The sequence below is a fragment of the Nicotiana tabacum genome, chromosome 1, assembly GCF_000715075.1.
Source record: "Nicotiana tabacum cultivar K326 chromosome 1, ASM71507v2, whole genome shotgun sequence".
Taxonomy (NCBI): Eukaryota; Viridiplantae; Streptophyta; class Magnoliopsida; order Solanales; family Solanaceae; genus Nicotiana; species Nicotiana tabacum.
The window spans coordinates 1,350,485-1,422,407 of NC_134080.1; the positions used below are offsets into that span (position 1 = coordinate 1,350,485).

A 71,923-nucleotide genomic window follows, 5' to 3' on the forward strand; every position below is an offset into this window, starting at 1 on the left:
TTGTAATTGTTGTGACTCCATTGGGATTTATTCATGCTTAATATGATGATTATTATTGTTAGTTCCCTTACCAGGATGTTAGAGTTTATGATATTGCCTCCTTGCCGGATGTTATGGTTTACGATATTGTCTCCCTTGCCGGAATGTTATTGTTATACTCTTGTTTCCTTCCCGGGATTCTTTTATAATTGATGTTGATTTGTAAATAGGATCGGGTGGCACGCCACCACAGTGATATATGAAATGGGAGATGGTTGCACGCCTGCAATAAATTTTATGAAATGGAAGTGAGTTGCACGCCTGTAACAAGATTTATGAAATAGGAGTGGGTTGCACGCCCGCAACAAGATATATGAAATGGGATCGATTGCATGCATGCAACAAGATATATGAAATGGGAGCGGGTTGCACGCCTGCAACGAGAAGGAAATGAAAGTGAATACTGTGTTGGTTTTCCTTATTCTTGTCGATAATTAAATTTTAGTTTCTTTATATTCCTCTTTGGTATTCTGTTGTTATCTGATACTCCCCGCAACATGCTTTCCCCATCCCATCTTTAACTGTGAATATCTGCCTTTACTGTCTGCTGTATATGATTTAACTACACCGGTTTATTTGGTAGTCTGGACCTAGTCTCGTCACTACTTCGCCGAGGTTAGGCTAGGTACTTACCAGCACATGAGGTCGGTTGTGCTGATACTACACCCTGCACTGTGTGCAGATCCCGGTGCTGCAGCTTTTGGACCGTAGTGAGGTTGCTGCCTTCAGTCCATTCAGGCGACCCGAGGTAGTCCTGCAGATGTCTACAGGCCTTGACGTCTCCTTCCATCCTTCCATTCTGTTTCTTTTGTATATTTCTGAGGCAATATTGTATTTATCTTTCGGACCCTTATTTGTAATACTCTTAGACAGTTTGTGACATTGTGACACCAAATTCTGGGTAGAGTTGTACTTAGACTTCTGCAGTTTGTATTAATCTAAATTATCAAATTTCATCTTCAACACTATTTTTCTTATTATTATCTCCGCTGTTTTTTTTGTTATGTTGTTTTGGAATTGCTAAAGGATAAAAAATGAAAATGGTTAAATAATTGGACTAAGTGGCTTGCCTAGCTTTCACTGGTAGGCGCCGTCACGACTCCCGATGGTGAAAAATTTGGATCGTGACATTACGGTATCGATGAAAATCTTCTATCCTTTTGCTCTTCAAATAGAAATATTTTTGAAAAAAGAGTAATCTTGGTAAAAATAGCACGGACTAGTCAGTTTTCGAACTGGTAACCAAAAAATAGCATGCGTTTGCAAAGTCATTGAATAATAGCCACTATTTTGCTGCAATACGAAAAGTTCCAGCATAATATGCTGGAGATTGATGCACATGTGTATGAATTTCCAGCATATTATGCTAGAACTCCAACGCGCAGAAAGTTCCAGTATAATATATTGGAGATTGGAGCACCCGTGTATCAACTTCCAGCATATTATGCTGTACCGATATATTATATTGGAGTTAGTTCTAGCATAATATACTAGAGTATATTATGGTAGAATATTTTTCGAATTTTGAATAGTATTTTCGTTCAAATTTATCTTTATATGAAAAATGGCTAAATTTCGATTACTTTTAAAACCGTGACTATTTTTCAATGACCACTTGTAAATCTGGCTATTTTTTAATTTCTCCCCTAATCTTTTGGCTTATCATTTCACTAAAACCCGTTGAATGCCAAAAATTACTGATTAACCTGCACTAGCACTAATCATAGCACGTGGCAAGGATCCACGTGTCATCAAAGAGATGCAGGTCTCCACGTCAGCGTCTCTACACCACCCAACTTTTGATCCGGACCCATACCCGAATTACCCATATCCAGTCACCTCCTTCCTTTCATATATTTCTCTCTTTTTTCTATCTCATTTCTCATGGTAGTCAACAGGCACGTCCGGTAAATTATCGCCTAGAATTTAGAGGGAAAAAAAAAGGGACAAAAAATATATTATTCGAAAAACAAAATAGTAAAACAAACTCAAAATCTGAAAATACCGATAATAGCCTAAAAAATAATTCGGAATTTTGTCATAGAATAGCTCTTCTGTAAGCTGCTACATTCAACTGCCAATACATCTCCGATTCTCTCCGTCAACTTTAACGGCCATTTTCCATAATCGGCGACTTTATACAATTCAGTTTTCTAACACTTAAACGATTTCTGCTTCTTCGGGCGGAGCGGCGATGGCCGGCGGCGGTCCGAGAAATTATTCGGCGAATCCAAACGATTACAAGCTTCTAGAAGAAGTCGGTTACGGAGCTAGTGCAACTGTTTATAGAGCGATCTATCTTCCTTTCAATGAAGTCATCGCAGTCAAGTGTTTGGATCTCGATCGCTGTAATAGCAATCTGGTTTGTTCTCCTTTCCCACTCTATTTCTTCTGCTTTGAGTTTTACTGATTGAAAATTTGATTTTGACTTGATTTGACTTGCGGATTAGATGCACTTTTAGTATATCTGAGTGGTTAGAATTGCAAATTTGGCTATGGAGATCATAGAGTTGAACGGACGAGGCTTCAATTGTGATTTCCTTGTTTGCTTTGACTTGAATAGGTCAAATGTTTGTATTCCTTGTAATTTGTCAACGGCTAATGTAACAAGACTCATTATTTGGTAGCTCCAAGTGATGTTGATTTAACGAACTTACTGATTTTATACGTGTATTGGTCCCTGCAATAATTTTATAATGCTGGAAACAAAATCAGTACTAACGCACTAACGGAAATATGGAGCGAGATTTTATTTGTGTGTAATCAGATTACAAAATATAATCAATTAACTAGGCTTATTTCCAATGTGACAGCTGTTTTTACTTAACTTGTAGTAAGAATAACAGCGACTTGCATTGAGTGATAGATTGATCAACAATGAAATGGACAAAGAAACTTTGCAGCAGTTCTCTTCTTAAATGTTCATTTGAATTACATCATCTACGATCAACCTTTATCTGAGAAGCCCATGGGATCCGTGCGACAAATACTATCAATTCCCAGCTCCCAACAAGATACCACATCATCCCTATCTCCGCTAATTCTATTTTATCAAGGGATGCTAGCTATCAAAATTCAAAAAAGTTTTCTTTTTTGGTTAGCTGATTTCTCTCATAAAGCTCTTGTTCTATTTTCTCACTATTAGAACACCACAATTTTCATCTTTTTGAAATTATTATTCTCAAATGAATTGATTCTTCAATATCTTTTCCTTCTTAATAAGGTAAATACAGAACTGGTACAAGCGATTAATAGTCCCCTTACTGTAACCAGCCTGAGGAAAATATTTGAGAGGAAGTATCCCCGAAAGTAACCATGACCCTCTCTGCTAGGTCAATTTTCGTGCCACCCAGCATTTCTCTTTCACTTGTGACATTAGTTCATTTTGGCAGATAGGGTTTTCTTGAACTTATATACTAGTACCTGGTAATAACATATGCACTACCTACACCTGCTCATATGGAAAGCTGCTACATGCATTCTGCATCTCCAGTTTCACAAGATTATAGCATGAAGGACTGCTCTTGTTTATGGCATATTGCTAGTGTTTTGAAGTATAGGTTCTTTCCCTTCGTACATTTTGACTCTTCTCAGTAGTCGATCATTTTCAGTTGGAACTCCTCCCCATGACCACCTCAAATTGTTGCTTCTAACATCACTGCAAAAAAGAGTATAACCTTGTTTTTTTAAAAAAAAATAACCGAGAGCGATGGTACATGCCTTTGTTATACTCGGGACAACAGTTTAGTTCTAAATTTTAGCTGGTTGTGGGTTGTATTGATGTGTGTGTGTGTTCACCCACCAAAATTTATTTGGTCAATGTTATCAAAGGCGAAAAACAAAGAAAGGTACCAAGTATTTTGTGGGGTTTCGACTTTATCCGCGCAAAGCGCAAGTAAAGCATGATTTTTAGTGTAGTAAGGCCAGGTGAGAAAAATTATATTACAAGATAAAGTTACAATAAATGTAAAACTAGTTTTATGGGCTATAGAATTGGAAACTACAATAACTTAGCATATTCGGAGTAAAAGCCATATAAACAAGTTCAATCTAGTTGTAAATGTATGATTTAGAAGCAAGTTTCTAATTCAGAGTATTGACATATTCTTTTTGTACTAAAATTCTGATTTCATATCATAGTTTCTCACATATTTTCGTCCATAAGTTGCTAACATATCCTAGTGGTCGATGAACTAAGTGCACACTTTGGAGATTACACTTCAATCCCAACAAAGACAAAGAGCAGTAGGTGATTCTTTCTATGGCAGTGGCAGACTTTGTACCTATACTGGTTGGAGATAGCAGCACTCGGTGGAATTATCGAATTGTGCGCAAGCTTGCCCGAACACCAGATTTATAAAAAGAAAAACATATCATATTGCTTTGAAAAGGATTTTTTTTTTTGGAAAGTAAAACATATCATATTGCTAATAATTTTCTTTACTTATAAAAAAAAATATAAGTTTATAAAATATATCAATTTGTTATCTATTTCTTGTTCCATTAAGTCTTAGAATTTATACGCGCCTCATACGAGCATTTAACAATATAATAGTTAGGCTAAACATTTCTGTTCTTTTTTGTAATTTTCGGTAGGAATGTGGGAGCATGTTTGGGATTACTGGTAAATTGGTGAAGTTGTTGGCTGCACTCGCCATTGAGGAGGGAAGGGTGACTACACTCGCCTTCTCCCGAGCCCGCTATAACGGGATCCTCCTGGCATTGGTGTCCACCTTTTTCATGGCTAACAACCCGTATTGGAGAATTAATTAGGAAACTCTTATTTTGATTGAACAGTACAAAGACGAACTCATTTGGCTAAAAAACATTATTCACTACTCAACTGATTTGAATGTTAAGGACTAGCCCGTCAAATTGCTACTTCCACCAATTTTAAATTAAAATTTTTGACTAGGAGTCACTGGTTGGCATCTGATGTCGCTAGATAATTTCTTTTTCATGTTATGCCCACAATATATCATTCCGTATTCCCCCCCCCCCCCCCCACACACACACACAACAAAAAAAAAAACCAAAAGAAGGATAACACCTCATATTTTCTTTAAGTGGGGAAACTATGTTTTTACTTATTTGGTTCATTATATGTTTCAGGTGGCCCAATTCTCTTCCATTAACAGCATTATGAATTAAAGAGTAACATATTCGAATATCAACCAATAAATCCCGGAACTAGTTGGAATCAATTAACTATATGAATCCTCTTTATTCGTTCTACTCTATTCAGGCTTATTTTATTCCACCATTCAACAATTTCTTTTGTAGGACAAATCAGAGGTTCTCCCTTCTCTAAAACTAGATGTTTTCTAAGTCTCTCACTCGTACAAATCTATCCAAACTAAAAATATAAGTGTGACAGTAACAACTAAACCTTAATCGCACTGTTTGGATCTTTTGCTTAAAGGTTCTGTTTTTAGCTAAGGTTGCATGCATTTCGAGAGATTGTAAGTCTTTTGAGAAAAGTTCTCTCGACGTGATTTCTGTTCCTTTTTGAGGAGTAGAAGTCTCAAGGAAGGCTTCTTATAGGTACAAGTTGAGGTGTCACATTATAAAGACTGTTCTTGTAATTGCACTTCTATTTGGATCTATCATGCTGCTATTTTAGCAATAGTCAGTTGAAAGAATTTACTTCTTCACAGGATGACATTCGCAGGGAAGCTCAAACGATGAGTTTGATAGACCATCCTAATGTAATAAAGTCATTCTGTTCGTTTGTTGTTGATAGCTACCTTTGGGTGGTGATGCCCTTCATGGCCGAGGGTTCTTGTCTGCATCTCATGAAGATAGCATATCCAGATGGATTCGAAGAATCCGCTATTTGTTCTATGTTGAAGGAAACTCTCAAGGCTTTGGAATATCTCCATCGACATGGGCACATCCATCGAGATGTTAAGGTTTGTTAAAACTGATGTTCCCTTGTCGCGGATCCTCAAATTTGCAATATTTGTGGTTTCTGTACCACTTTTTTCTCATTGCAGGCTGGGAATATCTTGCTGGATACTAATGGGATAGTAAAGCTGGGGGACTTTGGTGTTTCAGCATGCATGTTTGACAGTGGTGATAGACAGCGGTCTAGGAATACCTTTGTAGGAACTCCGTGCTGGTGAGCATATAAGCATCCTTTTGGTCAATTTCCACTCATCAGTATTTGTTTCTATGGAATCGTTCCGTGTTTTACATGTCTATCAACTACTTTTATTTTGTAGGATGGCACCAGAAGTTCTGCAGCCTGGAACTGGATATGATTTCAAGTGAGTTTTCTTTATCGTGAGTAAGGTCTTGATGGTTTCATATGATATGATGTAAATATTCATTTAGTGGTTGATTGAGAGCTATTTGACAAAGCTGAAGTCTGAATTTTGACTGAAATTGTATCATTGGATGATTTTAGTTATTGAAATTTTCATGCTGACTTTAGCCGAGGGTCTATCGGAAATAGTCTCTCTGCCCTTCTAGGGTAGGGGTAAGGCTGCGTACATCCTACCCTCCCCAGACCCCACTTGTGCGATTATATTGGGTTGTTGTTGTTGTAAATTTTCATGCTGAAGGGTATTAAGTTTATGTATTTTAATCCTCTCTCTGAATTCAAATCTCAAATATCCTCTTGAATATTTGTTGAAACTATAACTGGAAGTATATTAATTTTGTCACTAGATAATGCTAGCTAGAGTTTATGTAGACTTATTTATGTTGTAATGATGAAGCATCCATCATGCCTGAAGAAATGATGTAAGCATTTTTATTCATGAAACTTGCTTTTGGATATGTGGTCTTTCAGACTTCAGTGATAACTAGACTTTGTTTCACTTGAAATTCGTAAAATATTTTAGGTGGCATTTAAAGTTTTAAGTGATTTTTTGTTTATGGTATAAAGAAGTCTAAATTGTTATCACTTAAAATTGGTCAGGTTAAGTGCTTAGAAGAAAAAAAAGTTATCAAACAGGCCCTAAGATGAGAATTCTGAATTGTCTACATTTTGTTCTTGTCTGGGTGATGTGTTGGTTTACTTATACAGTGTTACTGGGAATATTATTATAATTGTTGCAAGAGACATTAATTTTCTTCCTTCTACAGGGCTGACATTTGGTCACTTGGAATAACTGCCCTGGAGTTGGCTCATGGTCATGCACCATTTTCAAAGTACCCTCCAATGAAGGTATATACTCATTTCCGAGAGGGTTCAACAATAATATTTTAGCTTTGTGCTTGAGTATGCATTATTTTAAGTTACCCTCTGCTCTCTTGCCACAGGTTCTACTGATGACAATACAGAATGCCCCTCCTGGACTTGATTATGACCGAGACAAAAAATTCTCTAAGGTACTGATATTGCTTATTGCCAGTTTCATTTACATATGTACATTGAAGATATTTGAATATGTTGCTTTGCTATGAGCTTCAGTCTTTATCTTGTGGTCATGTATGGAAATGAAAAAGAGTTTTTACTTGTCGTAACAGTCATTCAAGGAAATGGTTGCAATGTGCTTGGTGAAAGATCAAAATAAAAGGCCAACCGCTGAGAAGTTGTTGAAGCATTCTTTTTTCAAAAATGCCAAGCCTCCAGAGCTTTCTGTAAAGAAACTTTTTGCTGACTTGCCACCACTTTGGCATCGAGTTAAAGCCCTCCAGGTATTTCATAAGAGGATTGTTCTAAGGGTTCATTATTTTTCCTATTAGCATTGTTTAATGTTGCTTGATGAAATCATTGCAGCTTAAAGATGCTGCACAGCTAGCTTTGAAGAAAATGCCTTCTTCCGAGCAGGAAGCATTGTCACAGGTTTGATGCAATTGTCCTGTCAATGACATTGTTCATTAGTGCGCAATGGTTATACCATCTATATTTTCGTGCATTTATTTGTTGCAGTAGCTACAATGCTATTCTTCAGTGAGCGAAAATGTCCAAAGAGTGATGTATCTATATGGTCCAGAATTGGTTTTCCATCTTTGATAAGAAAATTTAGTCAGCCACTCAATTATGAATTCCAGAACTTTGGATCTCCATTTTGCTCCTTTGAACTTTATGCATTCCAGAAAATCTCAGATACAAATATACACTTGCTTAGAGAATACAGTTGGCTAATTGTATCTGTCAACTTCATTCTGTTGGTTCTTTTATTCTTTTAGAAAATTCTATACTTTCTCTTCTTCTACAGTTTCGATCTTTGGACTTTGGAGAGGGATATTATGTTGATGATGTACTTCACGTTTCTAAAGAAAAAACAAAAAGGATGGTGATGATGTACTCAAATTATGTATTTACGTGCCTAGCTGAAATTGTTGCTACTTGCATGCATTGTGTCTATGGCTATTTTTTTTTTTATAAAAGCAAGTAAAGTATTTTCCTTCATCTTTTTTCTCTTTTGCATGTCTACTTTGTGCCTGTAGGCCAATCTTATTCTTTTCAATTTTCTTTATCTGTAGCATCTGAGAGTGAACATAATCAGGAGTTGCCTTCTTTAAATTTTTTCCTTCTGTTTTAACTTTTTGTTCTTCACAGAGTGAATACCAACGGGGAGTTAGCGCCTGGAACTTTGATCTGGAGGATTTGAAGCTTCAAGCTTCACTGGTATGTATGTGAGAGAGGTCTCTTTGTGTCTGATAAAGATACTCGTTCACTTCTGCTCCATGATTTTTGCCATCCCAAATTTGAATTGGTTTGACATTCGCTGTGGCAGGTACATGACGATGACGATATACAAGAAATTAAGGAAGAAGATGAAGCCATGAAAGCTTATATGAACTACAAGGTCTTTGGAAGTCTTTTGCTATAGCTTTCTAGTCTATTTTCAAGCTATTAATATGGGCCTAGATCTATATTTATCCTTTTTTTTTTCTTTAGCCATATCATCCCGTACATGAATTCTTCTTCTATTTGCAGGAAAAACCTATTGCATCCCCATATGCTGGAAAACAGATCCCAAGAAAAGATTCGATTGCCAGGTATATGTGTCACTCTTTTTGTCCAGGCACAAAAAAATTGTCGTAGAAAGATATCAAATTAGTAGCTGTTAGTTTGCAAGGGGGAATCTGACTCCTTATTCTGAATTCCGAAGTGTTAAAGAGTTGAATTCCTTGGTACTTTTAGGAGTTAGAACGAGTTAAACCATCTTGAGACCAAATGTTGTACTCCTCCTCATTTTAAATAGCCGTATTTTCTGGATGGGTGTTTAAGTTGTTAATATAACTTAAAGCATATTGTATTGATGTAATAAAATATTAAAGTAATGCCTGAAAATTAGCATGATTCAGGAAGCATCATGTTAAAGTTCAAAATTTGCATAATTAACCAAATCTGTATTATAAATGCTGTAAAATATTTATCTTTCTGAATGTTGTCAAATATTTTGGAATGCCCCAAATAACTAAGCATGTCATAGAAATAGAGGTGCAGGATGTATGTGTTTTTTCTTGTTAAATTTGTTCTGAGATTCCATATTGATGTTTTTGAAGTTAGTTTATCCATGATGTCCTCTCTTCTGGAGAGAATATTTTTTCCTGTGGAACCAAGTACCAACCAGATGTTCTCAATGTAATAATTTGTCTTCTTCGGAGGAACAAAAACATCAGCGTATGTAATGAAAATTAACTGCTCTCCCCTGGAGAGAATGTTAATAAGGGTTTGTCATCATCACCAAAATATGGTAATGCAGGTAATGATTATGCATGGGCTATGATCAGAAGATCAAAAACATCAGCATATGTTTTTAAACTGATCTCCCCTGGAGAGAATATTAATAATGGTTTTGTCATCATCACTAAAATATGATAACGTAGGTAATAATAATGCATGGGCTATGATTATGTGAGCCACTAATTAAAATTTTGTTTTTGGTCAAAGTAGGCCTTGGAGTATTATAATCTCAATTGAATTTTCGTTGATACATTTTTTCCAGTGAGCAAGAAAGTGTTGGTGAAGTGTCATTAGCTGAATATGAGATCAAGAATGGAAAAGATCTGGAAAGTAGTCAACTGGATTCTGATCATTGGGAGAAAAATGGACTAAAGAAGAACGCATCAAAAACAGAGTTGCCTCCCCTAACCTCAGAGAAGGATGCTTTGCCGGTCAAGAATAGAACTCAAACACCAAAAGCTCGTCAAAGTCAGAGTGGACCACTTATGGCTGGTGTTGTACTAAGTCACTCGGCATCAGAAAGAGCTCGGAACTCTGAAAGGTTTGCTACGACTCATTGCTTTCTTATTCCGCTGTATCTTACATTGCACCAAGACAACTTATCAGAAGAAAAACGTTGCTTCAAAACATCATTGTGTACCATCTTAGTACAATATCAATAAATAACTTTACCATATTAAAAAAAACATTGCACCAAAACAACTTGAAATATGAAGCTTCATTAATATTCAGGAATCAAATAGCCTTTCCCTTCAGTCCATATTCAGCTGCGGGGTGAAAAGGAATTGGTAAGAATCGAAAGCTCAGACTTGGTCTCTCTACCATCTATCTGGCAGGTGCCAGATTTCTTTTCTTAGATTGTTACTTCGTTGGAATGAGAAGATTTCCATGAGAGAAGGAATTCTCACTGGCATTTTCTCTAAAATTAGTGAGTTGAATACATTTTATATAGGCTAATTTCGGTGTATGAAATAATCCAAATACACCGAAATCATTCTACATTGTAATTCATTGTGCTTTCTTGGAGCATTTGCACATCGAAGTATGAGATTATTCGTTTGTCTGGACAATTGCTGTCAAAATGGGAACTTTCAGTGAGGTAACTAATGTTTCTCTTGCAGAACTGAAATTGAAAACCAACAACCAGGAGATAAAGCTCATCAAGTGCGAAGAGCACCCAGCTTTAGTGGCCCCTTAATGCTTCCTAACCGAGCTTCAGGAAATAGTTTATCAGCTCCAATTAAATCATCTGGGGGTATTAATGCTCTCAAGACAAGTTCATTTTGCTATTGTGTGTATGACTATTGGTTTATAGGGAAAATCTAGGTGACATCCTAACTAAGGGCTTTGCAGTAATTATAATTTTTATCTGTTCAGGATTCAAAGATTCTTTGGATGACAAGTCAAAGCCGAACTTGGTTCAAATAAAAGGCCGTTTTTCTGTAACATCGGAAAATGTAGATCTTGTAAAGGTAAATCATATTTTTACATGCTCTTTCTTCTAGGTGACTACTGGCTAACTTAAATATGTATGTTAGGATATTCCATTATGTACAGTTCCTCGACGATCTTCCCAAGTAAGTGGTGTAGTGTTGCCTTTTGATTCAAAAGAACACAATGGTTCATTCTTATAGTATCTTTGACACAAGATTTCTGTGATTCCCAGGGATCGCCACTTAGGAAGTCTGCTAGTGTTGGAGAATGGCTGGTCGAATCTAAACAGACGGTGTGTGTATTCTCCCTTTCTTTACTACTGTAGTTAAATGATGGAATATGTTACAACATTTGAGCCCCACCTTAATGGGCTATTTTGTCTTAACCAAGTGAAAAGAGCAGTGAAATACGAAGAACTAATTGACCTAATAATACTATATTTTTGATCAATTTTCAGCCATCCTGTCAACCACCGAAGGATCTTGGCCTTAATAATGTTCCTGCTTCAATTCTCATGCCTCACCTACAAAATCTTTTTCAACAGACGTCAATCCAGCAGGTAAGACATCGGTGTATGGTAGGGATGCAAGATTACTCCCCCTCCCTCCATACAAAACAAAAACAAGAAAGGAAATGGGGACAAGTGTCACTAATTCAATTCTATTTCTCTGGTTCTTCTAACTTTTTATTTCTACTGCTTTTGTTATCAGGATCTCATTGTAAATCTATTGAGTAGCTTGCAACTATCTGAGGCAGGAGATTGTAAGTAAACAAGAAAGAAATGTCTAGTGTCCTTATGTAAAGAAACATGTATACCAATAGTAACATGGATTCAGGTTTACTTAATTGAAATTTCTTATTCTATCTCAGCTTCTCAAAATGGAAAGTTACCTCCCGTACAGCGCCCAGAGAACAACGGAACTGTAAGTACATGTCTTTGCTTTGAATATATGTTAGCTTTAAGAATTTAGAAGCTGCAGATGTTTATGTGGAGCTCCATTAAGTGTATTGTACGCATTTCAAGTTTTTCCAATGCATCTTACAGGACAGCAAACCTATGAGGTTGTGTTCATGCTATGAAAATTATTGTGTAGAATATATGAAACTACTCCTATTTTAAGACTGTCCTTTATTTGATATACACCATACTGATAATACTAAGCTCCTAAATTGTTTGGTAGAATTTCCTTGTACCTGCGGTGCTTCCTGCCAATTACCATGCAATAGGTCCTTGAAACCTAAGTGGACTTGGAGAAATCATTTGCAACTTGCTCAATCTTTGTCCCCATTCTGCTTCAGTTACCCATTTGTTTCTTACCTTCTCCCTTTCAAAATCTTTCTTTAATGATCGTTGTGCTGAATCATTCTTCCATCTGAGACACTGTACCTATATAGTCGGTTCATAAGGATGCTGAAATGTTTGATTTATAATCTATTTATCATATCTTGATTGACAATAGGATGCCTCGGCCATCTGGTTTTCTTCATGTTTCTTGTTAGTTTGTTTCAAGTAAACTACACACAGAAATCAAACTTCAGGAGTTCACCAACTATTATTGCTTAACTCTTGAGAAATTGGAATATGTGCTTGGCGAAATTTTCTGGATAAAGAATTTTGTACATTCAACTGTTTATATTAGAAGTGAGATAGACAAGAAGTAAATAAACTGAGTATTGATAATAAAGAGGAGATTACCTAATGGTAAGAGCGCAACACATGATGTGTAGGTTAGGCGCACATCAGTTTGAAGCCTGCCGCAAATAGAAGCCTGGTATTTAAGTGGAGAAGGGTTGAGCGACAGACCCATTATCCGTCGAGTTTTGAACAGCGCCCCACTAGCTCCCGAGGATATCTTGTTTTAGAAAAAAAAGAGTTAATAAGAGGAGATTTTACTGTATGTCTGCGCACATGTATACAGTCTGATGTATTATTTGGATGGTTGACTTGTCCTACTTAAGAAGATGTTTTTCATTAACCTAGAATTGTTATGTGTGTCTGGGCTAATAAAAAATATATATTTATGTTTTTTTTTAAGAAGGCACGGGAGAAAATATGATATATTGATATTGTGTGTTCAATACAATACAAAAGGTCCTTATTTATAGCTATACTATACAAGGACATACTACTCCTATTCCAATGTGGGACAAGGCTACATTATGTACATATCTAACACTCCCCCTCAAGCCAGTGCATACACATCATATGTACCGAGCTTGTTACACATGTAACTAATATGAGAACCAGTAAGAGACTTAGTGAAAATATCTGTTAGTTGATCATTCGACTTTACAAACTCTGTAACAATATCTCCTGAAAGTATTTTTTCTCTGACAAAGTGACAGTCGATCTCAATGTGTTTAGTCCTCTCATGGAACACTGGATTTGACGCAATATGAAGAGCAGCTTAGTTATCACACACTAGTTCCATCCTGCTGATTTCTCTGAACTTTAACTCCTTGAGCAACTGCTTGACCCAAACTAACTCACACGTTGCCATAGCCATGGCCCGATATTCGGCTTCGGCGCTAGATCGAGCAACTACATTCTGTTTCTTGCTCTTCCACGAGACCAAATTACCTCCTACTAGAACACAATATCCAGATGTAGATCGTCTTTCAAAAGGTGATCTTGCCCAATTAGCATTTGTGTACCCAACAATCTGCTCGTGGCCTCGATCTTCGAATAGTAATCCTTTGCCTGGAGCTGACTTTATATACCGAAGAATACGAACAACTGCATCCCAGTGACTATCACAGGGAAAATCCATAAACTGACTTACAACACTCACCGGAAAAGAAATGTCAGGTCTAGTCACTGTGAGGTAATTCAATTTTCCAACCAACCTCCTATATCTCGTAGGGTCTCTAAAAGGCTCCCCCTGTCCAGGCAGAAGCTTAGCATTCGGATCCATAGGAGAGTCAATAGGTCTGCAACCCATCATTCCAGTCTCCTCAAGAATGTCTAAGGCATACTTCCACTGTGAAATAACAATACCTGAGCTAGACTGAACAACCTCAATACCTAGAAAATACTTCAGACTGCCCAAATCCTTAGTTTGGAAGTGCTCAAAGAGATGTTTCTTCAGATTAGTAATACCATCCTGATCGTTGCCAGTAATAACAATATCATCAACATAAACCACCAGATAATACACAGATTCGGAGCAGAATGCTGATAAAACACAGAGTGATCAGCCTCACTATCGAGTCATGCCGAACTCCTGAATAATTGTGCTGAACTTATCAAACCAGGCTCGAGGGGACTGTTTCAAACCATATAGTGACATGCGCAATCTGCATACACAACCACTAAACTCCCCCTAGCAACAAAACCAGGTGGTTGCTCCATATAAACTTCCTCGTCAAGATCACCGTGGAGAAAAACATTCTTAATGTCTAACTTATAAAGAGGCCAATGACGTACAACATCCATGGACAAAAAAAGACGAACAGATGCTACTTTAGCCACGGGAGAGAAAGTATCACTATAATCAAGCCCAAAAATCTGAGTATATCCTTTTGCAACAAGACGAGCCTTACGCCGATCAACCTGGCCATCTGGACCGACTTTGACTGCATAAACCCAACGACAACCAACAGTAGACTTACCTGCAGGAAGAGGAACAAGCTCCCAAGTATTACTCGCATGTAAAGCAGACATCTCGTCAATCATAGCCTGTCGCCATCCAGGATGAGATAGTGCCTCACCTGGAGACTTAGGAATAGAAACAGTGGACAAAGAAGATATAAAAGCATAATGAGGTGATGACAGACGATGATAACTTAGACCAACATAGTGGGGATTAGGATTAAGTGTGGACCGTACACCTTTGCGGAGTCCAATTGGTTGACTAAGAGGAGACAAGTCCGCAGTAGGTGCAGAACCTGATGCAGGACGTGAATCACCTGGGCCTGATGTTGGATGTGGACGACGATGATAAGTCAAGAGTGGGAGGAGCTGCAAAAGGTTGAACTGGATTATGTGGAGGAACTGGACCTATAGGTGATGGAACTGGAGCTATAGATGGTGGAGCTGGAGATGTAGAGGAAGATGGATGGGAGATAGTGACTAAATCTCCAAAAGAAAGACTGGTAGTACCTCAGAAATATCTAAGTAATTACCTAGACCTGTGAAGTATGATTGGGTTTCAAAAAAGGTAACATCGGCGGACATAAGATATCGCTGGAGGTCAGGAGAATAGCATCGGTACCCCTTTTGCATTCTCAAGAAACCAAGAAATACGCACTTAAGAGCACGGGGAGCTAACTTATCTGTTCCTGGAGTAAGGTTATGGACAAAACAAGTGCTTCCAAAGACACGGGGTGGAAGAAAGAACAAAGGTAATTGGGGAAACATGACAGAGAATGGAACTTGGTTCTGGATAGCTGAAGATGACATACGATTAATAAGATAGCAAGATGTAAGAACTGCATCCCCCCAAAAACGCAACGGAGCATGGGATTGTATGAGTAGGGTACGAGCAGTTTCAATATTCTTTCTTTCAGCTGCCCCATTTTGTTGAGATGTGTACGGACACGATGTTTGATGAATAATCCCATGAGATTTCATAAATTGCTAAAATGGGAAAGACAAATACTCTCGGGCATTATCACTACGAAATGTGCGAATAGAAATCCCAAATTGATTTTGAATTTCAGCGTGAAAGGTCTGGAAAATTGAAAACAACTCAGATCGATTTTTTATCAAAAATATCCAGGTGCACCTAGAATAGTTGTCAATGAAACTGACAAAGTAGCGGAATCCTAATGTAGAACTGACCTGACTAGGACCCCAAACATCTGAATGGACTAAAGTAAAAGGTGACTCTGCTCGATTATCAATACGTCGAGGGAAATGAGAGCGAGTATGCTTACTAAGCTGACATGACTCACACTCTAGAGCTGACAAGTGAGATAAACCAGGTACCATTTTCTGAAGTTTTGATAAACTGGGATGTCCCAACCGTTTATGTAATAAAGCTGATGAATCAGTAACAGGACAAGTTGGTGATGGAAGACAAGATGTGAGTCCATGTGATTTAGCAAGGATAAGGTAATAAAGTCCATTTGATTCACGCCCGGTACCAATGATCCTCCCTGTACTGCGTTCCTGTATAAAAACATGATCATTAAGAAATAAAACGGCACATTTAAGTGATTTGGCTAGGCGACTAACAACTATGAGATTAAAAGTACTATTAGGGACATTAAAGAACTGAATCTAAAGGTAAGGAAGGAATTGGGCTTGCTTGACCTATTGCAATTGCCATGGTTTGAGACCCATTGGCCATTGTGACTCTTGGAAGAGATTGAGAATACGAAATAGTAGTGAAAAGAGATTTGTTACCAAAAATATGATCCGATGCACCTGAATCAATGACCCAAGACTTAGAGGATGAAGATTGAGAGACACAAGTCACGCTATTACCTGTTTGAACAACGGAAGCTATCTCAGAAGATGTCTGCTTACCTGCTTTAATGAAGAAACTCAAAATAATCCGCTAAAGAAACCATCCGACTATTCGAAGTATCGGTTCCCATGTCGCTACAATTAATAGTAGCAAGGTTAACTTGAAATAGTGGAAATTAATAATTCCTTTGGGAAAACTGAAGAAATCGTTGTTTCTGCGCCGGAAACTTAACAATGTTCTGCGTGGAAAACACTATTCACGCCAGAAATACTGTAGCAGCCGGAAAAAAATTCAAAGTAATCGGAATGAAATAAAAACAGTATGGAAACACTATAGATCCTCCTAATTTGGGAGGGGTTTAAAATAAATAAATAAAATAAAATAAAAACAGTAGGGGCAGGATCGGAATTACCAGATGACCCAACTGTTCTGAAGAAACTTTTTTAAAAAATGGTCGGCAATCCACTTCTGAAATCACTGTTCAGGTTGGAAAAATATAAAAGTGGTCGGAATTTGGTGTAATCTGGATGTGTAGGCTCAGAATTGCAAGGAGAACAATCTGTCCTGAAGAGTCGTCGCCAAAAAATGGCCGCAAGGTGGCCCACGCGACGTCGGAACTTCGCCGGAAAAGTTTGTTCCGACAGATACAGTACCGCCGGAGATTTTCACTGGGGTTTGGTCGCCGGACAGTGACTACTCTTGTGGTAGTGTTGGATTTTGCACAACATTGACCGAGACAAAGCAGACACAACAACTTTGAAAGATCGCCGGGAAAAAGGGTTCCGGTGACTGATTTCACTTCCCGGAATCGCTGGAATTTATGCACAGCGATAAATCTCTCACGATAGCTCTGATACCATGTGAGAAGACACGGGAGAAAATATGATATGTTGATATTGTGTGTTCAATACAATACAAGAGGTCCTTATTTATAGCTATACTATACAAGGACATACTACTCCTATTCCAATGTGGGACAAGATTACATTATGTACATATCTAACATATTTGTTTCTTTTTAACCCCTTTAATTGCCGTATCGGTAACCAATACTCCATTTGGTCCTATCATCTATGATCTCATCACAAGGTGTTTCTATTATCTTTTGCCTCGTTTTCTCTAGCCTTACTCCATAGAGACTAGAAAGTAAATAAAATATATTATTGGTTGCTGCTGATAATTTCATGGGAATTCTAATGTTAACGCTGTTAAAGTATTCATCTTGTGCATCTGGCATCATTGGGATGCCCCCAGTACTACTTGGTACACAACCCAAATGTTATTGGCGTATTTTGTCTTTTATCACATGGTAACCATTTGTTTTGATCAAGACTGTTTTGTTTTGCAGGTTGAAGCAGCTGTTTCTGAGAGGGAGAAGCTATTGCTAGTCAAAATATCTGAGCTTCAGGCTAGGTTAGCCCGCTGCACACACAAATCAACTGTGGTCATGCTTCTCTCAGTTCCATGTACAATATTTAATTGAAGAACTGATCTTCTCTCTACTTTGCAGGATGATTAATTTGACAGATGAATTAACTGCAGAAAAATTAAAATACTGGCAGGTAAGTGCACCCTCAGTTTCTTCAATGCAAAGGTCTCTCTAATTTTAATTGGATTGAAGAAAGGAGGAATGGATAACAAGAGGTCTATTGTGGTTATACATACACCTAACTACTTTCTGGACAATAGGACCAGAAAAAAGTAAAAGAGGGAAGGAGAAAAGAAAATGCACAGCTTTCTAAGGTTGCGAGTACCAATTGGGTGAGTTGAAGGAGAAGAGGAGGGCAAAACAATTCTTTATTATCATTTTCTTTCAGTTTCCTGACCTTTCCCAAAGAAGGATTGTTGCAAAAATATGACTTCACTTCTTTTGAACAGGGTGTTTTACGGAAACAGCCTCTCTACCTTCATTAGGTTGGGGTAAGGTCTGCGTACACTTCACCCTCCCCAGACCCCACTTGTGGGATTTCACTGGGCTTGTTGTCTCCAAAATTCTTAAAACATTTCTTTTCCTCCCAAACATGAGAAAAAACAATTATGGGGAATGTTTTCATAAATAATAATAACAACTAAAAGAACACCAATGGCGTGGAGATATCTCTTTTACTTGATGAAGTTCAGGTTCAAAAGCTAGGCCTAAAGTAACAACAATTGAAAGAAAGTAGGGAGGGACGGACGAACGGAAGAGGTTTATTAACAGTATCTCAGTGTTTGCTCATTTATTAACAATGATTTCTCATCTGCTACCAGTTGCAACAGCGGTTAAATGCCATGTCAAATTGCGGAGAGGATGGGGACAGAAGAGAATTGGAATCGTGATGCCAAATGATACTTTTCAAGTGTAAACACTGTGTATATTCAGGTGTCTATTTGATGTTGCTATAGCCGACAGTTTTGAAATCTTCTCTCGCAGGTAAATGCCTTGATGGATTTTATCAATGTCGTTCGCTTTTGCAGGTAAAGGTATAGGAAGAGGCAGACTGTACTATTCTTATGTCGCTGAATCATGCGCTTGTCCTAGTTGAATAGCTCATATGGAAGAAGCCATCTCCAAGTGACAATAAGCAAAATAACCAGTGGATAGATAGTTTCTTCATTTGTTTGATGAGTACGAGCTGAAACAAGCTTCTTGTGCAGATTCACTTCTTCCAATGAAAGGGATTATTTATTTAGATATAGAAGATCGCGGAGAAGGCTCGGCGGGGAGAGGAAGGCAGAGGGTGAGGGTGGGGGTTGGGGATTCACTTCCATCCGTTTTAATTGTAGATGCTTAGTTTATGTTGTAATCTGAATTGCAAAATTAAGTTGTAATTTTGTAACATATATCAATCAATGTGACCATGAATGTATTCAATAATGCTTATAGCTTCTCGAGCATCCCTCAAGCTGGTCGATGCCTGACATAATTTCATTTCTCTCCTTTCTTATTAGTTCACTTGTGACATAATTTTGTATCTATTATCGTTTTAAAAGTTTACCTTTTCGTGGCATCAAACCAGTTAAACTTCTGAAGGTGTTCCTTAGTTTTTTCTATCTTATGGTCTTATATTTAGGGAAGTGTAGTATATACCCGCTAGCTGTATTTTTTAAAAATCAAACTAGTTGGTATTTATTTCCTTGAATGGTGATGTTACGTTAAGCTGCACAAACCTGAATGCTATTAAACAAAGTTTAGAAATAATTTGGAAAACTGATAGTTTGTTGATTAGATTCAAAATCTACTTTTTCTTTGGTTGGTAAAACAAACATCTACAGTGAATAATTATGCTTTTGGACATCATTTTAGGTTTACGTCCTTTCCTTGTTGCTACTTTAACCATCGTATGTTTGTTCAAAAGTTACACTATTTGGAATTTTCCCGCAAAACATGCATTTTTGGCTCTATCAGTTTCAATGGTGTGTTAATATGCAAAATGCATTTGTAGGGTACAAGATAAGGATAAAGACGAAGCCCTCAAAAATACAGGTGATAAGTTGCCAGCCATTTATAAGTCGCAGTCGTTGGTTGCGGCTTATTACTCGCGTTTGTTGAATGAGATTATGAAATGTCGAGTGCGATTTATGTCGCTAATACAAACATTCCTCAAAATTTTCCCTTTTAATTCCTATTTGGACTTCCTAATTAGTTTCATCTAGATTTTTCTTTTCAAAATTTACTCTTCATTTATAATTTTTTGATAGAGAATGATTTATCCCACAGAAAAATATTCCTACACAGTGCAACGAATTATTTTTCAATATAGCATGACACATATTTATTGAAGGTCTAAAATGATTCAAAATCACTATTTAGCACACATGCATCAACCAAAAAAAAGAAGGAGATTTTGAAGTTGAAGTTAAAAAAGAGAATTTGGAAGTATCAAAGAAATTGACAATTATTAATTATACATGGGTTACTATCAGAGGAATTTAAGTCACAACTAGTCTTACGATACGCGCTTTGCGCGTGTACACTATCTCAATAAGAAAGAACTATAAAATACTATATAAATAATACATTAAAATATTATGTTTGAGTGATAAAATAAAAGTTAATTTTTCCTAAAATGATGAATCTTCGTACAAGTTCTCAATCATTAGTCAATATATTTAACTAAAAATTTATTTTAATTTTTTAATTCAATCATTTTAAATTCATAAGTTATCATGCTTCTTTTTCAATTTCAGCAATCACATATAATCCTTGAAAACTTAAGAATTATTTTGAAAAGTTATTCCTTAGTTCATTTTAGAAGACTCAAACAGGATTAACAAATTGATAGAAAATAATAATTTTTTTTACAAAAATAAAATGCAACTGATTTAATCTTTTAATTTATAATAAATACTATATGAATTATTTTAAACAGATTAGAAAATGAGTAAATTATTCTAGCTCATTGTATAATCAAATTACATAACTTATACGAAGAAAATTGAAAAGAAAAAGAAAAAAAACAACACTACCCTAAAACTTAAAAAAAAAAAAAATAGAGCACGTCAGGGACTCTTAAACAAAAAATTTCACAACAAAAAGATAATTATATAATTTTTCATATCAAAGTCTTAAATATTAGGCTATTAATTAAATGTTTGTCCCTAATATTAGAAAAATAATTAATGACTATTCCTGCATATAAAGAAAATAAGTAAAGTTACTATTTTGTCCAATATAAATATATTCTTAAAAGATAAAAAAAGGTGAACGATATTTCGCTAAGGGCCTTCGTGCTTTTAATTCCTTATTGTTATTATTATTACTCTTGGTTGCTTGATTCTAACTATACTTCTTCTTCTACTTTTTTTTTTTGGTTGTCTTTCTTCTCATCATCCAATCCTTTTCTTCATTATTAATTTGATCCTACAACACCTATACCATAAAAGAATTAGACGAACATCATAATTGTAGTGAGATATATATAATACTCAAACATATGTATACACGTCAACTAATTAATAAAATTAACATAAACAATTGAACGAAAATATGAATGAAAAAGTTAAAGCAAAAACCACATATATTGAACCTTGATTTCTTTCTATCCTTCACAAGAATACTAAAATGTGAATAATGAGCTATAGATTCTAATTTTAATTTGTAAAATAAATAAACATTATACGAATGAGTAAACTTACCACAATGCTCAACATATTCTAGTCCGGACCAAAATGCTATTGTTTTGCCTACGAATTATTGAAATATTCAACCGAATAAAATCAACTATATTTATTATCTGATTGAATATTTGAATGTCACATAAACTTGGATTCAAAATACACCTCATAAAAAAGTGTTTTTGTTTACCACCGCGTTAATGATTTAAGGTTTCTTGTAATAGTTTTAATTTGAAAAAGTTTTTATTAGGTAGAATTAATTAATTTTAAAATCCTAAATATTATATTCCATATATAGTATGTTAAATAAGGAAGGTTTTAATATGTAAGATTCTACTTGAATTCAAATTCCTAAATATTACAAAAAATAATTAAATTACTACTATGTCCAATGCTAAATTTATTTTTAAAGGGTAAAAAAGGCGAACGGCATTTCTCTAAGGGCTTTCGTGCTTTTAATATAGTACTAGTCATAGGGTACGCGCGTTGCGCGTGTATCCATATCAATGAACATAAAATTCTTAAAAATTATATAAATATTAAATTTATCTGCCTTGAGTTATAAAATAAAATTAAATGAAAGCCTTTATGTTTTAATATAGTATAGATAAATAGATAGATATTACAACGCAAGCAAAATCTTATTCAATTTTAAATTTCTAATATTAGGAGTCCTACTTAATTCAAATAGAAAATTTTAATAAAATTTTAGATAATTTTAAAGTTTTAAATATTAAAAATTAAATAATTATTTTAATTTATAGTACAGTATTAGATGTTTTTGGAATAAAACTTGTTCAACAAACACCTTTGTGGAATCACAGAATTATAATATTTGCAATTCATTTGTTTTATCCGTCATTTACCTAATTATACATTATACATTCTAAAAATAATACAGAATACCAAATACATTATTTATATATTCTATATGTATTTATTAATACATTATTACTTTTAGTAAAAATAACATTTATTCTTGTGTCATATATACAAATACTATTTTAAGAGTTATTTCAATCCTTGTTTTATTATTATTGATGTCTAATATTTTGAAGTCAATAAATTAAAATACTATTTAAATTCTTAATTGGATGTTTTCTAATGCTATACGAATTGTACAAACACTACAATAATTAAGCTATACGAATTGTACAAACACTACAATAATTAAGTGAATGAAACAAAAGCCGAAAATAAGAACAAAATCCCATCGTTGTTGACATGCATGAAATCTTTCACCTGTTTCCTTTCAATCCTTTTTTTAAAATATTTTTTTCTCTTTAATATAGTACTCCTAATCTGAGTGGAGTTGAAATTTTAAAAACTTTATTAATAAAACAAAACCTTACAAAGTGGATGAAACTTTCCTAGTTTGGATCGAAAAGTACAGGAATTCTAGAATTAAAAAAAAAGTAAATTCTAAATATAAGGAAAATAATTAAATGAATACTCCTAATTAAGTAAATGCTCCTATATATTAGAAAAATAATTAAATAATTATTTCTAAATATTAGGAGAATGATCTAATGACTATTTTGTCCAATGTGAACTATATTTTAAAAGGGTAAAAAAGACGAACTACATTTCGTTAAGGGCCTTCGTGCTTTTAATATAGTATAGATAGATAAATTATCGATCTTTTATCTAGAAGAATTAAAATTTTGAAAATAAAATCTATATATAACTAATAAAACTGATTAGTAACCATAATCACATTTGACATACGCCGCTTAGACAGCAGTAGAAAATGCGACTCATAGATGTATGTGCCTTATAAGTTGCATTCAGTAATTGCAACTTATAAATAGCGACTTATAATGCGCCTTATAATTGCGACTTATAAATCGCATTAGTCAATTGCGACTTATAAATAGCATTAGTTAATTGCGACTTATAATACGCTTTACTCGAATGTGCTATACTTCCAGCGACTTCCTTAACACTTTGGGCACTGTTCTCAAAACGCGCAGGATTCATGAACCTTTTCCTAACTCCATAACCTTAACCTGCGCCGATCACCTAACCCCTCGCCGGCACACGTTAGATGATACCGTCGCCGTCCACCATCTCCGACGATGATTCCTCTTACTTCCACGTCAGCAGTACTTCTTCCAACTTCACCAAAATCCTTACGATCTTCTCTTTTACCAACTCTTCTACCTCTATATCGAGCTCGCCTCCACAAAAAACTTAATCTGGTAATTTAACTTAAGTACTATTTCCATTTCTCTAATCTCAGCTTAACTTAAATACTAGCTTGTTTATGTTAACTTAATGACGATGTCATTTTATTGTGTTATTTGATTTTTTGTAGAGAAGGTTGAGAAATGGAACTTGTAGGGCAGAGTTTGCAAACGACGCGCCAATCGCCGTCGCTATCGGTGCTTGCATTTTCAGCTCGTTGGTTTTCCCGACTACTTACACGGAGGATGACGACGGCGACTCCGTGATTGATTCTGCTGATGCGAGGTTTGCTGTTATGGGAATTATCAGCTTCATTCCGTATTTTAATTGGATGGTGAGATTTCTCGTCGCGTATTCATTCATTTGTTCTCGATTCACGTTTAGGGTTTAGAGTTGAGGTTTTAGCTGGTTTGACAATAACGTAATAGCAGGGGCAGAGCTTGTATATATGTTAAGAAATCTACTAATTATGTGCAAAAATTAAATTCGTAATTTAGTTACTACCACTTGAGGTCGCTATCCTAGAATTCAGAAATACATAAAATTTAAATCTTGGATCCGCCTCTGTGTAAAAGTAATTAATCTATTTAGAGGATGCATATTACTGATCCTAACTAATTTGAGATTGAGGTGAGGTTAATCGATTGATTTCATGTTTTACTTTGTAGAGTTGGGTTTTCGCGTGGTTGGATACAGGGAAGCAGCGTTACGCTGTTTATGCTCTTGTGTATTTGGCTCCATATCTAAGGTATGGAGCTTTCAAAACTTTAGTTTTCTAGCTGATGTTTTAGTATTCGGTATGTCTCTGCACCAGCCTCAATGAGTACATAATGATTTGGCTTCCTATCTAGGATGCTAAGGACCTATCTGCAGTTAACTCTATGAGCTGCGATGAGTGTGTTATAGAGGATATCAATTAAGTTGATAAGCATTTTCCTCAACTAATAATCTAAATAGCTAGACTACTTATTTGAACTAGTTTAAAAATTTGCTTATTCTAAAACACCTTTTGTCCTCTGGTTTCAAATTTGCTATTTTGAAATAGTTGCTTGTATATCTGGGATGTTTCTGTTGTTCAAATAAGTGTAATTCTAAATTTCTAATTATCTTGTGAACTTTCTCTTTCTCCTTGTTAGATATATGATTTGTAAAAAATCTTGAAGTTCTCTAGCTCTTCAAAAAAAAAAAATATCTTGAAGTTCTCCAGTTGCTTGAAGATTTAGGTTAGACTTATAGTTAAACCTCGTTCTTATGGAGCTTGAACTCAAGATATGAAGAAAGTATATTATATAATCCATCAACAGACGAATCACTAAACAATTGACCGTGTTTTCCTAATGCCTTCCTCTCCAACTACATATTAAAAAGGCCTTCCCGTCGGACAGTTGATGTAACAAACATGCTAAGAAACTGCTACTTGAGTACAAGGCGTGCATGAACCTGAAGATCTCCAAATGTTTATACATTTTCAGACTGAATTATAAATCAAAGTGAAGTGGTAAAGTTCTCTTGACTATAACAAGCTATGTTACATGGATTTGTTTGTGGATACGTATCTAGTGCAGGGTGTCCGAAAGTATCCGGGAAGGGTATGTCAAGCTTTTCACTAAGTTTAGGTGTATTTTGAAAAATCAGCATGAAATAGCCGCACCTTATCACAATTGTCATACACAGGTAATGGAAAATGAAGGATCCATGTAACATAGACAACAAGATAGGACTCCTTTCTGCTCTCTTTCTATCAGCTTGCTTATTCTTCTCGATTTCCATTGTACTCTCTGTTCCAGGAGTGGCTGCTTTTATAGCATTGTACTCTCTGTTCCAGGAGTGGCTGCTTATCCTTCTCGATTTCCATGATAAGCTACCAGTGTTAATCCAATTGTAAGATTTAAAGTTTATTGCTTGGAAGACAATTTATCCTAACCGTTGGACTATAAACACTTGTGAAAATTTGAAGTTTATCGTTAGTCTCAGAGGGTGGCCCTAAGATTTTCACCAAGAAGCTTCAAAAAAAGGAAACAAAGTGGTGGCACTGAAGCTCGAACATGGGACCTTATATAAATCTTTTTATTTTTATTTTTATTTTTGATCAGGTAAGAAATTGTTTCATTAATCAAAGCATCCAGAGGATGCAGCATCTTACAAAAGAGAAAGCATAATCTAACAGTCCACTTAATTGTTCATGGAGCTAATAAAATCTAAAAGTAAATTCGAGCTATTAGCGTCATAATGATTACACCAAGCAAAAAGATTAAGAAGACATCTAGATTTTAAAATATATGTAGGAGTTGAAGTTCCTTCGAAACATCTTTGGTTCCTCTCTTTCCAAATACTCCAGATAATGCAATGAGGGATCATCTTCCATATACTTCTGATGGGTTTCCCAACTCTCATGTTGTTCCAGCTTACAAAAACTTCTTTCAAAGATCTTGGCATAACCAACTAATACCAAAAAGCGTACTGAACATGTCCCATATACCTTTGGCCACTACACAATGTAAAAAAAGATGGTCTATCTTCACGGTTATTTTTACAAGTGTAGCATCTGTCGCACAGTATAAACTTGCATCTTCCTTATATAAATCTTGAATCTTCCTAATCATTGCTCTAATATATTCCTTACGTCAAGGGGGGTCCAGTAGCGTGAGCGCACACACATAGATATACACATTATTTTACCTATAAAACAGTGAATCTCTCTGACGAAGGAGGTTCAGTTGAAGCCCCTTGAATCAAGACAAGTCTGCTTCTGATTATTCTGCAGACATGCTAAGCTACTTTATGCTGAAGGCAGTAAAGCATAAGCCTGATTTTAATGCCACTCTTAATGCAAAAGATTAATCTAGTGGTCGCCCTTCCTGTATATTGTTGAATAAAACTTTTAACACCCTCTGAATGACAAAAGTAGATGATGTTTATGTCAAACCTCTAAACGCTGTTATACTATTGAAAAGATGGCCAATAGCTTTTCCCAAAATTTTCCTTCAAATAGTGAAAGCTCTCGCTTGCTCTTTTGTTTCATTGTGGATAACATCTGATTCTAAGGGAAGTGGTATTCTCTGCTGCAGTGGCTTTAGGCAAAGCAACTACTTCAGTTTTTTAAATGTTTAATTGAGTCGTTTTGCCTTTATATTGGTAACCAGGCATTTCATTCTCATACTGATGTTCTTCTATGCATGCAGAACCAATCTGTCTCTTTCTCCTGAAGACAGCTGGCTACCAATTGCTAGCATCCTCTTATGCATCTTCCACATCCAAGTAATACATCTACAGTCTAACTCAAACTCAATAAATCAATTATACTGAGGTTCTAATTGGAAATATTCTCTGGTTCCAGCTAGAAGTAAGTATCAAAAATGGAGATTTTCAGGCATTGAATAAACTTACTGGGACTGGAGAGGAACTATCATCAGTTTCTAGGAAGAAAGATGATAGAATCTCTGAAGAGGTATCAATCACTTGAAATACTTATTACCAAAACTAAATGATTTCGAAGTTTAATATTCGTATCTAATATTTTTTTTCAAATTGGATTGAAGGAGGAAACAAACGATCATAATAACTTGCCTTCAGCACAAGAAGAATCAAGAGATGAGATAAGGAGGTGGAAAATTTCTAGAAGGCCTTCCGGAGATCCTGAGCACTTGAATGAAGATGAAGATCTTAGTGGAAGGAAACACTAAATTTGCCTGCTTAAGCTCAGTTTTGAGGAGCTCAAAGCCAATCCTTTGATGGAGCACAATAATATGCTGGATTATAACTATGTAGGCAGCTCAGCGACGGCAAAAATTAAGCACTTCTGTGTCTGCAAAAGTAGATTGATCTTATTGTGCTATGATTCAACTCTGCACCAGATTCAGCGCAGACTATTTTTTCACAGCTGTAGCATGACTGACTTATCTGTTTTTGATTGTATTTTAGTGGGGTTTTCCCCTTGTGCTGGTTCTCTATCTGAGCTCTATTTGGATCACCCCTGATGGTGATAGTGATAGTGTTGGGAGTCGATGAAAGCTTGTAATTTTAGTTTTTTTGACGCTGAACATCCTTGAGTTTCTTGCTACGTTGGCAGGTCTCAGCTCAGAAATTGTGTAATTTCATCAGGAAGAATTTTAGAATCTTGCATCTGGGTGTTTCTGATCCGCAATTCTTAAATTCCAATATTTGCAGTGCATAAAATTATTGCATAGAAACCTTGCCTATTCAGCAAATAGAAAATAGTGGTCATAGACCCTAACAACTTGTTTGGATGGTTGTTACCTGTTGTATTGTATCGTATTGTTACTTTAAAACAACGTTTGTTTTGATTGTTAATTAAATTTTATTGTATTGTATTGTTAAATTCGTCGTTACCAAACAACGAAAAGTGCCACTTTATGGAACTATAAATTTGGTGTGGTGACGTCATTACCCTACTTTTTTCTCTCACCTTGCCCTTCCTTATTATTTGACAAAGATTTTTTTTTTGATGAAGCCTTCTTTTTTAATTAAATAATCATATTTTATCCTTTAGCCTATTTTTATATACAATAATTTTATTCTGTATTGCGAGGTTATTTTTTATATTATTGGTGGGTGACATCATAAAACGACGACAAACGATATAATCTATCCAAATATTGTATTCATCAAACAATACAATACATTATGAAATGACATGTAACTACAATCCAAACAAGTTGTAAATTCGAATGATATCAACAACAAATTATATCTTAATCCCCAAGCAAAATAATTTGTAGTGTTGGAAAGAAATAAATTAAACACTACATTTTGCTAATTGTAAGGTTTTTGTGTCAATACGAAGTGAACTTTACATCGACAACAAATCACCTGTCTATATGACCTTTGCTTTTACTTATTTATTATGCATTTTTATAATAATATTTATATTTAAAAAATCATCTACTTATTTTTATTTTTTTGAGCCGAGCGTGTCTCCTGGAAACAGGCTCTCTACCCTTCCTCTATCCTTCGGGTAGGTCAGGGTAGACATATTACCCTCCCCACACCCCACTTGTGGTATTATACTAAGTCGTTGTTGTTGTTGCTCGTGGGATTATACCAGGTCGTTGTTGTTGTTGTTGCTTGTGGGATTACACTGCGTGTTGCTTCACGTTCAGCGCGCGCCTGACATTTGCGCTTATTAGAAGCTTTGTTAGTTATTTTAGTTAAAATCCATTCTAATATTCCTTTCTCATTCCAGAAGAAGAACAGAAGCCCTAAAAAGCTGAGCTTAGTCTCTCTAAATCAATGGCGGAATCACGTACTGATGCAAAGACAAAGCTGATAGTTGAGCTTGTACTCTCCGCTGCTACGGCAGCTTTAGGGATGGTTTTCATATTCGCTGGGCTTCGTCATCTCGATCCCAATCGCGAAGCTTCTAAGAGAGCTCTCGAATCCCGCAAACAGCTATCTAAACGCTTAGGTCGTCCTCTTATCCACACCACTCCTTATGAGGTAAACTCAGAAAATAAGAAATGGTCAATATATCTAATTTTTTTTTATCTCTATTCACGCACCATTTTCGCTATATTTTGGATTTTTTTAGAAACTAGTAGTATATAAAAGTACTACATATCACGGTTGATGGAAATTTTAGTGTATTTTACTTTTGATGGTGGTGCGCGGGTCAGCTTGAGCAGTCCTTGACTATTTTCACCGGGTACTTGGTACACAAGCACACGTACCGAGTAACTCTGCCACAAACGCTTAGGCAGATAAATCACCTAGTATTTTTTGTCTCTGCTGGATTTAAACCTGAGACCTCATGATTTTTCTCACTTCATTGACCACTGAGCTATACCCTTGGCCCTTGGCTGTTATCGTGATTGATAGAAAATTCTTTTAAAATAATTTTGAGAAAACTATAGTAAGAATATGTTTGACTGCCAAATGTTAATAGTTTATAATGTCGTACAATGATGTAAAATGGGAAACAATGTTTAAGGGTTAGTTATGATGCTTGCTTACATCCCGCTTAGTGTTATGGAAAGTTAGAGAACCTCTAATGTTAGGGAACTCACAAATTATTGACTGTCGGAATGAAATGTGTCCAAATAGAGTGAAGTGGCAGTGTGAATTCATATGCCGACCCCAACTAGCTTGCGGTTGAGGCGTAGTTGTTGTTGTTGGTGACAATTTTACAGGATATGATTGCTGGGATTGTTGTGGTTTGATCTTCTTGGAAAATTTGGTCTCCATTTATTGAGTAACTCTTTGCAGGATATGATTGCTGGGGATGTTGTGAATCCAGACCACATAGATGTGGAGTTTGATTCGATTGGGGGGCTGGATGGGATTAAGGATACTTTGTTTCAGCTGGCCATTTTACCTCTGCGAAGGCCTGAATTGTTTTGTCATGGGAAATTGCTTGGTCCAATGAAAGGGGTTCTGTTGTATGGACCACCTGGGACAGGGAAGACAATGCTTGCTAAAGCCATTGCAAAAGAGTCTGGTGCTGTGTTCATAAATGTGAAGGTTTCTACTCTCATGAGCAAGTGGTTTGGTGATGCGCAAAAGCTTGGTGAGTATTTTGAATTTCCTTTGTGTAGCTAAGTTTGTTTTACATTAGAGGTCTAACTAAATTATTGTTCTGTCTTTTGATAACTCCATATTAAGTGCAATGATCTGTTGGTTGGATAGATAAGAAATTGGAGGGGTTGATTTAGCATGCTAAGATTTTGATATATGAAAAGTTTTTACTTCCCTTTCACGCTTAGGAGTCAGGAGGGAATGTATCACTTAAAGAATGCACAATTTGTTTGCTAGTGTTTTGAATTTTTTATGAAGGAGCTACTCCAATCTGTCTTTACAGTAACGTGGTGTCGCTGAAAAGAAGAAAGTGGAAAGGTGTAGGAGCTATTGGAGGGGTTAGATTTTAGGAAGTGGAGTCATGGGATGCAGATGCAGCACGCTATCTTCCTTCATGAGTGAATTTTATAGCAAGGGATTGGCTTTCTATTGCTAACAAATGCAGTTACTGGAAAGTGGGAAGGAACGAAGACGAAACTGGATAAGGCTAGACTGCATATTCATCTGCTGTATAAGCGTTAACTAGCTATATGTTCATAATAAGCACATGGTCTTTTGTTTTTCTCTTTAATCTTTTTTTCCTCCCCTTATCTGTTTTTGGTTTGGTTTTTTGTTGCAGTTGCTGCTATTTTTGGTTTGGCCTATAAGCTTCAGCCTGCTATAATATTTATTGATGAAGTTGACAGCTTTTTGGGCCAGCGTCGTGCAAGTGAGACTGAAATGCTGACTAGCATGAAAACTGAGTTCATGGCCTTATGGGATGGTTTTACTACTGATCGTGAGTAACAATCTGCGAATAGCTGGTTCTTTTTTGGCTTCACTTCGTATTCATATTCACATATAATTCTAGCTTTTAGTCATGGAAATTTATACCACTCTTGTACTTTCACATTTGGGTCTTCTTTGTTTGAAATATTTCTGTAGCATCTACTTAACGGTGTTTTGGAAGAATGCTATATAATTCAGTACACTGTTCTTGGATTGATATGCTATTTTACAATAGTTACTTTCTATCTTAATGCTGTAGGATACAGATACTTATAAGTTAGATTAGGCACTAGCTGACTAGTTATGTTAAAGAATTGATACATTAGCTTGTATTTTAAGGAGTGTTTGTATAACCATTAGGCATAGTATGTCCAAGGAATGAATCCTAGCAAGTACAATTGACTTGCTTTAGAAAGGAGGGGGTTGAGGTTGGGGGCTAGATAGGGTAATGTCAATGTGGATTAATGGCTCTTAGCATTGTTACCTTTTTCCTTATTAGAGGTATCTATATAGTGTGGTTGGGTCGACTATGTGTCCAGGGTCTTAGCATTATCTTTTACTCCAAATTATTGAGTATTGAGTGAAACAGCTCCATATGGAGTGAAATGGATTTTGAGGATTCATAGCTGACCTCAACTAGCTTGAGATTGATGTTTGCTTATACAACAATAACTATGCCTCAATTCAGCTATTTCTCAACTTTGATGGAATTAAGTGGTCAATGCCTGGGAACTCACAGGATTTTTAAGTTGTTGGTATAGGCAAGGGTTGGGCAAAGTGAGAAAGAGCTGTGGCATACAACTCCAGCTTGTATCTGGTGGGTGATTTGGAGAGAAAGGAACTCAAGATGTTTTGAAGGCAAACAAAAATCAGTCCACAGGAATATTAGATTGTATCTTGTTATTTCACTTTTGTGTAAAAAGGAATATGCAAATGAGGCAGAAACTTTAATTCCTGTATCCCTCTAAGATTAGAAGAGGGCTACACTTTTGCTTTTTCCTCAGTTGTACAGAAAATTCCAGCACTACCTTTGTGCTGTTATGAATACCACTATTACCATTTCAAGAAAAAAAATAACTTTGCCTGTATCACAAACAAGTTAGGGTCGGGTATGTGAATTCTCACTTCTCCATTTAAGCTCAGATCATGTCATCATCGTACCAAATAAAAATAAGCGAGAACTTATTTAAATATATAAAAATAATAGTAATAATAATTATAATAATAATAATTATTATTATATTAGAAGTTCTCTAACAAGACTAAATTGTACTCCCGCTAGTAGATATCACCTATATGAATTTTTTTCTTCCATTGTGTCCTATCTTTAGCAAAGTCTGCGCTGATCCCAAGAAATACTAGGCCTTACGAGACAACTTAGTTCCCATGAGATTTTAGGTCTACCTCGTCCCCTACCCCAACTTGTTTGGGAAGTGAGCTTAAATTGATGTTTACTTATATCCATTAATAAAGGAACTTGCTTTGGATTGCTGTTTAGTTGTTTCTGTTTTTGTTCTATAAATAATGTATACATAAATAGTTTTTCACCTTAAATATATACATAAGAAGAACAGCTGTGTTGTTTAAAAGAAGAAGACAGGAAGGAGGTGGAACACGCGACCAGAGTTTTATTTCTGAACCTTCTCTACCAGTGTGCCGGGGTTGGTATTTAGCCAATCTAAAAAGTGTATCAATCAATCAACTAATATTAGTTGGAGAATCAGTTTAAAAATTTATACTCATCTTTTCAATTAAATAGGATCATACAGATACATGTATGGTAAATTATTAGGCGAAGCAGTCTTGCCACACTGATCACTGCAATGTTGTTCCGCCCCTGCCTTGGTAGCTTTATCACTTTAGTTTGTTAGGGAATTATATCTTATTTTGACATGCTTCCCATTGTTACTTGGTGGTTTTTGTATGAATTTCTTGCAGAAAATGTGGCCTTATACAACATGTTTCATGAATGCTATGCTATATGTAAGTGATAAAGGAATGAATTTCCCTTCTCTGCAGAGAATGCTAGAGTTATGGTCCTGGCAGCAACCAATCGCCCAACTGACCTTGATGAGGCAATACTTAGGCGCTTCTCTCAGTCATTTGAAATTGGGAAGCCTTCCCTTAGTGATAGAACAAAGATATTTAAGGTAGTTTTGAAGGGTGAGAGAATTGAAGATAACGTTGACTTTGATCGACTTGCTGGCTTGTGTGAGGGATACACTGGTTCAGACATTCTCGAGGCCTGCAAGCTAGCTGCCTTTATTCCTCTTAGGGAGTATTTGCACGATGAGAAGAAAGGAAAGCAATCACAGGTACTTCCGCAAGTTGTTATTGTAATTGATTGTTATTATCTGTTTGTCCCGCAACAGCAAATGTGGGGGTATGCATGCGCATCATAGATCAAATATTTGTGCAATTGACTATGACTTCTAAATAGGCATGGTAACTGTGCATTTTAAGGATTTGCTCCCCGATCTGGAAGTACATATGTACTGTGGCAACGGCCTCCTTGAGCGTGCCTGTCAAACTGACTTTTAATAATGTTATTTTGGCAGAAGATATGATATGATTAGGAGGTCAGAAAAGTTGTAGTTCATCTTTTAGTTTACTTTACATTCTGGACATTGGAACTGCCAGGACGAAGTGGAAAACTCTTCTCAAATAGGCAATGCAGATGTCTGGAATCATATTGCCCAGTCATGTTTTATCTTAATGTGGTGGATATTAAATGGAGCCTATTCTTACATGTTAATCACTTTAGATATGGTGTTGCTTCAAATTCAATGATGATTAGTTGTGACTAAGAGTCCTCTGGCAAGTCTACAATTTCACAGTTTCACTATATATTACAATCCCCATCTAAGCAAAGATTGATCTGTTGTGTATATTGCAGGCACCAAGGCCATTGTCACAGTCTGATCTAGAGACAGCTTTAACTGAATCAAAGAAGACCAAGATTACTGCTAGGAAACCTGCTGTAGTGAGCTTTCGGTTGGATGATTATGAGGTCTCACTTCCGATTTTGGATTATATCAAAATGTTCATTTGTTAAAGTGTTGCACGATAGATGCTGCAATGAGGCAGATTATTGTGGTTTATATACTTTTACGTTTTCGTTTAGTGACAAGATTTTCTTTCATACTTGCAGGATTTGGACTAAAGCTGGCTCCAGCAGGAGGTAGTAGGGTGTTCAAGTGATGCTATGGGCATCTATTGATGAGATCATTCCATAGGCTTTTTCCATTCGGAGAATCTCAATGCTCTAACCTGCTTAGGAATTTGGAAGATAGATAGGTCATTTAACTTCATTGCTTCAATGTTGTAAATACCATGAAAAAATAGAGGAGTTACATTAGTACAAGCTCATTTAACCTCATTGTCTTTGGAAGGATCCAAATGATTGCTATTCCTGATAATTTGAATGATGGAAAAGAACTCAACTGCACTTTATTCCTTCTGATTTCTAAACAAGTCCACTGTGTATGACTCTTCATTTTGTTTTTTGGGGTGTTGGGGGGTCTTTGGGGGGGGGGGAGGGGGTGTTTCCATTTCTAAGCCACAGTCCTTGACGTGAATTTCTTTCGGTCAACGCAATTTCTCTAGATTTATGGATAAATGCTGTGAATGGTGCTTCCGGACAGAATCTCAAGTATTATTCTATTTAAGACATACAAGTTCAGTTTACTGCATTTACAAAACTTTAAAAATAATAAATAAGCAACAAGGTGGTTAAATTTTATCTGCTTCTGAAATTGATCTATCAATGGGAAAGGGGCTCAAAATCCTCAACTTAAAGCATAAATCCAGGCCAACACCAGCAAAAAGAAAGATCAAAAGATTCTCAGAAACATAGACCGCGCCATCAAGAGCATGAGACCAGAAGCTGCCAGCATCCAACTCTAATGGTGGTCCACCTCCAAGTGTAGCAAGGCCTGCATTAAATGGAAATAGAATCGTTTAGTTTATAAATACCAAAATTATTGCGGAAACTTTCTTTGGCAAGACCAGGATAATACAGCAAAATTGAATGGGCTAGAACTAGAATATGTGTGCATCAGCATACTAGTTGCAGCCAAGAAACAAGTATCCGATTCAGCTAAGCAATAACCTTGAGAACATCCTTTGTCAGCTGATTGAACTCTTAATGTAATCAATCAATCAATCAAGCATCCCTCGAATCTAAACAGGTTGGGAATTACCAAAGAAAATGCAAGGAGAAAAGTGACACAGTGCAGTGACTTAGTATGAGGATATAATACCTTTGACAAAACCAAATGCTGCGGATGTCCCTGACTTGAGCTGAAAATTGTCCAAGTCTCTTCTTACAGCATAGCGAAAGGTTACACCAAACAAAGCACAACTAATAAAGGTGATTGAAAGAGGGAGTATTAGCTCTGAATAGCTGGTGATTCGACTTAAGGAAATGGGAAGCCCTGCAAGCGTGCCAACGATTGCAGAAATTGAAGCTGCTTTTATGGATTCTACTCTCTCCTCATCTCTATTTATTACATCCCCGTCTATTCCCCTGGAAGCATCTCTCCTTCTGGCATCATCACCAGTGCTGAGGGAGCGTTCAGCTTCTTCAATCATTGCTCTTGCTTCTGAAATATCTTTCTGGCATTCTGCAATCTTCAATTGCATCAACCAATCAGTACCTTAACTATAGCATGTAGCAACAATTGTTCTCGAAAAGCTTTAATGACTTCTTAGAGCATCTGCAAGACTATGAATTATGCTAACATTATTCTTAAGACGTTCGGAAACTTGCAACACACTCCTACTTAAGGTGCTAAAAAATGTCAATCAATCATTCAACTATGTTTCAATTTCAAAGTAGTTGTGGTCAGCTATACAATTCCTTTCTAGCTCTCAATCTTATATCCCATATGGGCATACAAGGTGCTAAAACAAGATTTCCGTAAATTGGACTGAGGTCGCTTGAGAGTCCCCTTTACCCAGTTTAACTTAGTAAGCAGTTTGTTTGCAGTCCCTTATGATGATGCACTAGTTATTTCGCGCACATAATCAATTAAATCTATTATGATCTCGAAAAGTGTAGAATTTATATCTACATTCTATTCTAAAGCTTCCGAGTTGAAGTGCCAACCAATGTTGTCAAATGCTCATTTGAGGCGCGCTTAAACCCTGAAGCTCAAAAAGCTCAATGCATGCGCTTCGCCTCACTTAGGCTGCGCTTCTGTGTAGGCAAGGCACTGAGGTGTGCGCCGCATTGCCCATAAGTTCTATCTTGAATAGAGTGGTACAAAACAATAAATATAATTGACAAGAAGATATATTAATTGTTAAGGAAATCATTATGAATGAAATTCTTCATTTGTTCTTGCATTACATATATATTTTTATTTTTTCCTTCATTGCGCCTTTTTAAACTAAAGCCCACACTTCAATTCCGCTTTGTGTTTAAAGCCCCGATAGACCTGGAGCGCTTTTTAACGCTTTTCGCCTTTGACAATACTGGTGCCAACTAAAGAACCACACTTATTTAAACTTTAAAGGCATGAATTCAGATCATTGCTCTTTATTTTCCTGTGGTTTAGCAATTGCAGGTCAAGACGACTACAATGTAGTTAGGTACGAACAATCTATATGCATAATGACAAAAATCTAGGAACAAATAGTAATCCCTGTCAAAAGATAAAGAATATCTAAAATAAAGCTCTACCTTTCTCTCAATAAATCTATCTAGACTAAACGATACGATATGATATGAGACAGTGAGATACAATTGGACAGCAGAGGGCTGCTTGTGCCCAAAAGCAGTGATTCACTTGCTCCTTTGTGCATAGAGTTAGCTAGTCGTATCGGACACATGTTATTCAATCGAATTATTATGCAATAATAGCAAGATGTACAAAAGCATAAACAATTTAAGAGTGAGAAAGAAGGGAGAAAAAGGATTTTAACTTATGATACATGTCATGACAATGTAGAGATTTTTTGCAGCACCAACGTATTGAAATTTATGGGTTCTGAATTTGCCACCGAACCCATAGATCGTCTTAGTTACCAATTTCAATTAAATATATATACATAATTAACAGATTTCCTAATACAAATATAAGGTCTAAGAAAATTCGTGTCTTATATAGTAATAGTACAGTCAGACCTCTCTATAACTACATACTTATATAACAACAGTTAACTATAAAAGCCAAATTTTTTCGGAACCAAATGCCATGTTTTATTATAATATACGTTCTCTATAACAGCAGTTCCCTATAACATCCAAAAATATCTGAAATGAACGAGATTGCTATAGAGAGGTTTCACCGTAGAATACAAAAGTTAAATTGAAAAAAAAAAAAACTGACCTCAGAAGTTCTAGTTTCAAGCTGAGTTATATAATCCTTCAACAATTTAACCTCCAATTCTTGTCTTTCAATATCAGCAAGTTCTTTCTTCGCCATTTCTACTCTTTGAGTTGCTTTCTCCAACCCATCAAGCAAAACCCGGTTTTCTTCTCTGTTCAAAAGTTCCTCTACTCTTTCGTCCACAATACCAGCCAGTGCATCCTTCAAACTCCCCGTTTCACCATTTCCTGAGCTATTATTATTATTAATATTATTACTATTGCTGCAATTTATAGTTAGAAATTTTACCCGTGAAAATGAAGATGTGTCTGAGAATTTCAATGGATTAAACACTCTTTTTCTAAAGAGGATTTTTGGGTGTGGAAGTAATGAGGAAATTGAGGTGGCTACGGTGGTCTTCATAATGCACTCTCCGGCGGAATTGGCCGTCGATAAATAGCGTGGCAGAGCTTTTTTACCTTATCGTCTTGAAAACAATTGTTGGCCTTTTTTTTTTCTTTCCTTTTTCTTTTTGTTTTTCAATTTTTTTTTTCATAAAAAAATTTGGATCATTTCTTGATTTGTGCATGGCATCCTTGCTAGGGCCATGCTAATCTTCTCTGTATCGTTCTAATTTTATGATGTCCCAAGAAAACAAAATGTTTGACCTATATATATATATATATATATATATATATATATATATATATATATATAGGTCAAAAATTTCTCTTTTTTTCTCTCCTTTTTTGTCATTTTCCCCATATTTATCTATTGTCCATTCTGAGTATGGGTGTTTATAATTGACATCATTTGAGAATTTAAATTTTTTAATTTAATTTTCATTGAATGACTCAAATATATTTTTTTATCAATATTTATTATGGAATTTTGAGAAAATTACACTCAATATTTGAAAATAACTACTGATGTTATAAAAGTAAACCTAACAAGAAAATAAAAATATTTAAGGTACCTAAGAACAGGGGCGACTACTGATTCGGCGAATCAATAACTTTGGTTAAACTTTGTATTTGCCTTGAATAATGTATTGATTATTTATAATTTAATGTTTACAATCCACTAACTTAAAATGTTTAAAATTTTGAACTCATAAGTTTGAAATCCTAGCTCCGCCTCTGCTTAAGAACACAAAAATATGAAACACTTTATATGAAGTTAATTGCCACAGAATTAATGTTGATCGACATATTTAGTTTTAGTTTTATAGCTTTATATAATAAACTATTCCTTCAACAAATAAATCTATGTTAAAAACTGTATAAACATTTAAGATTTTATTTAGTATTTAAAATTTTGAATTCACCATAATTTTTATGGGATATAATTTAAAGATCAATGTCCGTACTAAACCTTTTTTAGATATACAAGTCTAGTTTATCTACTATACATATACTATTATTTAAAAAATTGTAAACTGCGATGTTGACTAACTTTTACCCTTCATAAGTATTGCTATGTTGGATAAAATCATAATTACAATTAATAATATATTTTAATAGAAATAAGTATAATTAGAATATTTTGAACTTCTGAGATAGAACTTCTTGAGTTAGCTTTAGGATCAACAATCATCATTTTCATGATTTTACACTTTTTCCTATCATTTATTATAAACTCAAACACAAATTTTAAAATATTTATATGTGACTTTTTTTTAATTAAAAAATGTACTATTTGAGACGAGGTTACACACACTTTGTACACACGCACCTTAAGACTAGTTTTTAATTATTAACTATGATAATGTGCAAACCATATGGTATTTAACAATGGTTAAGTATCAATAATTGAAAAATATTAGCATAATACATTGGTAAGATTTTGTTGGTTAACACAAAAGCAAAAGGTTAATTAGTATAATCTTCTTTTAGCTAATATTTTATCGAAATAAATATCAAAGAAAGAACACGTATTAGTTCCTCTTGAATTACAAAGGATTCCCCACAATAGCTGATCTGGTCACAATGAGAACATATTTTTGCTTTATCCTTGACAATTAATCATGTTTTTAATTCGTATTCCAGCATAAAGCACCATTGTTACTAAGCACAATTAATCATTTACATATTCTTATAGTAAATTGTACCTGACATATTGCCTTCACATAAACTCTTATAAATCATAGTTAATTAATACATATACTCATATCACCTTTTATTTATGATTTAATTGTGATAAACTAATATGATTTTTGTAAACATCCGAGTGTAAGTTTTTACCTTCAATTTCTATATCTGATTAGCACCTTAAATTTTATCAATTAATACATCAAAACCAAACCATTAATATTCATGACTGTTTATTTTTTAAGCTGCTATTATCGAGTGAATTGTTTTTCTTTTCTTTTTCTCTTACCTTTTAGTATTAGCAAGAAATAAATTCTGTCGCAACAATATACGATTTTCAGTATACCTTTACGTTAGTGAACACAAAAAAATAATTCTTTTGTTATTTTATTTTCTTACTCTAATTTTTCGAGTGTCAGAACATAAACATAAAAAACTCCATATATAAATTTGAACAATAATATATAAGATTAAATATTTATACAAAAAGAATATGATAAATCTTAGGGGACATTTAGCATTTGATTTTGTGAAATTGATTTTACGTTTGATTTGTGGAGAATAACTCATCAATGCTTGGATAGTTGGATTTAGTATATGAAACTCATTAATGGACAACCCATTAAAAACATGTTTGCTAGTTAGCTAAGCCAAGCCACAATGAATACAGATATGGAGTAGTTAGGACACTTAATCATAATGTTGATTAGATATTAATAAATAAATATAGTGTGAAAAAATTATAATGGATAATTGATCTCCTTCATCCAAGATTTATGTATCCACAATAACTTAACTAATTAACCTCTGCAAAGCTTTCTCCATTATATTGTGAATCACTTGTTTGTATTATGTTCAGATCCCTATAAGAAGAGACGAATTCTCATATATCACTCATCCTTGCATACATTGAGTACATACATTAATAATATTGCTAACAAGTTAATATGGAGAGCTACTTGCTACTAATTGTATTGATTTTGACGGCTTTTATCCCAAGAACTAGTTGTCAATACGACTTTATGAAATACGTACTACAATGGCCACCAACATTCTGCGAGATGCAATTGCTATCAAGAAAAACCCTGATGGTCATACCAAAAATCTAATTGACGACTTTGTTGCTGCTGGAATTAACCCTGATGGTCATACCTTTTACTCATTGCATGCCATAACGGATAATACTGCCGTTGTGGTTGTGGTTCCTACCAACTTTTTAGTATTGGTCAGCTAGCTACTGATCATTTGGAATAAATATTAATGCCTTAGTTAGTTTTTAAGTTGGTGTTTAGAGGTAATAATGTTGTATTTAATTATCTCATATCATATTGTCACACCCCTTTTTTTTTAACCAAACTCCACTAACCCTCTTAAATTAATAAAAAGGTTTTTGTGAAGATAAGAAGGGTTTTTCAATTTTGAAAGTGACAAAATTATGTATTCAAAAGGATTAACTCAGAGTTGCCACCTGACATTTGTTTCGGTGTGGCAGGTCACCGTTTTTTAAAAATGATTTTTCCTTTAAAACACTTTGGACTCCAAAACTAAGTCCGCACCAGAGATTTGGGTAAGGAGGTTCATTTGACTCGGGGAGAAGGTGTTAGGCACTCCCCAAGTCCCGTAACTAGTACGGTTGCATACTTGATCTAATCGGCTTCTAAAATATTCAAGTTGAGGTAAAATCACGAAAAAAGCAAAATAAACACATATGAGGCTCGAGGTCGTCCCCACCTAATAAAAGAAAAAATAAAAATAAAAATAGAAGTGCTACGAGTTCTACTATCGATCTCCAAGTACAAATACTTCGGGGCATACCCCGGAATAAAATATATACAAATCCTTCGGAGCATTCCCCGGATAAATTTAACTAAGGGAACGACCTCTCGCCTCGAGACCAACAAAAATCCTAAAGTTTGACTACCCAAATGTGGTCGGCCTAAACATGCTCCTAACGAACAATGTAACAAAATAAGCAAATAAAAGAAAAGAAAATTCTAAATCATGCCCATATTTTTACAGTTAATTTCATTTACTAGACCAAGCCCAATCCTAGCATGCAAATAAGTTTAATAATCGGCTAGTCTTTCCCTATCCCCACGACCCAATTTACTCAACGAAAGCGAGTTCATCTTGAAGCCTCGAACAGATAGAAAGCAATCAGGCAAACAAGTGCAAAGCCATGTAAAAGAAAAAGAACAAAATGGATAAAGAAAAGGTGGATTGGAGCATGATGAGAGCCATGACTCTCCTACGGACTAATTTGTGATTTACCCTACAAAATCTGTGCTTGTTGCCCTCCTGATCCTTCTGGCAGCCAGCAATAGCTTATCACTCTCGTCCTCAGCTGTCATGAAATAAATTTCAGATGTGTAACTTGTACAAATATTAACCAACGAAAAATTATAGACCAGTGTCACAAAGGACCCAGCAAACAACAACAACAACAACAACAACAACAACAACAACCCAGTATAATCCCACTTAGTGGTGTCTGGGGAGGGTAGTGTGTACGCAGACCTTACCCCTACCCTAGGGTAGAGAGACTGTTTCCAAATAGACCCCCGGCATCCTTCCCTCCAAGAACTTCCCACCTTGCTCTTGGGGAGACTCGAACTCACAACCTCTCGGTTGGAAGTGGGGGTTGCTTACCATCAGACCTTACCCCTATTAACACATATATATCAATAATAAAAAGTGAAATGAAACAAGTATGTAATTTTTACTTTATGGCAAGAATAAAACAAAAGTAAAGGGAAGAAGAATGAACCTTAAATGACAAGATCGTTTTTAATGTATTCTGTTGAAAGGCGCTAATACAAGCGGATTCAGCAACTGAAATTTGGAATGAACGATATTATAGCGACGGGAACCAAGGGCCACGAACAACACTCATATCGCCATAGTTTTTAGGGTTTATTTTTGGTCTTGTATCTAATGTTGAAGAAGAAAATGATGAAAGGGTGTACTATTTTATGTATTAGGGTAAGATAAAATATGAGCCTGGGTAATTGGACTCTAAATCTGATGATGTCCATCGAAGTATTAGGTATGTGCCTAATAAAAGTTTCTTTCGTTTGGTAGCCAGCCTTGTTGACTTGGTTTGGTTAGGTAGCCAACTTGTTGAATTAGTTTGGTTTGGTAGCTAACCTTGTTGAATTTCTTTGGTTTGGTAGCCAACTTTGTTGAATTTTGAAAAGTGTGTGTAAATTGTCAAATATTGTAGGCTTTAGAGAGTGAAACTTTGGCTATAAAAGGAGAGCTTCAACTCTCATTTCTTCACACCAACAAAGAGAGAAAGAAAGAGTTTCACAGACAGGGTATAAGAAAATAGTCTGTGAGGAAAATAGAGAGTGAGCGATATTGTAGTGAGGTGGGAATATCAAAAGAGGGTTATTTCTTTTGAGTGTTGTAGTGGTCTTTGGAGTATTTTACTCGGACCTACAAAGGGTAAACTACATTCTAAATTGTATCATCTTCAGGCCAGTGTAGTTGAAGGGGAAGCTGCTGTAGCTTCTGGGAAAAGTGATCTGAATCAGTCTCAGTTGTGGCACTTACGACTTGGCCATATGAGTGATAATGGATTGTCTTTGTTGAGTAAGCAGAATTTGCTGAATGGGTACAAAAATCAAGCTTTGAATTTTTGTGAGCATTATGTGTTTAGTAAACAGACAAGGATAAAGTTCATCAAGAAGGCCTAGCACAAGACCAGAGACAAGTTAGATTATATACACTCTGACTTGTGGGGTCCAAACAGAGTTCTCTCCAAGAGTGGTGCCAGGTATTTTATGACTTTGATTGATGATTACTCAAGGATGGTGTGAGTGTATTTTATGAAAACAAAAGATGAGGCATTTTCGATATTTGTTAAATGGAAGACGATGGTTGAGAGGCAGACGGAAAGAAAAGTTAAGCGTCTTCGAACTGACAATGGGTTGGAATTTTGCAATTCTGAGTTCGATAATTTCTGCAGCAAGGAGGGTATAGTGAGACACCATACTTGTGTCGGAACACCACAGCAAAATGGTGTTGCAGAACGTATGAATAGAACACTTTGTGATAGGTCACGAAGCATGCTTTCACACTCATGTGTTAGCAAAGATTTTTGGGCTGAAGAAATCAATACAGCTTGTTATTTGGTCAATAGATATCCATCCACAACTATTGAGTTCAAAACTCCTTTTGAGGTATGGTCTGGTTCGCCTGCTGATTATTCAAATTTAAGGATATTTGGTTGTCCAGCTTATGCTCATGTGAGGGATGGAAAACTTGAGTCGAGGGCAAAGAAGTGCATATTTCTAGGGTATGCAACTGGAGTGAAAGGTTATAAGTTGTGGTGCACAGATCAAAAACTCCAGGGCTAATTATCAGTAGGGATGTAACATTCAATGAATCTGCCTCACTGGACTGTCAAAGGGAGAAGGCAATAGCAGAAACAGATCGTGGTGTCAGTGAACGCATAGAGCTAGAAATTGAATCTCCACTAGCTCAGCCGAGTAGTTCTAAAGTAGAGGAAGTGGAGGAGGTGCAAAATATTGATCAAGACGATAATGTTGATGCACCTGCGCAACAACAACCATATAGCATTGCAACAGGCAGGGAGAAGAGAGTGATCAACCGACCGCAAAGGTTTGCAAACGTAGTTGATGGGAATCTTCTTGGATATACGAATCCAGTGGGATTTGCTTTGGCAGTTGCAGAGACCGTTGATGCGTTTGAGTGTTATAGCTATCTAGAAGCTATTCCGAGTATAGAACCAAATCGACGGATTAGTGCTATGAGTAAAGAGATTGAGTCTCTTAACAAGTTTAGGCATTGCCTAGACTTGATTGGTGTGTGCAGTACTCAATAGAGCCCTTGCGAGGGCTGATGGCAAGGTAGAGAGACGTTGTTCCTGTTGATGAAGAGAATTCAAGCCAAGGGGAAGATTTGTTATTTGTGGCTTGAATTATTTCCTTGTATTTTTAGGAAACCCATAGTCCCTATAGGTTTAGGAAAACCCATTGTCCTAATAGAATTGCGAAAGAAAAACCTATAGTCCTTGTCAAATTGGGAAACCTTTCTCATATATGTTTGGGACCTTTTGGGATCTATATATAGGGGTTGTAGTTGGGGATTCTATAGATTGTATTGTGCTTTTCTTCTCATTCATAGTGGAAAACTCTCTCTGCTTTTGCCCAGAGGATTAGGCTTGGCCGAACCCCGTTAAATCCTTGTATTGATTTTTCTTCTTTATTTGCTTTGTGTGTGATTGTGTGCTAGTTAACCCACGATATTCCGCAACAGTTAGGGTAAACGGCAAAAAACCAACTTATCAACGCTTCCGCTTCGTGATAATGACTTACGATTCAGGTATGTATGTAACAATTTTATGTAAAATTATCATGTTTAAGATCCTGGTATGAATTAAGTTTATGTTTATATGTGGTATCATGAGCCTGGATTATTTTGAACTGATAATCTTCTGTTAAAGAAATATCGAATTGCTTTCAAAATCATAATTACAATTTGTAATACATAACTGATTTGATGCGATAGTAATGATTCTATGTTCAAAGGATTTGACGTTTTGTTCTTTCCTCTAATTGTCTTATGATTGAAAATAAATAAATAAATAAATAAATAAATATATATATATATATATTGATAATAATAAAATAAGAACCGCAGTCTTCGAAGGTTTTGTGCTTACCTTGGAATTATAAATGTATGTTTACATGTTGCAGCAATGTTTTTCCCAACAGCCATGTTTCCCCCCAACACATTGGCCCGTTAAAGTGATATTTCAACAAATTTGGCATGCGATTTCACTTTATGGACACGTGCAATCTTAATATATTTTGAACCACTTCAATGATAATATTTTATTCCTAAAAGTTTTTGGAATGCATACAGTTCATAGTAATTGCACGTAAATCCTTCACTACATTGATTGTGATTCTAGTATTGTATAATAATTGATGTATGTGCCTTAAAATTATATAGTTTGTTAATTACCAACGTGATCAAACTAGATTGTTTAATATTTATACATACATTAAATTCATGTTTATTTTATGCATGTATTAATGTTCATATAGTTTGTTAGTCACCAAGTGCTCAAACTAGAATGTCTAAGATATTCACATGCATAAAATATTCTGATATTTATTATGTGTGCATTTATGTTCATATAATTTGTTAGTCTCAAAGTGACCAAACTAGTATGTTTAAGAAATTACGCATGCATAGAATAATAGATTATCCATAAAAACTAATGAAATGCTTATTATTGAAAATTAGTAGATAAATTAATTTTTACTTTTGGTAGAACTTAAGGATTTACCCAAAGGTAGATCAATTATTCTATGAATAGTGAATATGATGAGATAAATTAATATTCTTAGTCAAATATATATTGTCTGTCCAAAATGTCATAGATGTTTGGTTAAAATATTTAGTTACCTATTGTCACACCTCCTTTTTGCGCGCCCGCCCCGAAGGGTTAAATGCGCGAGGGAGTTTTTCCAATTTAAGTGACAATATTCGAAATGAGATTATTTATTTAATTTAGAGTCGCCACTTGGGAAAGGTTTGGCTTTTGGTGTCCCAAGTCACCGGTTTATCTTGAATCCCAATTCGAGGAAAATTTTCGACTTTCCAAATGAAGTCTGCGAACCAGAAATTCTAGGTAAGGAATTCTGTTGACCCGAGGGAAGGTGTTAGGCACCCCCGGATCCCGTGGTTCTAGCACGGTCGCTTAAATTGTTATAATGACTAAATATCTGATTTTAAATACATGTTATAACTTATGTGCTTTTATTAAGTTTAAATCGCTTTTATTATTATTGTTTTTATAGAATTGCAACGTCGTGAAAATGCATCTCGAACCACGTCACAACCAATGCACCCGTAGTTGTTAATACATTTCAACTCCGTTGAGACTTGGGTTTGGGTCACATAAATGCGCACCCGAATTTAAGAAAGTAATATTATTAAAACGCGCCTAAAGAGACTATCACGTTATTATTTTTGGGGAGGGTCATGAAATTCGCTAAATGACCCATCCCGTATTCTGAGTATTTAATGTATATATTTATGAGGGCCCCACAGTTTGTGCATCTCATTTGGCACGACTACATTTTCTATTTGTTTGTCTCTAAAAAATAGAAGAAAGAAAATACATGCTAATTGAATTACATACTTGGCCAAATTCCGGGTTCTTATTAATTATCAGATTAATTATCTGCGAGGTGGGGAATTTCGTGCCTTATTGAACATGCTTTCAATTTGATAAAAGGAATTGCATACCAGGTAAATAACATGCTAAGCTCATGCTAGACGTCTTTCAAGTTTAAATTTAAGCTAACCTTTAACTAGCTTAATAGAATTGATTACTAGAAGCTGCTACCGATGGGATTCGGACCCGTCCTATAAACTGCCTAAACGGGATCCAATAAAATTGAAACTCAAAAGATTAAAACTGTATTACATTTGGCAGGGTTTAAAGCCACCTGCCCTACGTATTCAAAACATAACTGGAGGGGGAGTTCAAATTAACAATTATACTAGCTAATTGTACATTCCATAAATTACATAGCTACATCATGTATACTACTAAACAAATCATATGTCGCAGTTTTAGGCCAACTAAGTTTCAATTAAGTACGAGTTCACTAATGTGTTCTCTATTGAGCTACAAACTAAAAAATTACACAACTTTAACAACATTTATAAAACTGTAAGTACAACAACAACTGATTAAACTCCTTTGCATCTTTCATTTCATGCTTTTACTGTTACATCAGTATGAGGTTCAAATGTGTACCTGGAAAGTGCTTACAATTGAAGAGGCAGAAAAGTCAGTAGAGCAGTAGTAGCATACACAAAGCAGCAGTACAACAGGACTAGTAAAACTAGTAACGACAGCAGCAGAAATCTCTAGGAAAGAATAGAACCCAAAGAAGAAGCCAGTAGCTTGACCAGTAGTGCTTGAAAATCAACAGACAACTAGGCTGCCCGATAAATCCCAACAGTACAAGAAGATTGCTAAGATTGCAAGCAGAGACGATAAAACAGTAGTTTCTGGTTTTGAATTTCTGAGCAGAAAACAAACAGAAGTTCTTTGTTGTGAAACCTAAACTTTTAGAACACTAAAGCCCTGGAAAATTCTTCTTTTTGGTTTTTAAAACTCTTGCTCTCTTTATGATTTCAGCACTCTTTATCTTTTCTGATTTTTCAGAACTATTCTGCCTTCCTATTTTCAGAACTATACTTTCTGATTTTTACAACTCTCCCTCTCTAAACTCCCCACTCTATCTTTTTCTGATCCTTTCAGAACTATTTTTGCCTCCCTCTCTTTTTGATGTCCTCCTCCCCTCCTGAACTAATGGAAACCCTTCTGTTTTTATAGCTTCTATCAGCCCATTCAAACAGCCTGTTAAACAAACTGCAATCCCCTCCCATGTTCCCTGCTGTTTTTTCCACTCAACATGTTAAAATAAAGCCCCTCCCATGAGATTCCCCCTGACAGGCCTATCTTTAAATATTAAAAGTGGTTTCTCTTTTATTAAGCTAAAACAAGAGTATGGGCAGCCTGCATATGCCCTGGCAGTACATGCTGTCCCATTTGCTCTAATTCAATAAGAAAACTATAATGCAAATGTTGCCCAAGAGTGTACATGCCATCAATTCAGACTCAAACCTGAACTGCAACTATAACCCAACCCTTAAATGTTTCTGATTCAAATTGAACACACTAACAAGCAGCTATACTCAATTCTTAATTGGATTCAAACAAAGCTTCAGCAGAAAACAAATAACCTGAATCAAATTATTACCATTCAAAGCTGAAACTAATTGACGACATATATTAAATCGACTACGCGAATAACAACACATACAATCAATAGCTAATGATCGGAATCGAACAGTATTGAACAGGGGGTTCAGATTGCACTGTCAAAACAAGAAATGACCCTGGGAACTAATTAATCGATCGAATTTATTTCAATCGATTACTATTAAACACATACACTCATCAAAGAAATTCGACCAAATGAGAGGTCCGAGCAAGGACAGAACAGTCGACACAAAAATTCAAAACAAATCAACTAAACATTTGGACATATGAACAGACATTTAACTATAACAAAACAACAAAATGAACTGACAAGGAAAAGGAAAACAAAAATACCTTAAAGGCTTGAAAAATCAGAAGGCTCTGTCTCGGATTTGAATCGACCTTTCTTGGGGTTGAACGGACTTTAATCGAAGTGTTCTCAACTGAGAATACTTCGATTAAAATCTATTAGACCTCAAACTCCTCGTTTGAACGGACAAAACTTGAGTTTGGATTTTTAGGGTTCTTAGGGCAGATTTGGGATTCAGGTTTTTCTGGTTAGATTCGGACCAAACCAAGCCTGGTTTGGTCACGAGGGAGGTCAGGGGAGTGTCTAGTGTGAATCTGGGGTAGGTTGGTGTAGATCGAGGTTTTGCTCGAATCATCAAATGAAGATTTGAGAACCTAGGGATTGATTCGAACTAAACGGTTGGTGGATTTGGATTCAGGGTGGTTGAGTGGTTTTAGGGTGTTAAAATGGTGGCCGGCGGCATTGATGCCGCCGGGTTTCAGACGGGAGGGGACTAAGGCGGTTAGGGTTTCGTGGGGTTTGGGTCTGGTGAGGGAGACGAAGATGAGGGAGGGGTCTGGCTTGGGGGTGCGGGGTGAGATATGAGGGGTTATATACGGGGGTGTGTTTTGATCTTGGCCGTTAGATCAGTCGAGATCAATGGCCTAGATCTCTCACTTAAAGGAAAGGACATCGTTTGGTTAAGTGAGACCGGGTTGGTCTTTGGGTGGAATGGGTCGGGTCATGTAATGGGTAAGGGAGATGGGACGAGGGCCGTCAGATAAACTTGGTTTGAACGGATGAGATGGGTTGTTCTTGAAACGACGTAGTTTTGGTGTCAAACTACGTCGTTTGGTGGCCTGGGAGATGGTTCTCTTGGACCGGCTGCCTTGGGCTGCTTTTGGGCCTCAAATTTTCTTAAAGAAAACAGGCCCAATCCGATTTTTAAACCAATTTGCACTCTTTTCTTTTATTTCCTAATTTAAAACACAATACCTAATTAAAGTAAAATTAAACACCCATTAGTTAACACTTAACACAATTATCACACACATATTAAAATATTTAAATAGGTAAAATCACACCATGGCAACAAATAGAATAAAAGATGCATATTTTGTGATTTTCCTTTTAATAACCGAATTATGGTTTAATTACACATGGCATATTTTTTTTGTATTTTTGTTTGATAAGACTAAATAAAAATGGACATGACCACAAATAACTACCAAAAATGCCACGTAAATTCCAAAAATTGTACAGCAAGACCATTTGTTATTATTTTTTGATTTCTTTTGGAGTGATTGTCGTGTAAACAAAAATCACGTGCTCACAGCTGCCCCTCTTTGTGCGAAAACACGAAGAGTTTCCGTACAAAGATAAAGTGAGCGGATATGAGCGATTTTGCATATTGGAATACTCCGTGTGAAGCACATTTTTGAAAGATTTGACCGAATCTTTGCTTCGAAGATTTCCTACATATCCTGGGCTAAACAGAAATCAGGTCAATGTAGTCCGGAAACTTTGGTAGCTAGGACTACCACGGGATTGCAATGCTTGTCGTTACTGCCGTTGCTGTGGCCACTACTGCTTGCCGACCGCCTTATTACAACCAAAGGAAATTGAAACTGAACTAACTATTTATGCCTGTCAACCGCTAGTTACAAGATTCCTATCTATAATTCTTTTGCAACTTGATCTTGGGTCTTAGCTGATTCTGCTTGTAGACTTCGATCCGAATCTTGATGCTTGCAAGTGGTAGGCGCCTGTTTATTTCTGCGATATTGAGTGAGATGGGATTGGCGGAACTCGGGACCTTGATCAAATTTTGGAGCGATCCGCCCTTTGTTTGTTCCAATATCTCGGAACATCTTCTTTTTATCCTTTCCTTCTTTTCTTTATTCTAGATTGAGACTCATCCTGTAGGTCGTCTCGATCCATGCGCCTCGAGGTCAGACCTGCAAAACAAACGAACGAAATTTTTCTGCCCCAGTTTCACTAGGAAAATTTTGTGAATTAATCGCCATAACAACTTACAGAATTGATGAGGGGATTGGAAAACTCTAGTCTACAAAACGCAACTCAGGGATTGGAGTCCTATTGTCGCCATAAGGTAAAAACGCTCAGTTCAGGGATTGGAGCCCTAATGCTGGCTAAATGGAAAAGTGCTCAACTCGGGGATTGGAGCCCTGATGTCGGCTAACAGAAAATAAATGCTCAGTTCAGGGATTGGAGCCCTAATGCTAGCTAAACAGAAAATAAACGCTCAGTTAAGGGGTTGGAGCCCTAATGCTGGCTAAATAGAAAATAAACGCTCAGTTCAGGGGTTGGAGCCCTAATGCTGGCTAACAGAAAAATGCTCAGTTCAGGGTTGGAGCCCTAATGCTGGCTAACAGAAAAATGCTCAGTTCAGGGTTGGAGCCCTAATGCTGGCTAACAGAAAAATGCTCAGTTCAGGGTTGGAGCCCTAATGCTGGCTAACAGAAAAATGCTCAGTTCAGGGTTGGAGCCCTAATGCTGGCTAACAGAAAAATGCTCAGTTCAGGGTTGGAGCCCTAATGCTGGCTAACAGAAAAATGCTCAGTTCAGGGTTGGAGCCCTAATGCTGGCTAACAGAAAAATGCTCAGTTCAGGGTTGGAGCCCTAATGCTGGCTAACAGAAAAATGCTCAGTTCAGGGTTGGAGCCCTAATGCTGGCTAACAGAAAAATGCTCAGTTCAGGGTTGGAGCCCTAATGCTGGCTGACAGAAAAATGCTCAGTTCAGGGTTGGAGCCCTAATGCTGGCTAAATGGAAAATGCTCAGTTCAGGGTTGGAGCCCTAATGCTGGCTAACTGGAAAGTGCTCAGTTCAGGGTTGGAGCCCTAATGCTGGCTAACTGGAAAATGCTCAGTTCAGGGTTGGAGCCCTAATGTTGGCTAAATGGAAAATGCTTAGTTCAGGGTTGGAGCCCTAATGCTGGCTAACAGAAAAATGCTCAGTTCAGGGTTGGAGCCCTAATGCTGGCTAACAGAAAAATGCTCAGTTCAGGGTTGGAGCCCTAATGCTGGCTAGCAGAAAAATGCTTAGTTCAGGGTTGGAGCCCTAATGTTGGCTAACAGAAAAATGCCCAGTTCAGTGTTGGAGCCCTAATACTGGCTAACAGAAAAATGCTCAGTTCAGGGTTGGAGCCCTAATGCTGGATAACAGAAAAATGCTCAGTTCAGGGTTGGAGCCCTAATGCTGGCTAACAGAAACAATGCTCAGTTCAGGGTTGGAGCCCTAATGCTGGCTTACAGAAAAAATGCTCAGTTCAGGGTTGGAGCCCTAATGTTGGCTAAATGGAAAATGCTCAGTTCAGGGTTGGAGCCCTAATGCTGACTAACTGGAAAGTGCTCAGTTCAGGGTTGGAGCCCTAATGCTGGCTAACTGGAAAATGCTTAGTTCAGGGTTGGAGCCTTAATGTTGGCTAAATGGAAAATGCTTAGTTCAGGGTTGGAGCCCTAATGCTGGCTAACAGAAAAATGCTCAGTTCAGGGTTGGAGCCCTAATGCTGGCTAACAGAAAAATGCTTAGTTCAGGGTTGGAGCCCTAATGTTGGCTAACAGAAAAATGCCCAGTTCAGGGTTGGAGCCCTAATACTGGCTAACAGAAAAATGCTCAGTTCAGGATTGGAGCCCTAATGCTGGCTAACAGAAAAATGCTCAGTTCAGGTTTGGAGCCCTAATGCTGGCTAACAAAAAAAAATGCTCAGTTCAAGGTTGGAGCCCTAATGCTGGCTAACAGAAAAATGCTCAGTTCAGGGTTGGAGCCCTAATACTGGCTAAATAGAAAATGCTCAGTTCAGGGTTGGAGCCCTAATGCTGGCTAACAAAAAAAATGCTCAGTTCAGGGTTGGAGCCCTAATGCTGGCTAACAGAAAAATGCTCAGTTCAGGGTTGGAGCCCTAATGCTGGCTAGCAGAAAAATGCTCAGTTCAGGGTTGAAGCCCTAATGCTGGCTAACAGAAAAATGCACAGTTCAGGGTTGGAGCCCTAATGCTGGCTAACAGAAAAATGCTCATTTCAGGGTTGGAGCCCTAATGTTGGCTAAATGGAAAATGCTCAGTTCAGGGTTGGAGCCCTAATGCTGGCTAAATGGAAAATGTCGGGGATACTAACTGACCTTTTTTTTTTGAGTTTCTTCTTTTAGTAAAATGTAAAAGAGAATTATGGGGAAACTTCCCTTTTGAGTAGATTCCTTATTGCCAAGCTGTTTCTTGCACTAATTATTTCTTTTTCTTTTTGGGCGACACCTGCTTCTTGCACAGTTGCCTTGGATCACACCTGTTTAAATTTTTCAAAAAAAGCACAATTGTCAGTTCGGAAATGGTGGTTGGTTCGGTGACCTTGATTGTTTCAATTGCTTTGTCGCATCCTTATTTGAGAAACTCTGTCATTGATTGGATTCACAGGAGAAACCCTTTTAGACTGCTCAGACTCGCATTTCCAGATTCTGTGATGATTTGCCCGTGTAAGGCTTTGGTTCTTCCATCCCATTCTGCTTGGGGATTTTTTAGTGGGGATTTTTATTGGGGAGACTTTGTGGGGATTTGTACAAGACAGACTCGTTGGGGATTAGCTGGGGCAGACTCTTTGGGGAATTTTTACAAAGGGAGGCTCTGTGGGGATTTTTACAAAGGGAGGCCCTCTGGGGATTTGTACAAAGGGAGACTCTGTGGGGATTTGTCTTTTTTTTTTTGTGTGTGTGTGTGTGTGGCTTTACTTCGAATGCCGCCAACATTATAATCCATCGGGTTTGGACAAATGTACCACTGAAGCGGGGTATTTTCTTCTTACGAAACGGAACTCCGTGAAACCGGTCTTGCCACCTATTCTTTCCAGTATATCTGGAACTTGGGGTTAAAAATGAAAGGGATTCAAAGAAAAGTAAAGCAAAGAACGGAGAAAGCAAATTTTAGAAGAGAAGTGTCTCTTTCGGGACAAGAAGGACTTATCTGATGGAAACATGCTGACTTTAAATTGACATGACATGCTTTTTGGACTGGACGCCTGACCTTCAATGAACTTGCATTTCCTCATGAACCACAATGGATCTATGTTCCCAAACCGGTGGAACTTTGCCAAGACTTCCTGAAGTGGAGTCATCCTTTCGGCCGACAGTGCCCTTTGCGGGTTTTCGCTAGTCGACCTCTCTCATTTCTCTTCTTGCTGTTGCTTGATAGCACTCTTTGCGAGTTTTTTACTAAACAAGCTCTCTCATTTTGGTTTCTATACTCCCGTCGCCTCGCGGTGCCCGAAGGTTTTCACCGACAAGACTGTATCATTTTATTTCTCTCAATTCTGAGTGTACTGGCCTCCAATCGTGATATCTCTTGGCTCCCCCTACCTTTGGTAATTGATCCGAAGGACTTGTGCTTGGTAAAAGAATGGTAGACGAAACTACAACTTCTAAGCCATTTGATGTGCCCCGATTTCAGTTTCAGGGTAAATGGGATTTTATTTTGGTGTGACTGAACCCCAAAGAGAGGCTGCCTACGTATCCTTTCGGAATCAAGTCAGACGTAGTTCAGGCTCAATCAAAGTTTGTTTTTTTTTGTGTTTTTTTTATAGGTAGTCGAAGAAATGTAACCGGCTCAAAAGGCTTTGATAATGTTTGGGGTAGTGGGAATAAAACCTTCATCATCTCAAATGTGTCAGGACCACTGGAGTATAACTCAGACATAGTACCTTTTGACTGCATCCGCATTCACTGCTGTTTCAGGATCATTTCCTTCAATATCACCCAAATACAGCGCTCCACTCGGCAATATCTTCCTGATGATGTATGAGCCTTTCCAATTTGGATCAAATTTTTCTTTCGCTTCCTGGTGATGTGGCAGAATGCGCCTCAGTACCAGTTGACCCACTTCGAAATTCCTGGGTCGGACTTTCTTGTTGTAAGCACGGGCCATTCTTCGTTGGTACAACTGCCCGTGACAAACCGCAGCCATTCGTTTCTCGTCAATCAAAGTCAACTGCTCCAATCGAGTCTTAACCCACTCGCTATCTTCAATTTCTGCTTCGACAATGGTTCAGAGCAAAGGAATTTCTACCTCTGCTGGTATCACAGCCTCGGTCCCATAAACCAAAAGAGATAAAGGGTTGCTCCTACTGACGTGCGTACCGTAGTGCGATATCCCAACAATGCAAAGGGTAACTGTTCATACCACTGTCGGGAACTCTGGATCGTCTTCCTCAAAATCTTCTTGATGTTCTTGTTTGCTGCTTCCACAATGCCATTGGACTTGGGCCGATAAGGAGTGGAATTCCTATGCGTTATTTTGAACTTTTCGCATACATCCCCCATCAAGTGACTATTCAGGTTTGCCGCGTTATCTGTGATGATAGTCGCAGGAATATCAAAACGACAAATAAGATTTGAATGTACAAAATCCACTACAGCCTTTTTAGTGACTGACTTGAGAGTGATAGCTTCTACCCATTTTGTGAAGTAGTCGATAGCAACCAATATAAATCTGTGTCCATTTGAGGCCTTCGGCTCGATCGGACCAATGATGTCTATACCCCAAGCAACGAATGGCCAAGGGGTAGACATGGGATGCAGTTCTGTGGGGGGCGCATGAATCAAATCACCATGCACCTGACACTGATGACACTTTCGAACGAAGCTAAAACAGTCCTTTTCCATGGTCATCCAGTAATAACCTGCTCGAAGGATTTTCTTTGCCAAAACATACCCGTTCATGTGGGGCCCGCACACTCCAGCGTGTACTTCATGCATGATCCTTCCCGCCCCTCGGCGTCAACACATCTTAGCAGATTGAGGTCCGGGGTCCTTTTATACAATACCTCGCCGCTCAAAAAGAAACCTCCTGCGTGCCGCCTGATAGTCCTCATCTAATCTCCGGTAGCATGTTTGGGGTATTCTTGTGTCTTCAAGAACCTCTTGATATCGTGGTACCATGGTTGTGTACACGATCCTGCCTCAATTACGTTACAGTAACCGTGTCTTTCCCTGATTTGGATTTCCAAGGGATCGACGTGGGCGTTGCCTGGGTAGGGTAACATTGAAGCTAAGATAGCAAGTGCATCCGCTAGTTCATTGTGACACAGCGGGATGTACCTGAACTCTATTGACTTGAAACGCTTGCCGAGGTCCTCCATGTGCTGTCGGTAAGGAATAAGCTTGACATCCCGAGTTTCCCATTCACCTTGGGCTTGCCAGATAATCAGGTCAGAATCTCCCATAATCAATAAATCTTCAACATCCTGATCGATTGCCATATGCATGCCCATGATGCAGGCTTCATATTCGGCTGTATTGTTCGTGCAAAAGAAACGCAGTCTAGCTGTAGCAGGATAGTGCTGACCAGAGGGCGAGATCAAAATTGCCCCGATTCCTACACCTTTGGCGTTTATGGCCCCATCAAAGAACATCTTCCAAACATGAGCGTTTTCTGAGACTACTTCTACGGTGTTTATTTCTTCATCCAGAAAATAAGTACTCAACGGTTGGTATCCCTCATGAACCGGGTTTTCGGCTAGATGATCTGCTAACGCCTGGGCTTTCATTGCCGTGCGGGTGACATAGACTATGTCAAATTCAGTAAGCAAGATTTGCCACTTGGCTAGTCTTCCAGTAGGCATTGGTTTTTGGAATATATACTTCAAAGGATCCAGCCTGCTTATGAGGTAAGTAGTGTGAGCTTGGAGATAATGTCTCAATTTTTGAGCAACCCATGTCAAAGCACAACACGTTCTTTCCAGCAGAGTGTACTTGGCCTCGTAGCCGGTGAATTTCTTGCTCAAGTAGTAGATCGCTTGTTCCTTCTTTCCGGTTATGTCATGTTGCCCGAGGATGCAACTGAAAGAATTTTCCAAGACTGTCAGATACAAGAACAGGGGTCTCTCTGGCTCTGGCGGGACCAAAACTTGGGGATTTGAAAGATATTCTTTAATTTTGTCAAAAGCTTCTTGACACTCAGCCGTCCATTTGATCGCTGCATCTTTCCTCAATAGCTTAAATATGGGCTCACACGTGTTAGTCAGCTGGGCAATGAATCGACTGATATAGTTTAACCTGCCCAACAGACTCATCACGTCTTTCTTCGTTCTTGGGGGAGGTAGATCTCTGATAGATTTTATCTTTGTTAAATCTAATTCGATACCTCTCCTACTTACTATGAAACCCAAAAGCTTGCCCGATGGGACTCCGAAAGCGCATTTGGCTGGGTTCAACTTCAAGTCGTACTTCCTCAGTCTCTCGAAGAATTTCCTCAAGTCTTGGATATGATTATCCCGCGTCCTGGACTTGACTATCACGTCGTCCACATATACCTCTATTTTTTGATGCATCATGTCATGAAAAATGGCAGTCATGACCCTCATGTAAGTTGCCCCAGCATTCTTTAGACCAAATGGCATAACCCGATAATAGTAGGAGCCCCAAGGTGTAGTGAAGGCAGTCTTCTCGGCGTCTTCTTCATCCATCAACACCTGATGATACCCAGCGTAACAATCTACGAAAGACTGTATCTCATGTTTGGCGTAATTATCAATAAGGATGTGGATGGTGGGCAATGGGAAATTGTTTTTGGGACTCGCCCTATTCAAGTCTCGATAATCCACACATACCCGAGTCTTCCCATTTTTTTTGGCACTGGAACTACATTCGCCAACCACGTGGTGTACTGGACTACCCGAATTACTCCCGTTTTCAGCTACTTGGTGATCTCTTCTTTAATTTTGTCACTGACATTAGTTTTGAACTTTCTTTGCCTTTGTTGAACTGGAGGACAATCAGGGTGAATTGGCAATTTATGCACCACTAGATCAATACCTAATCCTGGCATGTCGTCGTATGACCACGCAAACATATCTTTAAACTCAAAAAGGAGTTGAATTATCGCGTCTCGCATTTTCTCGTCCGTGTGAATGCTTATTTTGGTCTCTCAGATTTCTTCAGGAGTTCCCAAATTAACTGGTTCAGTGTCATTCAGATTCGGCTTAGGTTTATTCTCAAAGTGTTCCAATTCTCGGTTTATTTCCCTAAAAGCCTCTTCTTCGTCATATTCTGATTCTTGGTTCATTATTTCACAATTAAAGAGCTCGTTGTGATCTGGGCGTGAAGTCTGCAAGCATGTCATATTATTTAAAATCGCATTATTATAACTGAAAGAAAAGATAAAGGAAAAATAACAAAAATTAGAACAAAGGAAAAAAGAGAAAACAATGATTCTTATTTTCTTGGAATTTGGAAGATAAACAATGTTTATAACTCAGGAATTCAAAACAACAATTGAAGGGAAAAACATCCAAGTTATATCCTGGGGATAACCCGTGATGCAGGAAGGGTGGCAGGACAGGTCTACCCGGACTCCTGTCTAGTAGGGAATGGCGTGGCCTCCCAGTTTCGAAGCTTGGCATTTGGCCCCATATATAGCATCTCAGCAGTGCTGGTGACTTCTCCCGGTTGAACCATGTGAGCTTCGTAGAGCATTCCTCTCATTTCCCCACATATCTCCTCGATCTCTTCGGCCGTGAAAACCTCATCGTCTTCTTCTTCGATGTATTTCGGTCCGACGAAAGTCTCGTATAGATCTGGCAATGGCCGAGGCAGTTTCCAACCCTCATTTTTCCTCTTCTTTACCCACTCTTCATCTTTTGGAGTGAGTTGAAAACCTATCCCAAAAAGTTTCTTGGTGGAAGGCAAGGTGATGGGTTCCGTTATTCCTTGCAATGTTCGTCCGAGCCCTTTCCCTGGCCTGAATCCATGCCGGATCATTTCTTTAGCCACCATGATTTAGGCGTTGGACAAGAAAGGCTGGGGGCAAGGTCTTCCTTCTTCATACTGCTCTGCTAGCACAACTTCGAAAGCCTGATAAACCGTGTGCTCACTCCCTTCCCTTGGTTCAAGATATGGGATGGATGGGTCCCGATAAATAGACTGTTCGTCTTCTCCGTGGACCACAATTTCCCGGTCTTCGTACTCAAACTTCACCATTTGGTGAAGAGTGGAAGGCACAGCCCCTGCCGCATGAATCCAAGGTCTGCCGAGGAGAAAATTGTAAGACGTATCCATGTCAAGCACCTGTAAAGTTATTTCAAACTCCACTGGTCCTATAGTCAACACCAAATCTATTTCCCCGAGGGTATCCCTCTTGACGCCATCAAAAGCCCTCACGCAAACATTATTGGGGCGGATTCTTCCGGTCCCAATTTCCATTCTCTATAGTGTGGAGAGCGGACAAATGTCAACACCTGAACCTCCATCCAACATTACCCGCTTGACGTAATAGTCTTCGCATTTAACTGTCAGATGTAAGGCTTTGTTGTGAGCCGCTCCCTCTGGAGGTAAGTCGTTCTTGCTGAAAGAAACCTGGTTAACGGCGAAGAACCTCTCTGTTATCCGTTCCAGTTGTTCGACTGAGGTTTCAACTGGTACGTATGCTTCGTTCAGGGTCTTGAGCAAGATCTTTTGGTGTTCGGACGACCTCATCAGCAGTGATAGCATGGACACTTGCTCGGGGCACTTGCGTAGTTGATCTACCACTTCGTAGTCTGGTATTTTCATCTTTTGGAAGAAAACTTCGCTTCTTCAAAGCTTACAGGCTTCTTCGGTGGGAAGCGTCTCCGTGTGGCATTGTTTAACTCTTGAGTGTTCGAATACCTTCCAATGAAAGTATTCTCCGTAAGTTCTCCCATGACTTCTCTACCTTTGTACGTAACCAACATTCTTTGATAGTTCCACGGTACTGTGGACGGGTTTGTCATCGGCTTTTGTGGCACGCATCCGATAACCACTGGCTCATTCAGCCGAGGTGGTTGAATCGTCCCCCGGACCACATAAGCCCCTTTTGGTACGTACATTGGTTTTGCCCTTTTGACTTCGAAGCTCTGCGGCTTCTCTGCTCGGCCTCGTGGAACGTAAAGAACTTCATTCCTCACAGGCATCATCGTCACTGTCTTTTCCTCGCCTTTCTCTTTGGGCTCAACCTTGATAGTATTGTACTTCTTTTCCCCTTTCTCTATCTTCGGGGTGGTTTTAGGCCTTTTCCCTGCATCGACGATGGAGATTATAGCTTTTAAAGCAAGATCAAATTCTTTGTCCTCGCAAATCATTCCAATCAGCGGCCCGTTATTGTGAGCGGGCAACGGGTTGTTAGTCACCTTTGGGACCTCCTCGTCCCTTAGTACTATCTTCCCCTGCTCTATTAAATTCTCGACTACCCTTCTTAAAGCCCAACAGTCATTTGTATCGTGCCCTTCTACTCCTGAATGATAGGCGCACCTAACACCGGCTTTGTAAGTAGGTGATGTCGGATTGTGCCTTGTCTGAGGGACTGGCTGCAGGAAACCCAACTGGACTAGCTTTGGGAACAAAGTAGAATATGGTTCATCGATGGGTGTGAAAGTCCGTCTTCTAGGTGGTTCCTGAGGGCGGAAGTTATTTTGAGGAGGCTGCGGATTATAGTGGTTCCGGTCGGGAGACTGATTTCTAGGAGGTGGAGCTTGGCCTCGATTGGCTTGCTGTGGTGGATGGACATAGGGCTGGGTATTCATGACCATGTAGGGTTGAGGAGCATATGTCACATTTTGGTGGGGGTAGTAGTGTTGTGGGGTTTTTTCTGGAAAACGGGGCCTGGGATTACGATATTCCCTCACTTCTGAGGCTGCCATGGATGTTTCTTCCTTTTTCTTTCCTCTTTCCATCCCTCCGGATCCGCTTTGGACGGCTTGGGAGATTGCCCGTATGGCTGCTTGACTTAAGATTCTACCCGTTTTCAAACCATTTTCTACTATCTCCCCTATCTTGATTGCTTCCGCGAAAGGCTTTCCCATGGCTGACATCATATTCTGGAAATAGTCTGATTCTTGAGCCTGGAGAAAAGTAGAGACTATTTCTACCTCGTCCATAGGAGGTTTTACCCTTGATGCCTGCTCGCGCCACTTAATAGCATATTCTCTGAAGCTCTCTGAAGGTTTCTTCTTCAAGTTTGACAGAGAATTTCTGTCTGGTGCGATGTCGATGTTATACTGGAATTGTCTCAAAAAATCTCTGGCAAGATCATCCCATATATGCCATCGAAATATGTCTTGGTCCATATACCATTCTGAGGCTATTCCTACCAGACTTTCCCCGAAGTAAGCCATTAGCAATTCCTCTTTGCCGTCGGCTCCCCGCAATTGGTTGCAGTATTTCTTGAGATGAGCAATGGGGTCGCCGTGCCCGTCGTACTTCTCAAACTTTGGGGTTTTGAAACCTACGGGTAGGTGCACGTGAGGGAACATGCATAGATCGGTATAGGAGATACTCTTCTGTCCGCTTAAACCTTGCATGTTTTTTCAAACTCTGCTCAAGGCTCCTCATTCTTTTTGCCATCTCATCTTGTTCAGCAGTTTTGGGGTTTTGATCCTGCCTAGGTGCAAACTCGTATTGAGGCTGTGGAGGATGAGTGCTGGTGGCGAGACGAGTTGGTTCCAGTGAGAAAGATGGTGCTTGGAATGTGAATGAGGATGAGTCAAAATTTGGCTTGTGTGTAGCGGGTTGTGCCACGATCGGACAGGGAGGTGCAGTGAATACGTTCGTAGCTACATCTGTTGTTGACATCCGGGGATAAGAATCAGAGGGCAATCCAACAGAGAAGGCCGAAATGGCTGGGTACCCGAATGGGGTAGCCGGATAGCTTATGGGGACGTTGGAAGTCCCACTTGTCCTGGAGAACAACTCAGGGAACCCAGGGATAACACTTGGTGGCTCTTTTCTGTTATTCCAGTCATCCAACATTTCCAACATGCGGAGCCGCAAGATTCTATTTTCCTCCGCAGTTGCGGATTCGGGCGTGAGGACGGCCGAGATTGAACTCTCCTCGGAAATAGGAACTGTCGGCAAAGGAATTTCTGAAGACATTTCTATGCTTCCCTTTGATCTTGTGAAGTAAGTGTGAATACCCCCTCTTGACTTAACAACGGGTAACTGAACACTCCCTTTCGACCTCGTGAAGTATGAATGTGAGGCCAGACCTCCACAAACCAACCACCCTTTCTAAAAAAACCTGGAAAGACTCAACGACAAACGAACGGTTAGTTCGAAACAAATAACAGATAGGTAATCTCACGTTGGGGCATGATGCACCTATACAGTTAAGTGAATTCCTACATGTTTGCAACGAAGGCATGCGTCATTCCAGCTTCTTTTAGTCTTCCCTTTATTGTTTTGTTTTTTTTCATTTTTCTTTCTTTCTCTCTTTTTAATTACTGTTTTTAATATTTGCAGTTAAAAATGTGACCGGATCCGATGAGGATTGCCTACGTATCACGATGCCGCGTGAATCAGATCATTACGCAGTTCGAAAATAGATGAGTGTAAAAGAAGCACACATTTTATTACTGAACAATCTATTACAAACTAATCATTCTTGAAAAAAAGGAAAATAACAAGCCTTGAAAAAAGTACAGACTCAACAGACTAATACACCTTGATGCAAAAGACGGACATACTCGACCTATGAATACATTAAGGTTTCGAGAATTGGCGCCCGCGGGGCATCGTTTGGCCTTGCCGCGGTCTTAGGTGTGAGGTCCCTTTCAAGTTGTTCCAGCTCATGCATGGTTTGCTTGACATAAATCATCACCGCCGAGAGAACGGTAATGGTGGTCATGTTTTCACACCGTAGACATCTTCTGATGATGTCATGGGCAATGGTCCTGATCTTATCCCTGGTTTGCCTCTTTTCTTTGAGTAAGTGCTCTATTTGATCATTACGGGCTGTCATAACCCGAGAATCCTGGAGGCATTGATTTTGCCACTGCTAAATTTCTACTTCCATCTGGGCTAAAAGCTTGCGACAATGTCTATTTTCAACTCCTAGGGTTCGGGTTTGCTCAAACGCTCTGTCCACCTTTTCCTTCAGATTGGCAATGGTTCGTTCGTGATCCCTTTCCAACTGCCGTAGGTTCCAGTTACGTTTCTCTGTCCTTCTTGCCCAGTGTGCCTCGAGCCCCGCTATGGTATTTTCTAACTCACTCTGGCACTCCCCAATTTCCGTCCTTAAAGCTTTTATCAATCGTTCATCCGACCGGCTCCTTTGTTGGTTATCAGCACCTATCCTCATCTGTTTGATCTGGGCCCTGAGCATCTCGTTTTCCTGAGTCAATCTGTTCTTTTCTCCCAGATTGGTGGCAACTTGCACGTTGTGCTCATATTTCAGACCTTCCACTTGTTGCTTCAACTTGCTGATTTCGGTACGATAGCCTCTTTCTTTTGCCAACCAATCCTACTACTTTTGCGATAACTCGGCGAAATTTAGGATGTGGGGTCTTTTAGCCGTCCTTTCGTGTTCGAGTTCTCTTATGTACCATGCAAGGTAACCTGGCGCCATTTCACTTTTGGCCCGATCTTGCACACAAGTATCTGCTTTCAAATATTGACATTCATTCCAGATCTGGCGGATTTTTGCTTCAGGAAATTGTCCGTCAGGGCTTATCTCGATTGTTTGAGCACTAAGATCTTCCTCGTGTGGTACTATTTGGTATCTTCCGAGTTGTCTCAAGACTCGGCAGGGCGCGTAAGGTTGAATGCTCTTAAGTCCCATCAGTAGGAAATGAGTTCTAGTTGTTGGCATATACATGACCTCATCTACAGGCAACCATCCCAGTGTCCACTGTATTTGGCTGGCAGTGAGAGCTTGAAAGAATGAAGTTCATGCCATAACTCCTTTGGGCAGACTGATCTCTTTGGTTCTCGTGTAAAACTATTCTATGCAAGTTTTCTCCGAGGACCCATGGCTCAAAAACTCGGAACGATGGCAGAGATGTTCAGTCATCCATATTTGTAGCAACAAGTTACAACCTTCGAAGAAATTCCCCCCGGCTTTGCAGGCTGTGAGAGCTCGAAAGATATCGGATACCACCTTAGGCGCGGGAGTACTGTCATTTTAAGTGAGTAAAGTACTGACGACCCCGGATATTTTCAGATCAATATTCCCATCTTTCCTCGGAAATACCAGAAGGCCCAAAAATGTTATCATGAAAGCCACCCGTCTGTGCTTATCCCACTTCTGACGACTACCTTTGCTGCATAGATTGTTAATCAGATTGTTGAATCCTCCTACATGACCATACCTGTCATATATGAAGCATGAATTACAAAAACCGGCGGCCAAATCTGGGTTGTGGACCGTCCTGGGTATTTTTAGTGAGTCTAGAAATCGATGCACTATGACAGCTCTTGGGGCGACCAGGTATCTTTGCCTTAATGGAAGTTCAGCAATTCCGATGTACCTAGCCATTTCCTTCAGAGTCGGGGTGAGTTCAAAATCGGAGAAGTGGAAAACATTGTGCGCAGGGTACCAGTAGGTGACCAAAGCTCTTATGATATCTCCCCGAGGCTGGATTTCCAATAAACCCGTGAGACCTTTCAGATATTTCTTGACCTCATCTTGCCCTTCAGCACCTAGATCATTCCACCATAGCCGTAACTTGACAGGGATTTTAGTCATTATCGAATAGTGTTCATTTTGCATTGTGCTCATCCTGCACATTTATTAAGGTGACTTTAAGCAAAAATGACTTGACTCAAAAATATTTTGACTATATTTTTTTTCTAAAAGGAAGATCAGATTTTCGAACACGACCTTTCAGCACTTCGGGGGTGAAGATTTTAAGGCTGTGAGGGTCAACCGATGAAAAACTCTAAAAGACGACCGAAAGTGACCGTTTTATGCAAAATCAGCCTTCCGCCGTCCCTTGCGGGAACATTTGGCTATTTTTTGACAAAACAATCACTTGATTTATCTATGACTCTTTTAGTAGTAATGAAAACAACATAGGGAACATGGCCTCACAGAGCCTCGGGGACGATGATTCTGAGGCCGTTGGGCAATTTGGTCAGAAAAATAAAAATGACCAATAAAGGTCGTTTGTGCAAAGTCAGCCTTCCGGCGTCCCTTTGGGGAACATTCGGCTATCCTTGACGAAACGGCATCACCCGACTCATTCATGACGAAATTAAAATTCTAACATTTTGGCTATTTTGAAAAGAGGAGGTTGGACCCGATGAGGGTTGCCTACGTATCTCGCACCCTGCGAAAATCAAACCGGCGTAGTTCGGGCCGATCAGGCGTAGAGTAAAAATAAACTAAACCCCTTCTGACTACAATCTTTTAAAGAAAAGGAGAAAAAATATTTTTCTGGATTTTTATATTTTGTTTTTTATTTTATTTTTTATTTTATTTTATTTTTTAAGGAATTTTAAACTTCTTTTCACTTTTTTTTTGAAATTTCGAAAATCTTTTAAAGAGATACTACAAATGAAACAATATATTTTTTTTGAATTTTGAATTTTCCCCCTTTTTTTACTTTTAAATAAATACCCTTTTTTGGATTTTGAAAGTGATTAAAAGGAATTTTTTTATATATGTTTTTTAATAAATCAAACTAAAAGACAAATTTTGTTTTCATTTTTTCTTTTTTTTTAAGAAAATTCCGGCGAGGTTTTGACACTACTTGGACATTGGTTTTATTTTTCCAAAAATAAGTAATTATCTCTCTATGCTGTTATTTTTTTTTAATTTTTTTTTAGAAACCGGTCAGCATGCAGAACTGAAGCAAATAAATGCGTAAAACAAACGGGATGCAGCAGGATGGTCTTTTCATTTCAGGTTGCCTGTCCTAGACGGACCCAACCCCTGTGTTGAGTCCCCTATGTCAAATGCAACATGATGCAAATAAGCGTTCCTACTAGGGATCCGGCATGAGGTTTTGTTATACTAGGTTTATAACCTGGGTATATGTTCTAGATTGTGTACCCGAGCGGACGACTCGAGTCGAGGAGGGGGCTACGTACCGGGGACCCGCGAGATCGTCCGGCTTTGTAACTTGTCCAGCCTCTTTCTTATTTCAGGTATTGACACTAACAGAATAGGGATTCTCGACCAGCGAGCTTCTCCCCGGAGGTAAGAAGAGAAGGGTTTCGACACAGTTTATATACAGTTCAGATAATATCAAAGCGGTAAAAGGCAATATTTAGCACGTTATGCCCAAACATGTAATAAAGATCAGATAATAAAGCCAAATATAACAATTATTCTAAGCTCGAATTCTTGAACCCTGAACCAGAGATTCTGGGTTCGTAATCCCCAGCAGAGTCGCCAGAGCTGTCACACCTCCTTTTTGCGCGCCCGCCCCGAAGGGTTAAATGCGCGAGGGAGTTTTTCCAATTTAAGTAACAATATTCGAAATGAGATTATTTATTTAATTCAGATTTGCCACTTGGGAAAGGTTTGGCTTTTGGTGTCCCAAGTCACCGGTTTATCTTGAATCCCAATTCGAGGAAAATTTTCGACTTTTCAAATGAAGTCTGCGAACCAGAAATTCTAAGTAAGGAATTCTGTTGACCCGAGGGAAGGCGTTAGGCAACCCCGGATCCCGTGGTTCTAGCACGGTCGCTTAAATTGTTATAATGGTTAAATATCTGATTTTAAATACATGTTATAACTTATGTGCTTTTATTAAGTTTAAATCGCTTTTATTATTATTGTTTTTATAGAATTGCAACGTCGTGAAAATGCATCTCGAACCACGTCACAATCAATGCACCCGTAGTTGTTAATACATTTCAACTCCGTTGAGACTTGGATTTGGGTCACATAAATGCGAACCCGAATTTAAGAAAGTAATATTATTAAAACGCGCCCAAAGAGACTATCACGTTATTATTTTTGGGGAGGGTCATGAAATTCACTAAATGACCCATCCCGTATTTTGAGTATTTAATGTATATATTTATGAGGGCCCCACAGTTTGTGCATCTCATTTGGCGAGGCTCGTCTCACTATTTTAAAAAAAGATGATCTTAGCACGACTACATTTTCTATTTGTTTGTCTCTAAAAAATAGAAGAAAGAAAATACATGCTAATTGAATTACATACTTGGCCAAATTCCGGGTTCTTATTAATTATCAGATTAATTATCTGCGAGGTGGGGAATTTCGTGCCTTATTGAACATGCTTTCAATTTGATAAAAGGAATTGCATACCAGGTAAATAACATGCTAAGCTCATGCTAGACGTCTTTCAAGTTTAAATTTAAGCTAACCTTTAACTAGCTTAATAGAATTGATTATTAGAAGCTGCTACCGATGGGATTCGGACCCGTCCTATAAACTGCCTAAACGGGATCCAATAAAATTGAAACTCAAAAGATTAAAACTGTATTACATTTGGCAGGGTTTAAAGCCACATGCCCTACGTATTCAAAACATAACTGGAGGGGGAGTTCAAATTAACAATTATACTAGCTAATTGTACATTCCATAAATTACATAGCTACATCATGTATACTACTAAACAAATCATATGTCGCAGTTTTAGGCCAACTAAGTTTCAATTAAGTACGAGTTCACTAATGTGTTCTCTATTGAGCTACAAACTAAAAAATTACACAACTTTAACAACATTTATAAAACTGTAAGTACAACAACAACTGATTAAACTCCTTTGCATCTTTCATTTCATGCTTTTACTGTTACATCAGTATGAGGTTCAAATGTGTACCTGGAAAGTGCTTACAATTGAAGAGGCAGAAAAGTCAGTAGAGCAGTAGTAGCATACACAAAGCAGTAGTACAACAGGACTAGTAAAACCAGTAACGACAGTAGCAGAAATCTCCAGGAAAGAATAGAACCCAAAGAAGAAGCCAGTAGCTTGACCAGTAGTGCTTGAAAATCAACAGACAACTAGGCTGCCCGATAAATCCCAACAGTACAAGAAGATTGCTAAGATTGCAAGCAGAGATGATAAAACAGTAGTTTCTGAATTTGAATTTCTGAGCAGAAAACAAACAGAAGTTCTTTGTTGTGAAACCTAAAATTTTAGCACACTAAAGCCCTGGAAAATTCTTCTTTTTGGTTTTTAAAACTCTTGCTCTCTTTATGATTTCAGCACTCTTTATCTTTTCTGATTTTTCAGAACTATACTGCCTTCCTATTTTCAGAACTATACTTTCTGATTTTTACAACTCTCCCTCTCTAAACTCCCCACTCTATCTTTTTCTGATCCTTTCAGAACTATTTTTTCCTCCCTCTCTCTTTGATGTCCTCCTCCCCTCCTGAACTAATGGAAACCCTTCTGTTTTTATAGCTTCTATCAGTCCATTCAAACAGCCTGTTAAACAAACTGCAATCCCCTCCCATGTTCCCTGCTGTTTTTTCCACTCAACATGTTAAAATAAAGCCCCTCCCATGAGATTCCCCCTGACAGCCCTATCTTTAAATATTAAAAGTGGTTTCTCTTTTATTAATCTAAAACTAGAGTATGGGCAGCATGCATATGCCCTGACAGCACATGTTGTCCCATTTGCTCTAATTCAATAAGGAAACTATAATGCAAATGCTGCCCAAGAGTGCACATGCCATCAATTCAGACTCAAACCTGAACTGCAACTATAACCCAACCCTTAAATGTTTCTGATTCAAATTGAACACACTAACAAGCAGCTATACTCAATTCTTAATTGGATTCAAACAAAGCATCAGCAGAAAACAAATAACATGAATCAAATTATTACCATTCAATGCTGAAACTAATTGACGACATATATTGAATCGACTACGCGAATTACAACACATACAATCAATAGCTAATGATCGGAATCGAACAGTATTGAACAGGGGGTTCAGATTGCACTGTCAAAACAAGAAATGACCCTGGGAACTAATTAATCGATCGAAATTTATTTCAATCGATTACTGTTAAACATATACACTCATTAAAGAAATTAGACCAAATGAGAGGTCCGGGCAAGGACAGAACAGTCGACACAAAAATTCAAAACAAATCAACTAAACATTTGGACATATGAACAGACATTTAACTATAACAAAACAACAAAACGAACTGACAAGGAAAAGGAAAACAAAAATACCTTAAAGGCTTGAAAAATCAGAAGGCTCTGTCTCGGATTTGAATCGACCTTTCTTGGGGTTGAACGGACTTTAATCGAAGTGTTCTCAACTGAGAATACTTCGATTAAAATCTATTAGATCTCAAACTCCTCGTTTGAACGGACAAAACTCGAGTTTGGATTTTTAGGGTTCTTAGGGCAGATTTGGGATTCAGGTTTTTCTGGTTAGATTCGGACCAAACCAAGCCTGGTTTGGTCACGAGGGAGGTCAAGGGAGTGTCTAGTGTGAATCTGGGGTAGGTTGGTGTAGATCGAGGTTTTGCTCGAATCTTCAAATGAAGATTCGAGAACCTAAGGATTGATTCGAACTAAACGGTTGGTGGATTTGGATTCAGGGTGGTTGAGTGGTCTTAGGGTGTTAAAATGGTGGTCGGCGCAACCGGGTTTCAGACGGGAGGGGACTAAGGCGGCTAGGGTTTCGTGGGGTTTGGGTCTGGTGAGGGAGACGAAGATGAGGGAGGGGTCTAGCTTGGGGGTGCGAGGTGAGAGATGAGGGGTTATATACGGGGGTGTGTTTTGATCTTGGCCGTTAGATCAGTCGAGATCAACGGCCTGGATCTCTCACTTAAAGGAAACGACATCGTTTGGTTAAGTGAGACCGGGTTGGTCTTTGGGTGGAATGGGTCGGGTCATGTAATGGGTAAGGGAGATGGGACGAGGGCCGTCAGATCAACTTGGTTTTAACGGCTGAGATGGGTTGTTCTTGAAACGACGTAGTTTTGGTGTCAAACTACGTCGTTTGGTGGCCTGGGAGATGGGTCTCTTGGACCGGCTTCCTTGGGCTGCTTTTGGGACTCAAATTTTCTTAAAGAAAACAGGCCCAATCCGATTTTTAAACCAATTTGCACTCTTTTCTTTTATTTCCTAATTTAAAACACAATACCTAATTAAAGTAAAATTAAACACCCATTAATTAACTCTTAACACAATTATCACACACATATTAAAATATTTAAATAGGTAAAATCACACCATGGCAACAAATAGAATAAAAGATACATATTTTGTGATTTTTCTTTTAATAACCGAATTATGGTTTAATTACACATGACATATTTTTTTTGTATTTTTGTTTGATAAGACTAAATAAAAATGGACAAGACCACAAATAACTACCAAAAATGCCACGTAAATTCCAAAAATTGTACAGCAAGACCATTTGTTATTATTTTTTGATTTCTTTTGGAGTGATTGTCGCGTAAACAAAAATCACGTGCTCACACCTATTAAAGATTAAATGTCATTAAAATTATGATAGTGTATCATAGTATTTATTCAAAGGAGAACTGCGATATGCTTTAATTGTTTTAACTGAATCCATATTGATTTGTGAGCATGTATTATCTATTTTGCAGCTATTCCTCTTCATTCGTATGCTTCATCTGTTACTGTGTTCAATGGATTGAACTTCTCTGAATGGAATAAACAAGTCCAGTTCCACTTAGGTGTAATGGATCTTGGCTTGGATGTGCTCAATGATAAGCCCGCTACCATTACTGCTACGAGCCGTGCGAATGAGAAGACTTTCCATAAAGCATGGGAACGCTCTTACATGCTGAGCCTTATGTTTATGCGAATGACTATTGCTAACAGCATTAAGAGTATTATTCCACAAACAGAAAGTGCCAGGGAATACCTGAAGTTTGTGGAAGAACATTTTCGTTCTGCAGATAAGTCTCTCGCTGGTACACCAATGGTTGAACTCACAACCACGAAGTTGGTGGGTCATATAGTATGCAAAACCATATCATCGAGATGACTAACATTGCAACAAGACTTCAGACCTTGGGGATGAAAGTGGATGACTCCTTCTTGGTTTAATTTATTCTGAACTCATTGTCTCCTAAGTATGGACCTTTTCAAATTAACTATAATACTATTAAGGATAAGTGGAATGTTAGTGAACACTAGTTTTGCTATATAAAAAAGAGCTTTCCTCTAGAGTAATTGCCACTATTGTCTTTTTCATGTAGTGCCCTGCAAAATTTCATGTAAACCAGAATTGTTCAGCTAAGTAATTCGACCAAATGGCCAAAACAAATATATAGAAGCAAACTAATGGTAAATACAGGTAATAATACGACTAAGTGAGAAGGTTCACTCTTGTACATTAGTGACAAATTGAACAATCTCTAGCATTTGTTACATTAATTATGAAACCATCACGTAAGACTAGCTAAAATCATTATTACTAAAACATTTTTGTTATTTTATTTTTAAAGATTATGTGATGTACTACTTCATCAAGAGAAGAATGTTAGGAACTTGAAATTTCTTTGACCTTAAAATTGTTATTTATCTGAAAAGTGAAATAACAGAAAGTCCTAAGTATTTGTTTTTAATTTTTACCTAAAAATAGAGACTTGAACAAGGGTAGATGGCCACCACATTTCTGCAGGCTCTACTACATACTTCCTCATAATACCAGCCCAACCTTAAGACTAGTTTTTAATTATTAACTAAGATGATGTGCAAAACATATGGTATTTAATAATGGTTAAGTATTAATAATTGAACCATTGGTAAGATTTTGTTGGTTAACACAAAAGCAAAAGGTTATGTATCAACAACAACTTAACTAATTAACCTCTGCAAATTTTTCTCCATTATATTGTGAATCACTTGCTTGCATTATATTCAGATATAAGAAGAGGTGAATTCTCATATGTCACTCATCCTTGCATACATTGAGTTCGTACATTAATAATATTGCTAACAAGTTAATATGGAGAGCTACTTGCTACTAATTGTATTGATTTTGACGGCTATTATCCCAAGAACTAGTTGTCAATACGATTTTATGGAGTACGTACTACAACGGCCACCAACATTCTGTGAGATGCAGTTTCTATCAAGGAAAACTCCTAGCAAATCTAGTATTCCGGAACAATTCTTTATCCATGGTCTTTGGCCATGCGATGCGAGAGCAAAAAGCTTGGCATGTCACCGTGTCTCACCTCCTCACGAAGATCAAAACGTAGAAATTGTGGTAAGTGCTTGAGCCTTGAAATTAGGACGGGTTATAGCCTGCATTATATATATATATATATATATATATATATATATATATATATATATATATATATATATAAACACACACACACACACACACACACACAAATTTGGTATACTTTGCACGTACAGTTGAATAATGACAACAACTTAGAGACGGCTCTCCACCATGTTTGGCCTAATTTGGTAGCAGGCAGACAGGATATTTCTTCTACGCGGATACGAACCATTAATATTTATTCCAAATGATCAGTATAGCTAGCTGACCAGTACTAAAAAGTTGGTAGGATGATATTTCTTCTACGCGGATACGAACCACAACCTTTTTGACCTGTACG

At 37.7% G+C, this 71,923-nt stretch overlaps 4 protein-coding genes and 1 pseudogene across 5 annotated transcripts; 3 read left to right on the plus strand and 2 right to left on the minus strand.

The window, feature by feature from the left end:
- Positions 1-1,872: 1,872 nt before the first annotated feature.
- Positions 1,873-19,466, plus strand: LOC107784852 (uncharacterized). 2 transcript variants are annotated; one of them, XM_075225545.1, is made up of 23 exons: positions 1,873-2,401; positions 5,697-5,951; positions 6,036-6,160; positions 6,264-6,308; positions 7,132-7,213; positions 7,309-7,377; positions 7,516-7,686; positions 7,769-7,834; positions 8,555-8,623; positions 8,733-8,804; positions 8,936-8,997; positions 9,951-10,229; positions 10,810-10,943; positions 11,066-11,160; positions 11,227-11,265; positions 11,355-11,414; positions 11,580-11,681; positions 11,833-11,884; positions 11,993-12,045; positions 17,885-17,949; positions 18,047-18,098; positions 18,787-18,898; positions 18,994-19,466. In XM_075225545.1, the coding sequence occupies exons 1-22, from the start codon at positions 2,234-2,236 to the stop codon at positions 18,853-18,855; spliced, it is 2,184 nt and encodes a 727-aa protein (XP_075081646.1). In that variant the 5' UTR covers positions 1,873-2,233; the 3' UTR covers positions 18,856-18,898; positions 18,994-19,466. The 2 variants fall into 2 exon arrangements, with proteins under 2 accessions (XP_075081646.1, XP_075081676.1); XM_075225575.1 differs by lacking the exon at positions 11,227-11,265.
- Positions 19,467-23,563: 4,097 nt separating this feature from the next.
- Positions 23,564-27,959, plus strand: LOC107772225 (uncharacterized). The gene is made up of 6 exons (XM_016591718.2): positions 23,564-23,834; positions 23,951-24,154; positions 24,489-24,568; positions 27,003-27,078; positions 27,158-27,268; positions 27,360-27,959. The coding sequence occupies exons 1-6, from the start codon at positions 23,712-23,714 to the stop codon at positions 27,501-27,503; spliced, it is 738 nt and encodes a 245-aa protein (XP_016447204.1). The 5' UTR covers positions 23,564-23,711; the 3' UTR covers positions 27,504-27,959.
- A 790-nt stretch (positions 27,960-28,749) lies between these two features.
- LOC107772224 (uncharacterized) lies at positions 28,750-34,574 on the plus strand. Its single transcript, XM_016591717.2, has 6 exons — positions 28,750-29,277; positions 30,043-30,343; positions 30,971-31,129; positions 33,139-33,434; positions 34,016-34,129; positions 34,271-34,574. The coding sequence occupies exons 1-6, from the start codon at positions 29,071-29,073 to the stop codon at positions 34,280-34,282; spliced, it is 1,089 nt and encodes a 362-aa protein (XP_016447203.1). The 5' UTR covers positions 28,750-29,070; the 3' UTR covers positions 34,283-34,574.
- Positions 34,575-34,697: 123 nt separating this feature from the next.
- On the minus strand, positions 34,698-38,068 carry LOC107772223 (uncharacterized). Its single transcript, XM_016591716.2, has 3 exons — positions 37,455-38,068; positions 35,382-35,751; positions 34,698-35,054 (listed from the first exon to the last, which is right to left on the minus strand). Exons 1-3 carry the CDS (start codon positions 37,854-37,856, stop codon positions 34,852-34,854), a joined length of 975 nt encoding a protein of 324 aa, XP_016447202.1. The 5' UTR covers positions 37,857-38,068; the 3' UTR covers positions 34,698-34,851.
- LOC142165009 (U6 spliceosomal RNA) lies at positions 37,992-38,100 on the minus strand (annotated as a pseudogene).
- Between the last annotated feature and the right edge of the window lie 33,823 nt (positions 38,101-71,923).

Coding starts and splice junctions, on each gene's coding strand:
- LOC107784852 (XM_075225545.1), top strand. CDS start 2,234: ATGGCCGGCGGCGGTCCGAGAAATTATTCGGCGAATCCAAACGATTAC. Junction 5,952..6,035: donor ACATCCATCGAGATGTTAAG/GTTTGTTAAAAC, acceptor TTCTCATTGCAG/GCTGGGAATATCTTGCTGGA. Junction 12,046..17,884: donor GCCCAGAGAACAACGGAACT/GTAAGTACATGT, acceptor TTTGTTTTGCAG/GTTGAAGCAGCTGTTTCTGA.
- LOC107772225 (XM_016591718.2), top strand. CDS start 23,712: ATGATTCCTCTTACTTCCACGTCAGCAGTACTTCTTCCAACTTCACCA. Junction 24,569..27,002: donor TATTTGGCTCCATATCTAAG/GTATGGAGCTTT, acceptor CTATGCATGCAG/AACCAATCTGTCTCTTTCTC. Junction 27,269..27,359: donor ATGATAGAATCTCTGAAGAG/GTATCAATCACT, acceptor ATTGGATTGAAG/GAGGAAACAAACGATCATAA.
- LOC107772224 (XM_016591717.2), top strand. CDS start 29,071: ATGGCGGAATCACGTACTGATGCAAAGACAAAGCTGATAGTTGAGCTT. Junction 30,344..30,970: donor TGGTGATGCGCAAAAGCTTG/GTGAGTATTTTG, acceptor TTTTTGTTGCAG/TTGCTGCTATTTTTGGTTTG. Junction 33,435..34,015: donor AGAAAGGAAAGCAATCACAG/GTACTTCCGCAA, acceptor TGTATATTGCAG/GCACCAAGGCCATTGTCACA.
- LOC107772223 (XM_016591716.2), bottom strand. CDS start 37,856: ATGAAGACCACCGTAGCCACCTCAATTTCCTCATTACTTCCACACCCA. Junction 35,752..37,454: donor TTGAAACTAGAACTTCTGAG/GTCAGTTTTTTT, acceptor ATGCAATTGAAG/ATTGCAGAATGCCAGAAAGA. Junction 35,055..35,381: donor AGCATTTGGTTTTGTCAAAG/GTATTATATCCT, acceptor CATTTAATGCAG/GCCTTGCTACACTTGGAGGT.